Source organism: Phodopus roborovskii, unplaced genomic scaffold, assembly GCF_943737965.1.
Source record: "Phodopus roborovskii unplaced genomic scaffold, PHOROB, whole genome shotgun sequence".
Taxonomy (NCBI): domain Eukaryota; kingdom Metazoa; phylum Chordata; class Mammalia; order Rodentia; family Cricetidae; genus Phodopus; species Phodopus roborovskii.
In genome coordinates, this window is record NW_026125281.1 from 24,918,709 (window position 1) to 24,990,797 (window position 72,089).

General features: G+C 42.5%; 1 protein-coding gene across 3 annotated transcripts; it reads left to right on the plus strand.

Moving 5' to 3' along the window:
* The first annotated feature begins 9,584 nt into the window (after positions 1-9,584).
* On the plus strand, positions 9,585-37,199 carry Armc1 (armadillo repeat containing 1). Of its 3 annotated transcripts, none has more exons than XM_051198342.1 (7): positions 9,585-9,720; positions 16,577-16,797; positions 23,161-23,252; positions 27,373-27,562; positions 33,729-33,845; positions 33,933-34,007; positions 34,647-37,199. In XM_051198342.1, exons 2-7 carry the CDS (start codon positions 16,615-16,617, stop codon positions 34,836-34,838), a joined length of 849 nt encoding a protein of 282 aa, XP_051054299.1. In that variant the 5' UTR covers positions 9,585-9,720; positions 16,577-16,614; the 3' UTR covers positions 34,839-37,199. The 3 variants fall into 3 exon arrangements, with proteins under 3 accessions (XP_051054299.1, XP_051054308.1, XP_051054317.1); XM_051198351.1 differs by lacking the exon at positions 9,585-9,720 and adding an exon at positions 9,991-10,045; XM_051198360.1 differs by lacking the exon at positions 9,585-9,720 and adding an exon at positions 9,992-10,057.
* Positions 37,200-72,089: the final 34,890 nt, after the last annotated feature.

Consider the following 72,089-nt stretch of genomic DNA (forward strand, 5'->3'; position numbering starts at 1 on the left):
GCTTAGTTCTTACAGAAAATGCAAGTTTTATGGTTGATTTGATTATGTCCTTTTACCAACTAGTTTTTAAATGATGCCTTGCTTACTTAGATGATGCTCTGTGATGGTTCATTTTGACGAGAAGCACAAGAGGACAGAGAAAAGCCTGCAGGAGTACAGCACACCTCTGGAAGTGTCTGTGGCTCTTCCAAACGATTAAACATAAGGGAGCTTGAGGCATAATGAATGGACTAGACTTTGACAGACTCTTCCAGGTATTTTCCCCTTTGCTATGACTGAACATCTGGCAAGAAGCAATTTAAGAGAATACAGATTTAGGGCTGGAAAGTTAGATTAGCAGTTAGGAGCACTGGTTGCTCTTCCAGAGACCTGGGTTTGATTGCCAGCACCCAAACGATGGCTCACAGTTGCCCTTAATTCCAGTTTTAGGGCATCTAATACCCTTTACTGACCTCTGTTGTGGTGGATCAATCTTTTTTTTACACTATGAATATGTTCTGCTCTCACTGGTTTAATCAAGAGATAATGGCCAATAGGTAAGAAGAGAATAAGCCAGACTTGTGGACAGGGAAAAAGATAGTCCAGGGATGAAGAAGGGCAGAGTTAGGAGAAGGAGACTCTCGGAGAACGATGAACATGCTGTGCTGAAAAAAGGCACCACCACATGGTAGAGTGTAGATAAGAAATACGGGTTAATTTAATTTGTAAGGCTTGTAAGCGTACAAGCCTACGCTATCAGTTGCTCATTTATAATTAATAATAACTGTCTGTGTGGTTATTTTGGGAGCCTGTGGTCCCAACAACAAAAAAAATCATAGCTATACTCTATGGGCACCAGGCATACATGCATGCAGGTAAAACATTCATGCACATGATAGAATTTAAAAATAGAAAGAATATTTGGGCTTATGGTTTGTGGGTGTAGTCCATTGTGGTGGAAAGCCTGGCATCCAGAGCAGCTTCCAGCAGGAGCATGATGCTTCTCACTGGCAGGAAGTAGAGACTGGACAGGAAGCCTGCTGAGCTATAAATGTGAAACCCCTCCCTCTTCAGAGATTCATTTCTTCCAGCTCTTCCCCACCTCCCCAAGGCTCTACACCCTCTCATAACCACACCAGCTTGGAGACAAGTGTTCGCGAATATTAGCCTGTGGGGGGCATTTTAGATCCAAAAGAACAGATTGTGAGTATGGCAACAATATGGGAAATGACGGAGGGAGGAGGTGGGAATAAATTGATTGTTGGGGTATGCTTTGGGGAGCTATATCATATCCTGGCCCTTTATATTCACTTTTTTTTTTAAAATCCTCCTGGCTACCATGGTCCTAGCTGTTCTACTATGCCATCCTGGCCATGCTGGAATGAACTCCCCGAATGGCCAAAATGTTACCAGTGGTTCACGATCTGGGCTAGGCTTTTGCAAGTCTGTGCCTCTAATAGAAAGAACTGAAACCAGAGCTCCCACAGATTCACAGAAGTAGTAAGGTAACTGTTCGGGTGGAACCTCCAGCTTGCCCCATCCCTCTGTCTGTCTGTCTGTCTGTCTGTCTATCTATCCTCTCTCTCTCTTTTTTTCCTCTCTCTCATACACACACACACACACACACACACACACACACACACACACACACACAAACACACCTCTGTGCATTCAGGGAGTCACTGAACAAAGAAAAGGCACAAAAGGCCAATTCCAGATTCTTGGTTACTATTACCACTTCATCCCCTGTTGTTGTTAGTAACCCACATCCCTGCCTAACTGCTCAGCTTTTGCCCGTACTTGGACATACACCCAGCTTGTTGTGGACATGTCATCACTCCTTGACTACAACCCATAAAGTCTCCCCGCTTTGGTTTCCTGGGTGAGGCTTCTTTGGCCTCTATCTCTGGGACTGGAGAGCTCACCCAAGAGTTGGTTTGCTCAAATAAACCTGTTGTTACACTTTTTCAGTTTGGCTTGATCTTGCTTGCTGCATTATCAGAGGAACTTATCAAGGAGCTGGAAACCTACTAGTAACTTTATTTGAAAGCAAAACAATAATACATAGCTGATATATTAAAAAAATGTTAGAATTGACAGCAAGCCATATGAGTGCTGGTGCTCTGGGACCCCAAGCTACATCCTGGGGTCTCTTTATGAAGGATAAAATCAGGAGGAGCTGGTTGCTAAGGGTGGAGTTGGGGTGGTTCTCTATTTTGATTGATATGTGATATATTCATTTTCTGCACTCCAGGTGCCTCTCCTCATAATGCATATGGTTTTAATCATGCCCATATCCAATTACATATAGATGCAAGAGGTAAATAGGAGATTCTTCCTAAAAATCCATTTGAAGACTCAGTTTGCTCTACTGCACATACATCCAGAAACAGCTGAGCCCTGATCACCCTTTACATTTTTTGTTCTAAATTGGGATTATATTGGAATAGAAACTGTGTAAGTTTTTACTTATTGGGGGTGGTGGTGAGACAGGGATTCTCTGTGTTGCTCTAGCTGTTCTGGAACTCTCTCTGTAGACCAGGCTGATCTCTAACTCAGAGATCCCTCTGCCTCCCAAATGCTGGGATTAAAGGGATTAAGGCCCATCTTGTAGGGGCCTTTTCCTAATGAATGTTTGATGAGGGAGGGCCCAGGTGGTGTTGACAGTACCATCCCTGGGCAGATAGTCCTGGGAGGTATAAGAAAAGTAGGGAGTGTGAATTTGGAGAGGAAGCAGCATTTCTCCATGTTCTCTGCTTCAGTTCCTGCCTCCAAGTTCCTGCCCTGCCCTCTTGATGGACTGTGAGTGAAACAACCATTTCCTCCCAAAGCCTTTTCGCCATGTCATTTGACCCTGCAATAGAAACCTGAGACAACTCCCCTTTCTCAGATCTTGTCCCATTCATTTCAACTGAAAAACCTAGGCATACCTTTCTATATATTCTCAACATTCGTATCATGGGTAATTTACATACTTCATATGTATAAGATTGGGTGGGGGTGATGGTTTAGCAGCTAAGAGAGAAGTTTTTGTTCTTGCAAAAGACCCATGTTCAATTCCCAGCACCCACATGGCAGCTCATAACTGTCTGGAACTCTAGTTCTATGGAACCCAGTGCTTTCTTTGCAGGCACCAGGTATGCATGCACATGGTGCATGTACATATATGCAGGCAAAATTTTCATACACATAAAATAAAAATAAAATATTTTGCCATCATTTTTTAAATGACTAGCATTTGCTTTTCTGGTATTACTACTTTAGAAATCCTTATAAGGCTGTTTCTATAATTTGAAACTCAATTTGCTTCTTGTTTGTTTTATTTTTAATTAGGTTTTTCATTTTCCTTTAATTTTTAGATTTATTTATTTATTCATTTATTTGTTTGGATGCTTGCCTGCCCCTGTGTATCCTGTTCATGACTGGTGCTTGCAGAGGTCAGGAGATGGCACTGGATCCCCCGACTCTGAAGTATAGATGGTTGTGGGTTGTGGTGTAGGTAGGTAGTGGGATTGAACCTGGGTCCTCTGGAATAGCAGCGAGTGTTTCTCAATCGTTGAGCCATTTCCCCGGCTCCTTATTTGGTTTTTTGTTTGTTTGTTTGATTGGTTTTCTTTTTTCAGATAGGATTTCTCTGTGTAGCCTTGGCTATTCTGAAACTCATTTTGTAGACCAGGCTGGCTTCAAACTCAGAGATCTTCCTGACTCTGCCTGGGATTAAAGGTGTGTGCTTATACTCCCTGGCTCCTTGTTAGACTACCCTCAAACTCACACTCTTCATCATACCTGTCCCCCCACATCCTGGTACTATTAAGTTTGCATTGCTCCTCCAATTCTGATCTGTTTTTATTAGTGGTTACACAACGTCCTAGAGCCAGTAGAACTATCTGATTCCCTCAAACACGCCACTGGTTCTTTCTTATTACTTTATTATTGTCATTTTTATTAATTTCTGTGATCCCAAAATTGAACCCCTGCCTCATGCTTGCAAGGAAAGCACTCCACCACTGAACCATGCCCTTTGCACATTAATTCTTGCCAAGGCAATTCTCGTTGTCTCTTGACCTTTCGACATAGCCCAGGGTGGCTTAGAACTCATAGTTCTTTTGTATTGCCTTTTGTTGTTGTCTGGGTTCTCTAAAGGGACAGATTTTATAGAATGAATCTATACATTAAAGGGGAATTTATAGACACTGGCTACTCAGGGTTTGGTCCTAGTCTGGCCCTGGAGTCCCAAAGGACTCCTGGATAGCTGTTGTGCTCGGTCTGTGCTGGAATCCGGCAGTTGGATTTAATACTGCCCACACCAGTACGACAGATGCACTTGCGATGCGAGTGGGAATGTGCCAACGCAAACAAAAAGCCAAGTTTCTTCCTTCTGTGTCCGTTTACATAGGCTGCCATCAGAAGGTATGGCCGGGCTCATGGTGGCTCTTCCACCTTAAATAATCCAGCCAGGAAAAATTCCTCACAGATGTGCCCAGATGCCTGGGTTTTGGTTATTCTAGATGCAGTCTACTGACCACCAAAATTAGCCAATACACATCCTGAACTGGGCATAATGAACATATTCCCCACCGCACTAGCTAACATTCCATTACCGATAAGAGTTCATTAGATTTAATTCTTGTTATTATGGTGGCTTGAATGAGGACGCCCCGATAGCCTCACACTTTTAAATGTTTGGCTTCCAGTTGATGGAAGGGTTAGGAGGTGTGGCCGTTGTTGGAGGAAGTGTGCTTATTGGTGCTGGGTTTTGAGAATTTCAAAATCCCTCTCCCGGTCCAATCCCAATCTGTCTTCCTGCCTCTTGCCTGTGAATCAGAATGTAAACTCTCAGATACCCTCCAGCACCATGCCTGCCTGCCACCCAGCTCTCCACCACAGTAGTTATAGACTCCCCCTCTGAAGCTAAGCAAGCACCATATTAAATGTTCTTTTATAAGTTGTCTTGGACGTGGTGTCTCTTCTCAGCAATAGACAAGCCGTAAACGACATGAGGCCTTTGTGCCCATAGCTAAGCACAAGGGGAAACAGGAATGTTAAGCACACAGGCTTGTCTCTTCAATGGAAGGGCGGTGCATACCTGCTTTCCACTGGGAGTGGATGTAGTTAATAGCCTGGTGATCTGTGCTGTATGTAGGGCTAGGCCACATCTGAATCCTCCAGAATATTATGTTTATCCCAGACCTTTTCTCCCTGAACCTTTAGCTATGTTTCTCAATCAGCAGAACCCAACCTTAGGGGAGATTGTCACATGTACTTCATAGCCCGGCTACCTCTGCCCTATCTGTGTGGCTGAGACCACACTACATCCTAGGACCCTAAGGGGTAGAACCCATCTTCATAGTAGAGGTCATATGTATTCATGCTTTATTGCAATAACTGTCATGAGAAAAACTTTTCTCAAAGCTGTACTATGTTTAAATATGTCAAAGAAAACCTGCCCGCTGTCAGGCTTTAGAAGGTTAAACCAACACCAGCTAACTAAGTCCTGATGGCCCTGGATTTCCTTCTTGCCTCACACAGACGCTACTCTGCTAGCATTTGCAGGGACACTCACCAGAAGTCATTAATACAGCTACTATCAACAGTCTTGCAGTAAACATGGTTCTCTTTATGTCCTTAGATTCATTTTTTTTATTTGTTTATTTCCATAGTTTAAATCAGTGATTCTCAACCTCTGGGCTATGACCCTTTGGGAGGTCAAAGAACCTTTCACAGGGGTCCTATATCAGATAACCCAGTATATTCAATATTTACATTATGATTCGTAACAGTAGGAAAATTACAGTTACTAAGTAGCAATAAAATAATGTTATGGTTGGGGGTCACCATAGCATGAAGAACTGTATTAAAGGGTCATGGCATTAGGAAGGTTGAGAACCATTGGTTTAGATACTTTGGTGTTTTGAGACCCAAAGTTTAATTAGGGTTGCTTGCTTGAGCACAGGTCTTCTTGCTTGAGCACAGGTCGGGGGAAATTTCTTGGAGCACTGAACAGCGATTGACCAGAGAAGAAAACGACTCCCTCCTCCCCAGGAACCATTACCCACCAATAGCATCTCCAGAGGAGCCTTTTGAGTCTCTCCTAATTCAGATGGATTGTTGAGATGCTCCGTCTTGTGCAGGTCTTGTGATGGTAACCCAAGCCCCTGTAAGTTTGTGAGTACAACAGTCAGGTCATGTCAAGAAGACGACGACAGTTCATGGTGTTCTTGCTTATCCTACGGCTCTTACATTCAAACGCTCAGAAGGTGGAGAGGATGACAGTGACGAATCATTCAGAGCTCAGCAATCAACAACCACATATTCTCAGAACTTCATCCAGACAGAAGACTGCATTAACCAGTGTCCACTGCAAAAAGGAGCTATGCTGACCATGCAGGAAGAACTATTCTAGGGGCATGGACATCTGTATTCAGAAAACACCTCGACACAAGGTCCATTTAGAAAAACAACAGTAATAGGTTCTCTGCTCCCTGAAGATTATGACCTCCCAGCCATGAGATTTTTTGACAAGGTTTACGGTACCACGCATAAATCTCTTCTTACAGAACGGGCCTCAAATGCAATCAGAAAGTGGTTGGCTATGCCTGTGCCAGTGTTGCAACAATGGGTATATATTTTGCCTTGAAGGTTTTGCAGGCAGAATTCACAGCTGGGTAAAACTTTTTCTTTTTTCTCCCAGGAGTCTGCATTATACATTCTAGTACTATGAACACTAGCCAATAGGGAGGAAGCTACTGTTATGGACTATTATTTAAAGATGTGCTACATGTGTTTATGCTGTGGAATATTGAATGATGCAAAGATGTATTGCATTCTTTTATGTTGTATTTGTTTAACTCTGTGAAGCTATGTTACTTTGCCTGTCTAAACCACCTGATTGGTTTAATAAAGAGCTGAACAGTCAGTAGCTAGGCAGGAGAAATAGGTGGGACCTACTAGGCAGAGAGAATAAGTAGGAGGAGATCTAGGCTTGAAAGAGGAACGAGGAATGAAAAAAGGAGAGAAGGGTGCCAGAGGCCAGCTACCCAGCCGCACAGCTGGCCATGGAGTGTTTTATTTGTCTCCAACAATGGTAAATTTCTGCTGGTCTCTGAGGTTTGTCAGGCAGATGTGCTGGATAAACATTATTCTTCTCCTTTCTTCAAGAAATGTCAAGAGAAGCACTTATGTGGGTACATGTGTTGCCTGGACCCTCAGGTTAGGAACCCAAAGAACACTGAACTCTCGAAGCCATGCCTGGTGTCCCCCACACCCTCCTCTCTCTGTCTTCCCAGACAGGGTTACTCTGTGTAGCTTTGGAACTGGCTCTGTAGCCCAGGCTAACCTTGAACTCATAGAGATCCGCTTGCTTCTGCCTTCGTGGTGCTGGAACTAAAGGCATGTACCACCACTGCCTGGCTGCTGGTCTCTTGTTAATCACAGCTGATTATTCAGCTCCAGTCAACCAGTACCAATTGCCCTAGGAAAGCAAACTTTCATTTTCATGGTTTTGGTCTCTTGTTAATCACAGTTGATTTATTTCCCAGTGACCGGAATCACATGCTCTTAATTCAAAACATCACATAAATGGCCCTGATGGGTGGAGATTCCCATACAAAACACCTCAGCATATAAGGAGGAGAGAGAAAACAGGAGAGATGCCACAGCATTGTACTCAGACATATAACACACACTGGGGCTAAGACTGTCTCTGGCACAATGTGTGTATTCAAAAGACAATTGTTAAATAAAACTGACAGGGTCTGAATAGTGTCTTAAGCAACATTGATTGAGAAACATTCCAGTCTGTCCTGTGGCAAGATATCTAAGACTTATGACTCATAATAGTAGGTAGCGTAGCTTCACAGGTGTCAAGTTCAGACACTTTAAGATCAGGAATGAGAATCATAAAAACTTAAAGACCTCCCTGAGGCTTGTAATCAATCTACAGGAGTTTAGGAAGCACTAATTATTTTTTAAGGCATTCTTTGCTTTTTAGTTCCAGCCATCTTTTCTTGGTAATGGTAGTTTGCAGAAAGTTTAGCCTCGTTAGAGATTTTAATAGCACAAATGTGAATACATTCAATTTCAGATGGTGAGCTTCCAATAAAGACTTTGTGAAATGTATTTCCCCAACAGTGTAAAAAAAAAAAAAACTGTCATTAATTACTAGTTCAGAGAATACTATGTCTTTTCCTAAAATGCAAATTAACTTTAACAAAAATAAGTAACTTTATATTTCTGGATAACTGAGTCATCTTTTATTAGTATATTAGGAAATTTTTTATTTACTCAACCAGGTAGGTTATGTTTAACAGGCTATGCCCTTGCCCTTTGGACTTTCTTGCCCTTTTCTTTTCCTGTTTTCTATGTTCACAGTTTTAATTCAGGCTCAATGTTCCCTTACCACCACTCCCCCTCGTGGCTTTGGGAATAAAGCAAGCCAGACTTGTTTGTGCCCGTCTGCCGGAGGTCAGATAGTATTAGAGACCTGTCATTGTTTTCTACTGAGCTTTACTTTGCTCCCATTTCATTTTAGGCTTATTATAATACGATAACCAAGAACAAGGGACTCCAAAGAAACTCTGTGAAGCTCTAGTTGGCCTAAACTGGCCTTGAACCTGGAATGATCTTCCTTCAGCCTTTTTTTTTTTTTTTTTTTTTTTTTTTTTTTTACTTAGTACTAGGACTACTAGGCCTGAGCCACCTTGGCGGTCTGGTTTATAAATTTACTTACCAAGTATTGGAGGTAAGAGCTTAAGACTACAGTCCGGAACTCTCCCACACTCTTTCCAAATTTAAGCCCTTTGAAATTCCTTGTAACAAACAACAACAACCAATCCATGTATCTTTAATATATGAGCACACATCAGAATCAGACAGTAAAAGAGAACATCAACAATGAGTATGATGGATGTGTTATTTTCAGATCAGCCTGCGGGATCTGGGTTATAATCTAAGAAATACTTTGGAGAATAAATCACATATCTAACGCGACCCCTCGGTGACTACTACCAATAAAACAAGTGTGTCTTTACTTTGCTCAATAGAAAGCAGTGTTAACAAAACTTCATGATGAACTTGAGAAACTAAATGACAAACTCGTTCCAACGTCAAATCACCTCAGCCAACCCGAAAGCTCTTGGCGTCCTCAGCTTTGCAAGAAAGCGACTCCGAGCAGAAACGAACGAAATCTAAGAACGCCAGAGTGCCGACGTTCATAGTAAAAACTGCAAGGAAAAGTCTGAAGACCCTGAACAAAGATTCACAGACGCGGATGGAAGATTACGAGGTTTTTTTTATTAGCCCTGGAAGACGCGGCGGAGACGGAATACTGGGTTTGAATTTTCGAAAGCCGAAGCCGAAGCCCTGCCGCAGGAACTCTGGGAATTGTAGTCGCGAAGCAGCGACGGATCAGTACTCGGTGGACGGCGAGCCCCTCGGTCCAATTCAGTGTTCTGAGTTCTCATTGGTCCCAGCGAGTTGACCAATGAGAGATTTCACTTGGAAATACCCCTTGGCTGATTGGGTGCCTGCCTCACGTCGGACTCAGTCTCAGCCAATGGGACTATAAAGCCAGCAGAGGTGACAGGGTCACCGCGGAACCTGCAGACCCTCCTCCGCCGGCGGCTCAGCCCTGTGCTCCTTTGAGTCAGGCCGCGGCCCGGGGTCGCCGCGCCGCACGTCCTGTGCCGTCGTGGGTGCGGCTCTGATGCAGCGGCTGGCTCCGGACGCCCGGAGCTCTGCAGGGTACGTGAGCCGGGGCACTGGGTCGGGAGGCGGCCGCCGCACCGCGGGCCCGCCGCGGCGCCAGCATCCCGCGGGACGTCCTGCAGGCTCGGGACGCTCGCTCTCCGCCCCGCATCCGACTTTGACCAGCCGGCCTGCCCCACGGGTGGCGGGTGGCGCCCGCCTCTGTGCTTACGCTTCGTCTCTCGGCGTTCTTTCTGTAAATCCCTGCGAGTTTGAGCGCAGGCCTTCGCTCAAGAGAAACCGTGTCCACAGGTGGTGGGCGTTTAAAGCGCAGTTAGCGGCTCCCGGCGTGATCCTCTCTCCCCAGCGCTTGCAGTGGAAGGTACCCTCTTGGGTCAGTTGTTCTGTGCTTGCCTGGTTGCTCTTAATTTTCTTTCAAACCTGAAACCCGCTCAAGGCCGTTATGTGAAGAAGCCGAGGCTTGGAGGAGGTAACTCAATTCCCAGAGTTACTGTTCGTTAATCTCAGGGAGAAGCCAGATCGGATCTCAGTGTTTGGTGGTGGTGTTTGCTTTTCAATGTCACTTAACTCGGTAGGACTTAGGCTAAGAGTGTACCCGCCTCAGCTGTTAGCACGTGAGCGCTTAATACTTGTGTGAATTAAGTGGTGATTCTTGGCCGAAAGAAAAGAAGAACCGTTCGTTCCGACTTTAGCCCAAATACAGATGTCACACATGCCTGCCTGACTGTGCCTTAGTTCTCATCTGCAAGCTGGTCGGACTTCCAGATTCCCAGACCCCATTACGCCCACTGAGCTTGAACTTGCTATTTAACAAGATTCCTTAGGTGATCGCAATGCGCAGTAAAAGTTTGGGAGGATTTTGTTTGTCCATATAGAACCAAGGAAGAGAGAGTAAGGCTGGGCCGTGGTGGTGTGTGCCTTTAATCCCAGCATTTGGAAGGTAGTGGCAAGCAGAGTATTATTGCTAGTTCCAGGACAGCCTCGTCTACATAGGTCGACCAGGGAAAAGAAAAACCTTCTAACACTGAGAAAGACAAGGACAACTTTTTTCACAGTTTTGTCATTTGCAAGACTGATTTTTCTTTCAAAGAGATGAAATATGCTGCTCAACAATTTTAACCTAGCAGCTCCAAGTCTTAAAATAGACATCAGTAGTTAAGGTGTTTCAATATTATTTTGTAAGACAGCAGATGCTGGCTTTAAAGGTAAAAGAACAAACTAAGACAAAAGAAATGTTAACTTACTGCTGACTGTTCAAAGAACCTTTGATTAATTCACACACGGTTTGCAGTCTTCCTATGCAAGGCCTACCCCTCAGTTTTCTTCATTTGCCAAAGACTTTCCAGTTAGTTTCTTTGGAAGGGAGGGGGCTTTTCCAGTTTATTCGTTTGGTAATTTGATAATAAAGCTGAAACTGTCAGACTCATGGTATCTCATTGCTCAAATAGTTTTGGTTTTCAGTATTTTCTTAAAAATTAAAAAAAAACAATTTTCTGTGAGTATTTTGCCTGCACGTATGTCTGTGCACCATGTGCATGCCTGGCGCCAGAAGAGGGCATTGGATCTAGAACTTACAGTTGTAAGCTGCTATCTGGGTGCTGGGAATTGAACTTGGACCTCTGGAAGATCAGCTAGGTCTCACTGCTGAGACCTCTCTCCAGCTCCACTTCTGTTTGTTGCCCAGAGGTATTTGCTTATACATATGCCAGTATAAGGTTTCAGGCTTCTGTTTGCAGAGGAAATCATTTGATGTGCCTTCAAAAATACCTACTGATGTTCAAAGGAATTGTATTTATTGAGGCTGTCCAGGTCCATGCTTCCTGACATTAATGCTTTGGATGAAAACAACTAGCAAACAAATGAACAAAGATACTTGTGTTTGAGCCTAATGTGGTATTCAGTATAGAAAGTAAGGGAAGGATTAAAACAAAATCTTCATTGTAGTCATTATCTACTATAAATTTGCTCAGATCAGCATTTTAGGTTATTTTAAGTTATCCCTCTTTGCCGGTGCTGTGTACTCTCTCTCTCTGTCGTGTGTGTGTGTGTGTGTGTGTGTGTGTGTGTGTGTGTGTGTGTGTGTGTGTGTGTGTGTACACAGTGATCTCAAGTGGGTGTGTGCATAAGGATGCATGTGCATGTCTGTGCACATATGTAGATACTACAGATCGATATTAGGTGTCTTGTCGGTCTCCTCTTTACTCTTTTGACAGGGTCTATCAGGAAATTCCATGGGTTTCCTGTCTGCACCTTCTACAGTAGGGTTAACTACATGTACCACTTCACCCAGCTTCTGCAGTGGGGTATGAAATGTAAACTCAGCTTTCATGCTTGCACAGCAGATACTTTATCAACTGAACCATCTCTCCAGCCCTAAAATTATTTTTAGTGTGCCACAAATGAATTAAAACTTTTCCTGCATTAGCATACAAAGTAATGGATTTCATGATGGCCTCTTCATTATGTGTTGCTCTCATTTGTTGTCTTCCTCTGTTTATTTTGAGGTTTGTTAAATTTGGAATAGAGAAAGTTTGGAGTGGATCCTGCAGTAATCACTTATAACTATTTGCTCAGCATGTGAAGGCAAATATTTCCATCAAACAATTTAACTTAAAAGTTTAAAAAAAAAACCCTACAAAATATATTCAGTGAATAAGTTAAGCTTAAACTTATAATTTTTAAAAAGATTTATTTTTAACTATATGTGTGTGGGCAAGTACCCGTGGAGGACAGAGAAGGTCAGATACCCTGGAACTAGAGTCCCAGGTGTTGTGAGCTACCAAACATGGATGTTAGGAGCAGAGCTTGGGTCCTCAGCAAGAGCAGTATGTGCTTTTAACCACTCGGCCATCTCTTCATCCCCAAAGTCTAACTTTGAAGCCAGGCAGTGGCAGACACGTGTGTCACTCTAGAAGCAGGGAGGAGAATGTCTTTCTTCCTCTTCCTTCTCCTTTTGCTTTCCTTGTATGTGTATGTGGCAAGCACTCTTTTATCCCTAGACTTACTTCTGTCTTCCTACCCCCAGCATAACTCTTAAAAAATCATCTGTTTTGACAGGCATGATTGTGTGCTAAGGTTGGGGCTTTAGCAAGAAGGTTCCTACAAATTTGAACCTAGTTTGGGCTGTTGAGTGAGACCTCTCATAAATAAAATTAAAGTAAAAATTGCTTATGTGAACTCAGCAGTCTAAAGAAACAGTGATTATTTAAAAAGATTCGGGCCACATAGTTAGAAAGGGGTGTGTGTAACCTGATGCCACCAAGATATTAAAATAAAATGAACTTTTGACATTGAAGTTTTATATAAACCTGTAATTTGGAGGGCAAATCCAAACTCCAGGCTGCTTTTCTTGCCTCATAAGTTGCGGTTGCCATGCAATTGAGCATAGTTCTGCTTGATGTAGTTGTTTCTGTTATTGCCTGATATTCCTGACTCTTCCTAGATACACCCTAGTTCATTTGAACCCTTCTCAATAGGGTTTGAGGACTGGAAGTTTTAAGGTATTTTGACTTCAGACCCTTCCAAAGGATCAGGAAGATTATGTATGACATTTAAGGGATAATCTCCATTGAGTAATTAGCCAAGGATGGCAGATAAAAACAGAACTCTCTAGTCTCACGGAAGGTCTGGTTTCTGTGAGAAACCCAGTGTATGTAATGTTTGGTTTTGTTGTTGGTGTGTATGTGTTAACATACGTTTATTTACTGTATGTAGGGTTATGTGTACATTGGCACATAAGTCACACTGTGTTGAGGGTGGCAGTCAGAGGACAAGCTATGGAGTAGTTCTTTGTTCCAGAGAGGGAACTTAGCTGCCAAAATTGGCAGCAAGTGCCTGTACCTACTGAGCCATCTTATGATCTGTGGTTTTGTTTTGGTTTTTGTTTTTTGACACAGTATCTCATGTAGCAAAGGCTGACCTCAAACTTGCTATGTATCTGAGGATGACTTTGAACTGCTTCCTCTTGCTTCTCAACTCTCTGGTGCAGGGCTGGCAGGCATGCACCACCATGCGTGGCTGAGTACTTAGTTCTTCCTTCAGGTTGGGTGAGATGTGTGCCATTGACAGAACAAACCCTGTGGGTAAGCTGCTCTTCATAAGCAGGGGTTGATGCTGATGGAAGACCTAAGTGGCCACAAGTTCTAAACCTGGTAGTCCTGTCCATGTGCTCAGTCCAGGTCATCTTTTATCCTGACTTTGAGGGTGGCAAAAATAACCATAGTACTTTTATTCTGAGATAATTACTTGATAAAGGTTATGTTGTTATAAAGTCTTCTTTTCCTGGAGTTCTTTATATTTGCTTGCATTAAAATTATTAATGTATTTTTTCTTCTCAATATTAAAGACCATTACTTGTTTTTAATAACATTGCTAGGTAGTTACTCTAACACTATTGAATAATCTTACCGTTTTTCTTTTTTATCATGTAACTGAAAACTACGTTTTATTGATCATTTGTTATGTGGAAGGCATAGAAGTTCTTTGTATATATTGTCATTTCATGGATACTGTACGATGTTTTGTAGCTTGTGTTGTCAACACCATCTTACAGATGTGGACCCTGATAGAGTGTAAAGGGTTTCCCCGAAATGTTAGCTTTTTAGAAAAGATTTTACTAATGTGCATGTATGTGCGTGTCTGTGTGAGTGTTGGCACCTGTGTGTGGCCAGAGGCACACTGGATGCTCTAGAGCTGAGATTACTTGCTGTTGGGAACTCCTGGTGTGGGTTACTGGGAACTTGTCCCTCTTGAAGAGCAGGGGATACTCACTGCTAGGCAGTCCCTGCAGTGACCTAAAGCACAGTGTCTGAGTGGCCAAACCTCATCTGGTGACTGGGAGACCTGAATGCATAAAGAACCTAGGAGGTGTGTCTTTTGGAGTATGGAACATAGGACCCAGGTCAGTGGTTTTTTCTGTGTGTGTGTGTGTGTGTGTGTGTGTGTGTGTGTGTGTGTCTGTGTCTGTGTCTGTGTGTGTGTGTGTGTTTGTTGTTGTTTTTCAAGATAGGTTTTCTCTGTGACTTTTAGTTTCCTGGAACTAGCCATTGTAGACCAGGATGGTCTCGAACTCACAGAGATCCACCTGCCTCTGCCTCCCTAGTGCTGGGATTAAAGATGTGTGCCACCACTGCCCAGCTTCCAGGTCAGTGTTTTAACGGTGGCCCACATAGCTATGCTAGTGTCTGGAAGGATTGTGAGTCAGGGTCTTGCTGTAGTCAGGCTGACTGACCCTTTGCCTCAGCCTCTGGAGGCCTGGGGTCACAGGCATGAGCTCCGGTTAGGCTACTTATCTCCCTTTCCTCCACTAGTACCTGTGCTTTTATGCTGAGTTCTGGTCTGCTTTGTTACCCTTTTCCACCAAATAAATTCATAGTCTTTTCTGGACTTTTAAGACTGTGTCTGCTTAGGTATGTTAACACCTGTAAGTTCTTCAGAATAAGGAATATAATACAAAGTCTTATTAGTTGTAGACTGATTTTAAATAATCTACATTTACAAAAATTATTAATGTTTATTTCTTTGGCTTTTACATGTCCTATACATGACGTTTTCTCAAATGCTGTTTTTTTTTGGTTTGTTTGTTTTTTAAGGCAGAGACTTACTTGTAACCCGTGCATTGAACTCATGAACTCACATCCTCCTGCCTTACTGAAGCTTGTGTGTTGAGATAATAATAGGTGTGACCTACCAAACTCAGACATGCCAGTTACTTATATGAAGAAAAGATACATTGACTATAAAAGGGGGGTTTAGAAAGTAAAAGGCAGCTGAGAAACAGGAAATACGGATAAATAAGACCCCCCCCCCATTCTATACTTCCACCTGATGACTTGGAACAAATATTTAACTTCTCTGACTGTTTCACTGTCACCTCATATTTTGTCCCCTCTTACTGTGTCTCTGTTAGGCATTAGGAGATGGCACATACAGAGATGGGTCCGGTTTCATTGCAGTCCTCCAGGCTGCTCAGTGGACACACAGATAAGACATACAGCGTGGGCTCTAGGCTCCCTGTAGAGAAGCTCCTTTTTTCTTTCCTTCTCCTCTGACCTTGAGATTGAACTTAGGAACTAAGTGAGCTGTGCTAGGCAGTGCTCTACCATTTAGCTGTACCCTCAGTTCCTTGAATAAAATTTTTGTTTTGACAAAGGGTCTTAGTACTGTCCCAGGTGGTCCTGAACTCCAGATCTTCCTGTCTCCATCTCGAGGTAGCTTGGGTGTCCCACAGTGTCTGGCAAGGGTCTCCTTGGGTGCTCTCCCTTTCCCTAGGAAATTTTGTCCTTTGTAGATAGTTTGCTATGTGTCTCTCCCCAACCCCTCCCGATAGATGAGCAATAAAAATGCAAGCTGTCTGCTCACTACTTTTCCTTGAGGCACTTGTTTTAGGCCTAGAAGTGTTTTTGGAGAGGAAAAGTCCTGGCAGTGTTACAGGTTGAAAAGGGGAGCAAAGGTTACAAGCCTGTACATAAAGACCTTGTTTATTGGAACTGTAGTGCTAAAATATGTATTGCTAAAATAGGATTTATGGGAATATTGAGGATGACATATGTTCTTTTACATATATAAATAACTTGATTTCTTCCTTCGGCTTATGTTCACTTTATTTTTCACAAGCTCGGGAATAACCAGTTCTTATTTCTGTGTGTATGTGATTTAGATTCATCTGCTTCCTTCTAAAGATATTATAATGAGTTACTTTGAAGGCACCATAGCTAGGCATAGTTGGCGCATGCTTGTAACCTAGCTTTTGAGAAGTAGAGGCAGGAGGATCAGGAAACAAGGACAGCCTTAGCAGCATAGGTAGTCTGAGGCCAGTCTGATCAGATGGGATCCTAGTCTACCTTGACCGACTAGAACTCATTTTGTCAACCTTACTTTTTCTTTTTTACAGAATTTGAGAAGATTTTATTCATGTGCATGTCATAGAAGATGAATTCCTCCTCTTCTACTATGAACGAAGAGCCTGATGCTCTGTCGGTAGTTAATCAGCTACGGGATTTAGCGGCAGATCCATTAAATAGAAGAGCCATCGTCCAGGATCAGGGATGTCTGCCTGGCCTTATTTTGTTTATGGACCATCCCAACCCCCCTGTTGTCCACTCAGCTTTACTTGTAAGTTGCTTTAATATTTTCAGTCTTGGTGTTTTAATTTTGCAAGTAAGAATTTTCAAAGACCTTTGCTAACATGGTAAAAGACATTGTTAGATCATGCAGTTTGTATTTTGGTATGTAAAAATATGGAAACTGTGGTATATGTGTAGTTCTTTAACTCAAATAGCCACATGTTAATTTGGGCCTTTAATGTTCTGGTACTTGGTATTCTCAGTTGACATGATCTACTATTTTCGCTTTCTTTTTGACATGGGACGTTGCTGTACTCTTGGACTCAGGTCATCTTTTGTCTGCAGGCATATACCACCACACCCCGATCATTACTGTCTTTTCTCTCTCTCCTCCAACACTCACATTTATGTGTATAGCTAGGACTCAAACACAGGGCTTTATGCATGCTAGGCAAGCCTTCTATCACTGATCTATGTTCCCAAGCCCATCAATTATGAGAACTCTTGAGTTCAGAAAGGTACCTTTTTAGTACAAGGGATTGAAATCAGGGTGTCATGAATGTCAAGTACATCCTGTACTGAACTGCATCCATCTCCCATATATATTTATATTTCATAACAGCTTCTGTTGTCGTTGTTGTTGGGGAGGGAGATGGAGACAGGATCTTGTATCCCAGGCTAACCTTAACTTGACGCAGCCTCCCAAGTACTGAGATTACAGATGTACACAACCCCATCTGGTACAGAATAGCTTTTAAAGATGTAACCTATATTCCATGGTAAAGTTCATGCATTTAAAGTGGACACTTGAGTGGCTTTTATTCACAGAGTGATACAGCCATCCCTGTAGTCAGTTTTAGGGCATTTTAATTTTGTTATGTTGTTTTGAGGCATAGTCTTCTTAGGTATCCAAGACTACCTGGAACTTGAGATCTTATTGATTTAGCCTGTCACATGTTGGGATTATAGGAGAGTATTACCACATCTTACTTTAGAACCTTTTTATTGCCCCAGAGAGAGCACTGTACTACTGGTCACCTCTTATTTCCTAGTGCCATCCCCATTGTGTAGGCAGCACCAGACTATGTGTTTGCTACTCTGCAAATGTGCCTATAGAGTTTTCATATAGATACAGTCATAACGTGTGACTTGTGACTTTTCTGTGATTTGTATTATGTTGGCCCAGATAAACCTCAGCAAGTGTCAATACTTCATTTCTTTATGTCTGGATAACGTTCCATTGTATGCACATACACCATTTTGTTTATCCATTCACTAGCTGATGGACACACACTTAATTTAATATACGGTAAGGAAGACAGATAAGGAAAGAAAGTGTACAGGACCAAAGCCAACAATTCAAAAGGAATTATGAGAAATGTGGAGGCTAGAGAAACATGCCAAAGATCCCCAAGACCATCAGACATCCAGAATGGAGGAATTTCTGAGTGACAGGTAAAATTTGGTCCCTTCAGTAGTACTTAATACAGAAAAAAAGGCAGCTGGAGTGGAGGACAGAGCAGTGATGGAAGCAACTGTAATATATCTTCAGGGATGTATCAGCCAAATGTTATTGGTAGACCGGACTTCTATCCTGATTTAGGCAAATCATCATAAGCAACTTTTAAGTGTCTGGAAGGGCATGTGTAGTATACAGTAGATGACACTAAAAAGTCACTATGAAGGCTGGTGAGAAGCCAGTATTTAACAGCTCAGACTGCTCTTGCAGGGTACCTTAGTTTATGGTACACAGTCATACATAAAAGCAAAATACCTATATGTGTAAAATAAAACAACTGAAAAAAAAAAAAAAGTCATTATGGCCAATAAGATGGTTTCGTGGCCGATAAAAGTGCTTGCTACCAAGTTTGATGGCCTGAATTGATGCCTGGAACCCACATGTTGGGAGGAGACAGCCAACTTCTGGAAGTTGTCTTGTGACTTCCAGGCATTATGTTGACCATAATGCAGGGTCATGCACACAAAATAAATAATGTAAAAATTAAATTAAAAATTTAATGCCATCAAGTGTGATGACACACACTAATTCTGGCACCTGAAAGGCAGAGGCAGGCAGATCTCTGAGTTTGAGACCAGCATGGTCTATACAGTGAGTTCCAGGCCAGTTAGCACTTTGTCAAAGTGATACTTTGTCAAAGCAAAACAATGACTGTCCTGCTGTTGAAGTTTTAGCTTAGCTAGACAATGAAAATGTGTTAAGACTTGAAGAAAAGTACTTTTTTTAAAAAGGTCATTTGTGTAGAATTTTATGATAGTATTAAGATAATTTAAAGCTAATTTCTTCCTGGGCACGGTGTCACCTTTAATCCTAGTACTTGGGAGGCAGAGGCAAGTAGATCTCTATGTTCAAGGCCAGCATAGCGTACATAGTGAATTCCAAACTGGCCATGTATACACAGTGATATCGTGTCTCAAAACCCAATACAAAAAATTAACAAAAATACCAACAACTTTCTTAGATGTAGTGAAATATCTGCAGATGAGATATGCTGATCTCTAATGTTCAGTTATGATTATGGACTGGAGAGAGGGATAAAACGAGATTGTCAAGTGATGACTGGTGCTTACTGAAGCTGAGTGATGGGTACATGGCGGTCACCACACATTTTCTTTATGTGCACGCCTCAGTGTTTCTATAACAGTCAAAAGAGATGGGCTGGAGGCAGAGGACCAGGAGTTAAAGGTCAGCCTGTGTCACATGAAATGCTGCTTTGATGAAGTAACTGGCAGGAGGAAAAAGGTTTGGAAGGCATGGCCAGAGCGGCTCAGTTCATGAGTTGATGGTGGTGAGAATGTGGTAGCGGTAGCGAGTGTGAAATGACGCAGTCAGGAGTGGGCATAACCTTCACAAGCTCCCCTCCTTGCTGTAGTGATCTAGCCAGAACTTCCTTAGGACCCACAGTCTTCAAAATAGTGCCCAAACTAGACCAGCTCTTCAAAACATGGCCCTTTGGTGCGGGACATTCCAGATGCAAACCACATCAGTATATTTTGTTTTATCTTGTTGTTTTGGGACTACGTAGCCTGTTCTGTCTTGTCTCCCTCACTTTGGGATTACAGGCATGGCACCATCACATCTGGCTGGAGTAGGTAATTTTTTTGAGGAGGATTTCCTAAATTACACACTAGGAAAGGCTGTTTACTGTGGGGGAGGGAAAATTGCTCAGTATGCTGAGAACTGCTTAGTGTAGTATTGGATTGATATGATCTAATCCTGGATTATTAAACTACTTTTCTTCCCACTTCAGGCCTGCTATAGGCGCTGAAGGCCTAATAGCTGGATTTGTCCAGGGTTGATACTTGGCCAGGTAAGTTGGACAGAGTGACTACAAGGGAGTTAGAGTAGGATCATGGCAAGATTGGTTAAAGTGGTGAAATTTTAGGTGCCAGTCTGAGTAGTAAGGGAGCTGAAATGGCAGGCTAGAGCTAATGGAAATCTAGAGGCCAAGGGATTGAAGTTCTAAGAAGGGCGACAAGCAGATATACGTTCAATAGTCCCCTTTGTAACAGAGCTTCAGTTAGTTCAGTGGTCACTCCCAGTTTGATAAAATGCATTGTGAACTCATTTGTGTACTTCTGTCCTGTGCTTTATGTATGATGTGAGAATCATACACAGTATATTTCCTTCTTTTTCCTTTAGTTTGGTTTCATCTTGTATTACACTTCTATGTGCTTCTACAATGTGAATACATACATACATACATAACTACTGCTTTAAACAGTATGCTTTCAGTCTTGGTGTGTGTGATGCTCAGGACTGAGCTAGAACCTCACACATGCTAAGCAAGCACCTAGCTAAGTCCTAGCATTCAATTCACTTTACATTGTATTAAAATTTTAAAAACTCAGCTAGTTTTCGTCTGTGACAGAGTTTCTCTAGATAGCGTTAGCTGTTGGGACTCACTATGTTAAGACCAGGCTCGTTTTGAACTCACAAGAGTCCTGCCTGCTTCTGCCTCTCAAATGCTGTGATTACAGGCATGTGCTACCACAATCAGTTCCAAATATTATGTCACTTGGAAGTTTGAAAGGAATTTTTGGAGTGCTGTTGGCCCTGGAGTTTAGACTTGTCTCCAATTCGGGTTTTGTTTTGAGACAGGATCTCATGTATCCCTGTTTGGCCTGGACTTTACTCTGTAGGCCAGGTTAGCCTTGAACTCAGAGATCTGCTTTCAAAGTACTGGGATTAAAGGCATGTGTCACCATATCTGGTATTGCTTCAGCTATTAACCCCCCTTGTTCACGTTTTTTCAGAGCTGGAGTTGAAGGTATGTGCTATCACATTCAATTTTAAATGTCTTTTATATTTATTCTCATCTTCATCTTTACTGTTTCTGGTGTTCTTTGCTCCTAAACATAGACTAGCATCCTTTTTTTTTTTTTTTTTTTTTTTTTTTTTTTGGTCTTTTTCCATAAGGTCTCACTCTTGTAGTCCAGGCTGGCTTAGAACTTGCTGTGTAAATCAGACTTGCCTGGAACTCATGTCAGCCTGCCTGCCTTGGTCTCTGGAGTGCTGAGGAAACAGGAGTGGCCACTGTGTCAGGCTGCCTATATGTAGGATTTCTAATAAGGAAAGCGCTGTACTTTTTTGAATACTTTTTATACATTTGTACATTTATTTGTGTGTGTGTTGTGTGTCCACATGTGTCATGGCTCGCTTGTGAAGGTCAGAGACCAGTTTTCAAGAGTGGACTTTCTCCTACTATATTCTCTGGGGATTGGCCTCAGGCTTGAAATCAAACCCTGGCTAGGGACTGAACTCTTCATCCAGCTTCCATTGAGTCCTTTTACTTGCTGAGTCATCTTGCCACCCCGATAATGGCTTTTGTGATTTCATCTGTGAATTGCATTGCTGTTTTTCAGGAAATGGTTGATATGGGTATTGTAGATTTTATTGTATATTTTCATGTTGAATTTGTTGGGTCTATTATTTTTTTCATAAGTTTTTATTTTTAATTTTTGCTGAAAATATCCCACTACTCTCTAGGTCTACTAACCTTAGCGTATGTTGTGCTGTAGACATTGCTACACCTTTATTTAATCCCCTTTCTGTACTTTATTTTAAGCGCAACTGCTCTTTATTCTGAATACCTGAACTGCTTTCATTTTAAATGTTTTGTCCTGTGGAAGTTGTTTGCCACTTTAATGGCTTCCGTTTCTCTCCTCCTCATCTTCATTTTTCTTCCTCAAACATGAAATGTATTATAATAGTTTTTGATGTTTTTCTCAGTCATAATCTCTATTTTACCTTGATTCTGGATATAGGTTACATTTAATGTGTCTGGTTTTTGAAAATTCTTTTCATCTTCGAATGGTGGCATGCACCTATAATCCTAGCACTTGGGAGACTGAGGGAGATACTCTGAGTTCGAGGAGGCCAGCCTGGCCTACAGAGGGAGTTCCAAGATGGCTAGGACTACGCAGAGAAAGCCTGTCTCAAAAAATAAACCAAAAGAAAAAAGAAAAGTTTTAAATGTTTCTATAAATACTGTTGAATTCTTCTCAGCGTTACTTTTAGGTAGCTTGGGGCCAGGTTGATTTTTCAAGATTGCTTTGGGCTTTGTTAGAGTGTGTACAATCTGTTATTTCCATTGCCAAGATGAACACATTCAAGTGTTCACCCCAATGCCTCATCGGGTTAGGTTAGGTCTTTGTTCCTCTGGCAGATGTCATCCCAAACTGTTCCCACTTCATCCTGAGCTCAGGGGTGTGTTTGATTTACTTTGTGGTGGTGTTATTCCCTCACCATGTGGCCTTTCACACTTCCCATGTGCAGATTGATATGCAAATACAGACTCTCTGGGCCCCCTCTGTAGGTCTTTGGGATTCCTGCTGTTTGGGACACTATAGTGTGCCTCTTCTCTGCAAGTATGACTGCTGTGACTTCTTCAGACTGCTACCATGTTTGCTGTGAAGGAAAGAGCCAGTTCTAGAACCTACTTCACTCCCCTTTCCCTAAGGATACTGCTATATGCTTCCGTTTGACCCGTGTCTGAAACAGGCATTGAGTATAAGTTTCTGCAGGGAAGGACAGTTTGCATATCAGGTTAGCCTTTTTAATTAGTGTGTAAAAAGGATCCAGGGAGGTGATGGCTATCAGAACTACTTTTTGAGATTAATAAATGGGATATAGCTTCTTGAGGCCTTGTAAAGATGAAATGATAAATGAAAGTGAAATAACTTAATGTTGGCCTTGCAGGTAACCTTGGAATGAATGTTCATTTCATATGGCAAATTCAGTCACCACAGCCCCTAGGAGATTATTTTAAAAGAATTTAAAGTCAGTTGATGCTGAAAATAAAAACTTACTGTTTTTCCTCTTGCAGTAGATTATAAGTGACCAAGTTATGAGCAGTCTAGATGTGTGAGCTGACTGTTGTTTCTGCTGCAGGCGCTCCGATACTTGGCTGAGTGTCGTGCAAACAGAGAGAAGATGAAGGGAGAGCTGGGGATGATGTTAAGCTTACAGAACGTCATCCAGAAGTAAGTACAGAGGAGGGAGAGAAATGAGTTTGTATGTTAAGTTTACCGAAATTTTATTGTTAGTTTAAAATATTATTTAGAAATTTTAACTCTCACAGAAGATAGACTCCTGTAAGTTTTATGTCCAAAAATGTTTTGCTAGTGAATATTATTTTTCTGTGTAGCCTTGGCTGTCTTGGAACTAGCTCTGTAGACCAGGCTGGCCTTGAACTCAGAGATCTGTTTGCCTCTGCCTCTTGAGTGCTGGGATTAAAGGTATGGGCCCCCATGCCTGGTTGTTAGTTTTGTTTTTATTGGTAAACATGGTTATTAACAGTACTTATATATGTGTTATATAAAATGTTGGCATCCATCCTGTTATTTTGGAGATATTAATAAGTATTCCATAATTTACTTCTCTCTCCTATATTATAGTGATAATCCTAGGACATTTGCAACTGATGTGGCAGAAACAGGGCAACAGGTTTCTGTCCAAATTTCAAGACAGCTGAATATCCATGGCTCTTAGTATCTGTCAAACATTTCCTTCCCATTGTTTTTTTTTTAACTTTATTTTTATTTCATGTATATTGGTATTTGCCTGCATGTATGTCTGTGGGGGGAGGGTCAGAACCCCTGGAATTGTAGTTACAGACAGTTGTGAGTTATCATGTGGGTGCTGAGGATTGAACCTGGGTCCTTTGGAAGTGCTCTTAATCACTGAGCCATCTCCCCACTTGAACCCCACTGTGTTTTCTAGTCTATTAACTGGTTGTGTATTTGTGGTATAAAAATTTTAAATTCAGCTATCTACTATTGGCTAAATAAGGATATCAAGAAATCACCCATGGGCCATTGCCTAAAAATAAAAGAATACTATATATGTGCATTTATTTTATTTTTGAGACAGAGTCCTCACAGAGCTCAGGCCGGTCTCAAACTTACTCTGTAGTCAAGGTTGACCTTGAACTACTACTATCTTCCTGCCTTTACTTCCAGAGAGCTGTTATTGCAGGTGTGTGCTACCATACCTGGATTTTATGGTATGGGGTATAAAACTCACGGCTTCATCCATGCTAGGCTGGGGGGGGGTGGGTGGGAGGGAGAGGAGAATTTTTTATAGAAAAAGTCTTACACTGAATGAAGCTTTTTAAAGAACATAACTTGATTTGGTAGCAGAGCAGCCAGACTGCTAGTCATAGTAAATGGTCTACAGTGGGGTATCATGGTGGACTGTTGCTATCATTTACTTCATCTAGCTTTACTCAAAGGGCCCTTCCTTCACCATGCTCATGGAAATTCAGACTTTCTTTTGGTGTGGTTGTTTGAATCTGATTGAAAGCTTATGGGAAAAAAATCCATTGCTTGTATATTCCTTAAATAGGCATAGTTATTGATTTTGAAAGTAAATGGAACAGAATATGATGTGGAAAATTAGATTTAAAAGCAGTGTTAAAGCCTGGAGGTGGTGACGCACGCCTTTAACCCTGTTACTCCTGAGGCAGAGAGGCAGGCGAATCTCTGGTGTATAGAGTGAGTTCCAGGACAGCCAGGGCTACAAAGGGAAACCCTGTCTCAAAAACCAAACGAAAGGAGTGTTGAAAGCCAGGTGTTATTACTCATACCTAAGATTCTAGCATCCAGAAGTTTGAGGTACAGGATTGCCAGGGGCTAGAGTCAGCTTGGACTCTGGAGACAGCTTCTAAAAGCAGTGAGAGAGGGATTGTGGCTCAGAGTGCTGCAGGCTCTTCCCAAGGGCCACCCACAATGGGATCTGGACTCCTCTTCTGGTCTCTGTGGACACTGCATGCATGTAGTGCATAGACATACATTCAGACAAAACATCCATACACATAAAAATGACAAAATGTTAAAAAAAAGTTTAAAAACTAAAATACATTTTACTTTTAAAAATTTAGAGTGAGTTCAGGCAGCATACACTTAACCTATAAAGTAATTTCTAATCTTGTTGGCTCAAGGATGTGGTAAAGTGTGTGTGTGTGAAAAAGATACATTGGCAAAGTAGGGAGACTGCTGTGAAGTTACTCAGAAACTGAAGACATCTTGGCAGGTCGTCAGGGAAGGAGATCTAAGATAAAGTTAGAAATGTAGATTAATGTCTTAGACATAAAGAAGGTAGGAACAGGATTGGGCAGAGAAAGTTTCCAGTACACACTAACAAGAAAGGACAGATGGACAGAGTGTGGTTACAGTATAGACCTGACAGCCATCCTAGTGGGCAGCTGCAAGCAAAGAATGCCTTTTAGATCAGTTCTACAGTGAATGACATCTTACTGGAGGCTGCCTGGGAAGAACATCTCCTGCCCTTGGATTTGTGATGGTTCCAAAGCTGCTATGTTTGCTGCTGTGACTTACAGAAGAACAGTCCTTTATTTATTTAATTAGTTTATCTAACTTAGCTTTTTAAGTTTATTTTTGCATGGGTGTGTGCCTGGCTGTAGAGGCCAGAAGACAGCTTGAGGAAGCACCTTTAACCACTGAGCGATCTCATTGGCTTGTGAGGTTGCGAGCACATGTGTGCACAAGTCTATCTGTATAAACCAATTCTATTCAGAGGCTTGAAGGACAGTTGGGCCCAAAGACATGCACGGGATCTATCTGCTGTGTTGGTGGGCCAGATATTCCTTGTCATTAAAGGCCATAAAAGGCCATTTTCTGAGGGGATCCAAGCAGAGTGTCTGTATGGATTCTCAAAGTAACTTATGTTTTAAAGTGAAGTATACATTTTTAGTACAGTGTGGTGTTTGCTTGCTCCACTAATAAGTAACATACCAATTCTCATTTATTTGAAAGTCCCCTTCCAAGCTTCTTAATCTTTTTGTCATCCCCCCCAGCTCCCATTTCAGGCTTGGGGAAAAGTCACTTCTGTTCTCCAAAATAAGCATTACCAGTATCCATATTTGAATGCTTTGTTAATATAGCTAGTCTAGTTATCCTAGTCAGTCGCTGCCTGCTTAGTGTTAGCATTACAGGCAGACTGTCATGCTACCTGGCAATTCCGTGGGTGCTGGGGATCCAAACTCCATTTCTCACTCTGCATGCCACATGCTTGCCCTGTTGAGCTGTCTTCCTGGCTCTGTTAATATTTCTTTAAATGGCATCGTTCATATGCTTGCCAGTAGTTTCCATCTCACTGGATTGGTTTTCAAACACTGAAAAATGTCTACATTGCAGCTCTCTGCCTCTCCAGTTCAGTTTTAAAAATAACTTAAGCTACCTGAATCAACAGAAAGGAGATGGTTCAAGCAGATTTGTAGTAGCAGAGAAATTTGACAACTTGATCTTGTTACTTGGTTTCCTATCTAATGACTTTAATTAAATGTACTTTTGTACCATGCTAGGATAGATTCTGAATCTCAATGAATCATGCTTGAAATGAAATTAGGAGATTGTTACCACCTAGCCAGGCATAGTGGCTTAGGGTTTCTGTTGCTGTGAAGAGACACCATAACCACAACACAGCTTAAAGGAAAGCTGTGGTTGGCTTATAGCTCAGAGGTTTAGTCCATTATCATCGCAGTGGGGAGCATGGCGGCGTGCAGGCAGACGTGCTGCTGGAGAAGGAGCTGAGAGCTCTACATCTGGGTCTGTGAGAGCTCTACATCTGGATCCGTGAGAGCTCTACATCTGGGTCTGTGAGAGCTCTACATCTGGATCCGTGAGAGCTCTACATCTGGGTCTGTGAGAGCTCTACATCTGGGTCTGTTTGAGCTCTACACCTGGGTCTGTGAGAGCTCTACATCTGGATCCGTGAGAGCTCTACATCTGGGTCTGTGAGAGCTCTACATCTGGATCCGTGAGAGCTCTACATCTGGGTCTGTGAGAGCTCTACACCTGGGTCTGTGAGAGCTCTACATCTGGGTCTGCAGGCAGCAGGAAGGGACAGTGACACTGGGCCTGGCTTGAGCACTTGAAACCTCAAAGCTCTCCCCCAGTGACACACTCCCTCCTACAAGGCCATCCCTAATGTGCCACTCCCTGTGAAGCAATGGGGCCATTTTCGTTGAAGCCGGTAGAGAAAGTTAGCCCATTATTGATTATTCTAAGACTCATTGGTGTTTTTGTTGAGTTGAAAAGTAAAATTACAGAGTCAGCGAAAGTGACTTTGTTTCTTTTCAAGGACTACAACTCCGGGAGAAACAAAACTTCTGGCCTCTGAAATCTATGACATCCTTCAGTCCTCCAATATGGCTGATGGTGATAGTTTTAATGAAGTGAATTCACGTCGGAGGAAAGCTCAGTTTTTTCTAGGAACTACAAACAAACGTGCCAAAACGGTAGTTTTGCAGATAGATGGTCTGGATGATACGGTAAGATTTACAGATGTGGTTCTAAGATGGCAAGAGCAATTGTATCACCACTTTCTTTACATTCACTTTCTGCTATGCTCTAAGAAAAAGTTGCATATTAATATTTTATACTCTTGACAAAAGGGACATTTTATGCTAATGATATTGGTTAATGGACATACATAGCAGTTTTAAAGGTCCATGATGCTAATAGTAGGGTTTAAAGAGTGTGCAGTGAGACCCTGAACTGATAGTCATACAAGAAGCAGACAGGCCTAATTAGAGCTGTGCGTGATTTGACAGATGAGATATCTTACTAACGTCAGAAACGTTAGATTCCATTAGGGGCTGGAGGCATTAAAAGAATCTCTGGATAGCATAATTTCCAGGGTTCATCTGTATTGTAGAATATATCTGTACATCACTTCTTTGTATGTATTCTATTGAATGGATGTGGGGTATTTTTCTTATCTGTATCAGCTGATGGACAGGTGAGTTGTTTCTACATCTTGGTTCTTAGAAACCTGCTAGGAGCATGTGTTTATACATGTTAACATCCTCTTGGGTATATATATCTAGTGGCATTGATCAGGCATATGGTAATTATAAGTCTAATTTTTAATGAACTATCACATAGTGCACTGTGGCTACACAATTTTGTATTTCAACCAGCATTGTGTGAGGAGCCTAGTTTCTCCACATCCTCTTCACCACTCGCCATTTTTTAGCTATTCTAGTGGATTTGGAGTGTTGCTTATGGTTTTGATTTACAGTTTCCTGATAACTAATGCTGTTAAGCAACATTTTGGAAATGCATTAGTTATTAGGGATTGATTGGGTTATTATGTATATGTTTTAAGTTATTTCAGATTTGTTTGAGAGAAATGTTCATTTCCTTTTATTTTTATTTATTTTTATTTTTTATTTTTTTAAGATTTATTTTTATTATGTACACAGAGACTGCAGGCCAGAAGAGGGCACCAGATCTCATTGCAGATGGTTGTGAGCCACCATGTGGTTGCTGGGAATTGAACTCAGGACCTCTGGAAGAGCAGTCACTGCTCTTAACCCCTAAGCCATCTCTCCAGCCCTTTTTTTATTTTTTAAATGGTCTTTTGTTGCTAAGTTCTTTGAATGACATGGGTGCTTGGAATTGAATATGTGTCCAGCAAGAGCAGATGCACTCTTAACCTCTGAGCCATTTCTCTCTCTGGCCCCTCTTTATACATTTTGTTGAAATCATTGAAGTCATTTGGCCCTGGCCTTTGTGGGCAGTTTTTTCACTATTAATTAAATCTCTTTACTTGTATGTCTATTCATCTCTTCCTTTCTTCTTTCCTTCCTTCCTCCCTTCCTTCCTTCCTTCCTTCCTTCCTTCCTTCCTTTTCTTTTTTGTTAAGTAAGCTTTGGTTATGTCTTTTACTACTGTGTATATTTTGTTGAGGCCATTTTTTGGCATGCAGTTATTCCTTGTTTTTGTTTGTAGAGGCTGTGTCCTTGATCCAAAAATGCAAAATTTGAAATGTTTTAATATCCAACTTTTTTTTTTAAATGTCAATATGATAGAAAGGTTTGGAGTTTGGAGAATTTTTTTAAGTAAAATTTTGCTTTAGATTTTAGGTTGTTTTCCATGTGTGCATGTTCTGCCTGCATGTGTGTATGTGTACCAGAGGCTGGCACTGGATTCCCCAGAGCTGGAGTTTATGAATGGTTGTGAACTACCATGTAGATGGGGGGGGGGAGGGGTTGAGCCTGGGTCTTCTGTAAGAGCAATAGTCACTCTAAAGTGCTGAGCTATCTCTCTAGCCGAAGAATTAAATCATTTTTGAATTTGAGATGTCCAGCTAGTGAAGTTTACATAAAAGTTGTAAAATCTGTAAGAAACTTGCAGATCTAAAACACTTTTGGTTCCAAGACCAGGGAAAGATACTTAGGCCTTTAGTAACTTTTTACTTCTATAGTGCTGGCCCTAATATTCCCTTCCTAAATCTGAGTTTAGTGATTAGCTTTAAAGGTGTATCAACTGTATTGAGAGACAGGGCCCTTCCCAGTGGTTTGAGTTTGAAGTTCACTATCTAGCAGGAACCCAGGCTTGCTTTGTATTGATTTTGTTTCAGTTCTATCCAAATTCTTGGCTTTGTGAATTTAAATTTGTGGCAAATTTGGATTGACTTACAACCATATCATCAAAACTAACTTTCCCCCTTTTCCCTTTCAGGGGAAGGGGGCCATGACGATGACTTATGTGTTATTTGTACTTTAGATTCCTTCATGGGTCATTGGTGTTCTGTTCATTTGCTTTTCATTTTCAGAAGAGTTCCTGTTTCTGTGTTCACTAATTTTCTTCTGTGAGTGTTCAGTTTGCTGTAAATCTCTTTCAGTGCGTTTTTCATTTTGAACATTGCTTTATAGAATATTTAGAAATGTGACTTTGATCTTTTATGATGTTTTCATAGCATGTTCATGCTGTATCTCTTTGAGCATAGAAAAATGATTAGGAAAATTGTTTAATATCCCTGTCCACTAACTCTGCCACTGTATTATTTCTGATTTTGCTTTTTATTTATCTAATTTAGTGTTTTTGTGCTCCTTTTGAATGTCTGGTAATTTTTTATTGGATGTGAGATATTTTGTGTATTGTGGAGCACAGCATATATTTGTATGCAAAGCTTTTAAATACTCTTTAGCTTTATTCTGTTTTGTTTTGTTTCCCCAAACAGGGTTTCTCTGTGTAGCCCTGGCTATCCTTGAACTCTCTCTGTAGATCAGGCTGGCCTCAAATTCAGAGATCTGCTTGCCTCTGTCTCCCATGAACTGGGACTAAAGGTATGCATCACACCCTGCTCAGCTTTATTCTGAATCAGTCACTTGTTAATAGTTGGTTCTGGAGCTTTGCTCTATGGTTTTGTTATGTAGGACCATACCTTTCAGCCTAGAGATAGCTTTGCTACACTGTTGAGACAGTGCCTTCTGATGCTCTCTTCCTACCCTGTGTTTTGCCAGGTATCGCATAGCATAGCATAGCATAGCATAGCATAGCATAGCATAGCATAGCATAGCATAGCATAGCTCAGCTCATGGAAACATGATGCATTCTTTTCTTGAGACAAGATTACTCTGTGTAACAGTCTTGGCTGCCCTGGAACTCACAGAGATCCACCTGCCTCTGCCTCCCAAGCACTGGGATTGAAGGTGTGTGCCACAACATGATGAGTTCTCAATGGAGTGTGAGCCTGCAGAATTGTTCTTTCTGTTCCTCCCAGTAGATTTTTGCTCAGCTTCAGGTTGCTTCCTAACGCACAGATTGATCATCAGTCGGCTCAAAATGAGGGTGACTCTAATCTTTACTCTGTGGTCTCCTCTGTGTCCTCTTCTCATTCTTGGTCTGCTTTGTCCTGAGAACTAGAGTTGCTTTAACCTCTCTGGGTTCTTGACTATGTCCTCAGCTCAGGGAGGTTGCTGATTTCTGTTAGACTTTTTGTTGCTGGGGCAAATATTTAACAGAAATAACTCAAGGAAGGAGTGGGTTATTTAGATTTACAATTTTCAGTTCCTGGTTCCTGAATCCTGAGACCTTGGGCCTAACACACACGCTGTATCATTGCAGGCAGATAGAGGAGGCGGGTCATCTCAGAAGCAGGGAATGTCTGGTGGGGCTGTCTTCTTTTCCATTTTTATTCTACCCAGGACCGCGGCATATGGGATGGTGCATCTCTGTTCAGAGGGGGTCATACTCCTTTTGGAGAATTCTCTGCAAATGCCCTCACAAACAGCATACTAGATATGTACCATACTGTGAGTGTTTTGCCTGCATGTGTAGTGCCCACAGAGTCTGAAAGAGAGTGTCAGATGGATCATCAGGAACTGGTCGTACAGATGGTTGTGAGCTGCCATGTGGATTCTGAGACTTGAACCCAGGTCCTCTGGAAGAGCAGCCAGTGCTCCTTCGAGCTCTTCTCCTGTCCCATGCACAGTGTGCTTTCCTAATCTGGAGCATTTCTCAGTCCAGTCAGGCTGACAGCCAAGATTATCATCAGTTTCAACATTCTGTGCTGGGTTCTAATATACCTCAGGTGTAACTTTTCCAGTATCTAAGCATCTAAGCATCACTGTCTTTTTTTTTCTCCCAATATAATATTTTTTCTGTATTTTTAATTGTTTAACCCTAATCTAGTCTATATGCCTCCAGTTTAATTGGAGTTACCTTGACCAAGAGTAAATTACATATTACATATTCAGGGGTAGACGCTTAAACTGGTAATTCACCACTTACTTTTTTACCTGTGCCACGTAGATTTTCTTGTCTTTTTCGTTTTCAAGACATGGTTGTTTCTCTAACAGTCCTGGCTGTCCTGGAACTCATTTTGTAGAGCAGTCTGGCCTCGAACTCACAGAGATCCTCCTGTCTCTGCTTCTGTCTCCTGAGTCCTGGGATTAAAGGTGTGTGCCACCAATGCCTAGCCTAGGTAGATTTTCTAGAGTAACCACAACCTTTTCTAGTGTTTTGCTTAGGGTTTAAAGCTAAAGTTGTGAGGTTCAGTGTGTATGTGTGATGGGGAAGGTCACTTCTACATCCTTACCTGTGACAGACATCAAATAAGTTAACAATTAACTTACTGAAACTGAGCTACAAAGCCCAAAACATTTCTAGAAAATTTGTGATGTATGAAAATTGATTAAATGGAATATATTAATATACATAAAGTATCTCTAGTATATCTTGTTAATTTTGTTGAATATGAATGACAGTGACTTCTTTAAAGCTAACACAAAAATCCAAAAGGTGTTGGGGAGATAGCTCAGTACGTAAGAGTACTTGGTGTGCAATCATGAGAACCTGCATTGAAATCTCAGAACCCATGTACAAAGCCAGGCATGCTTGCACGGAACCCCAGCTCTGTGGGGCCAGAGCAGAGGATTGCGAGGCCCTGCTGGTTGTAACCGTATCTCCAGGTAAAGTGAAAGGTCCCGTCTCAGAGGAGTAGAGCAGACAGTGATAAAGCCCCCCTGTATCCTCCAAGCTTTCCTGGGCGCATGTACACAAATACATACATGCTTATATCCCCTCCCCTCCCATGGATACCGCACACTCAAACCTAACTACTTACAAAAATAAAGGCCTATATACAGTAAGATTAAACTCGTGCTTGCCTAAATTTGAAATATGGGCTGAAATACAGCTGAAGTGATGAGTATAGTCTCCTTAGGGGCGGAGGAGAAAGCAGTTTCTTAGTCACAGGCACTGGACAGTGGGGCAAGAGGAGACAGTAGAGTAAGATGTGGGGAAGTGAGACACAGGACAGGTATCTAGTACCCTGGCTTTTAAACTATCGGAGGCCATGTGGGTACCAGCAGAGGAAAATGAAAGCCACGAGAGAATATTGATAGTGCTTGGCATTGCATTGGAAGCCATTGGGAGTGCCACGGATGAAGGATGAAATGATATTTATAAGGGACAATGACTCAAACACTGAATTCTTTTAATTCTAGCTTAAGCTTTGAGATTTAAACTAGAATAGAGGGCTAGGGAGTGAATGTTAGGCCCACCATATATGGTCTCTGTTATAGTTGCCAGCTCTGACTTAGTATGAAACTGAAATCAGTATATGTGAGTAAATGAATGTGGCTGTCCCAGTAGAACTTGACAAAAATGGCTTACGGACTGCAGCTTGTACCCTCAAACTCGAGGAACTGCAACTTTTCAGTTTCTGAGCACTTTGTTTTGTTATTTACTTGTTCTTCTTATAATATAAATTAGCATTGGGTGACAATTACTAAAACTACATATTAATATTGACATTTGAAATATTTCAGGAATTAGTGTTGTGTTGTAACTTTGCCTCCTTTCCTATGCAGACCTAGCCCTATACCAAATAACACGTGATAATGTTTCGTGTCTCTGCCAGTGGTGGACCACGCATGTCACTTTGGTGCGATGGGATTAGATATGCTTAGGTAGACAGACAGGTACCTGCCCTATTCAGTTCCCTGCAGTGCGCAGTGTAGGAATAAGCTGTTGTGGAGGACTTGCTGTGTCGGTCTGTGTGTAGTAGGCTTTGCCGTGTCTGTTTGATTGTTCTGTGGTGTTTTTACAGTGACAGCATCCACACGAATGAGTGGTCAGTGTGGCTTAAGTTGATTTATTTCCTCTTCCTGTTTTAATAACAGTTTGCTTTCACCTTTTCAGTCTCGAAGAAATCTGTGCGAAGAGGCTTTGTTAAAAATTAAAGGTGTTATTAGCTTTACTTTTCAAATGGCTGTACAAAGATGTGTGGTGCGAATCCGATCAGATTTGAAAGCAGAGGTTAGTACTTTGAATGACTGAATGGGCTTGAAGTTGGAAGTAAGCAAGTCATCATTCAGAATTGTTCCTTGTATCTTTTTATCCCAGGCTCTGGCGTCAGCAATCGCATCAACCAAGGTCATGAAAGCGCAGCAGGTTGTAAAGAGCGAAAGTGGAGAAGAGGTAAGGCTTTACTTTATTTCATTCTTAGCGAACTGGGGTCTTGATTTTTTAATGGGTAGTGGATTATAGCATCCGTAGAGGCATAGTTATGAAGTGGAAAGATGTGGTTTATCTTGATTAATAGTTAATATCCATCTTAGGAGTATAGAGAGATCTTTTGTGAAGTTTAGAGTGTTGTAAAGAAAGCTGTGACCTTGGTGGAGGTGTGGTGCAGATTGTATATGTAGGTAAATGACAGTGTCCTGCATTGCCTTTCAGGACTCCTTTCTAACTAGAACTACTTTTGTGTCTGCAAGAAAATGAAAGTAGTCTCTTTGAATAGTAAATATGGCGAACTCTTGGTCTGTGAGGAGGGATGGGTATGTAAGCTGTGAGTCTCTTTGGTTTCTACAGATGAGCAGCTTTGTGGCACTCCAGGGCTTCAGAGTGGCCCTGCATGTGTTTAACTGTTTCTGTCCTAGAACCCCACTAGACGGCAGCCACACTCTCCTCGATGCTGACAGAGTACTCAGTTCCTAGAGTGTCATGTGAGAGTTCTGGGATGAAGACGATGCTTAGGCTGAGGATGTGACTTAGGGCATGGATGATGTCATGTTAGGTTGGGTTCCTAATGGATCCTCATGCCTCTCTGTGTGTCAGATGCTGGTCCCTTTCCAAGATGCCCCTGTGGAAGTGGAAGAGAACACAGAGCTGCCTGACTACCTTCCTGAGGACGAGAGCCCCACAAAGGAACAGGATAAGGCAGTGTCCAGGGTTGGCTCACACCCCGAGGGTGGAGCCAGCTGGTTGAGCACAGCTGCAAACTTTTTATCCAGATCATTTTACTGGTGACTTCAACTTCAGCTTGGGGCTCAAGGACTGTGCAAATCAACAGGGGGCCAGCTTTCCATTGTTTTGATGAACTGTCAAGTGCAATTTGCAATAGGTTATCATGGAAAGTTTCTAGATTACATGACTGCATATGCTGCATTTTACATTTGACTGGACATTTTCCCCACCGATTGGTAAACAGGACAGACAGAGCTGCTGTGGAATTGGTTTGTGAAGGTATTTTGGTATTGTTTTCCTTTGCTTAATTGCCTATTTTTTGAAAAACATGGGTCCACTGTTAAAACCAAATGTACGTGCAGCTTTATATTCTGTTTTACATGAAGCATGTGACTAGGAAAACTCATTTTCTCCTCAAGCCTCAGGAGTTTTCTGAAGAGAAGTTTTGCATAGCTCAAGTTGTGCATGAATTTTTAGCAGCTTTTCTTCATGAACGATACGTGACATGTGCTTTGGTACCGTCTCTGAAAGTTGAAACATACCTAGTTATCCCCCTTCTGTGCCTTTTTTGTTTTGCCAACCATGTTTATAGAAAGGACATTATTAATGGCATTTTGCAAATGGAATTATATTCATTTGGATATAGCAGTACCTAAAAAAAAAAAATTCTACCAAAAAAAAAAAAAAAAAAAACCTTACAATCTTACTTGCTATAATTTAATAAGGAAGGTTACTGTGAACCAGTTAAGACAACAGGGATATGAACAGCAGCAAAGTACTCTTGGGAGAGTTTGAATGTGACCAAGCGTGGCTCTATTGACTCCTGTTCACGTAGGTCATAGTGACTTTTGAGAATTAAGTCCATTGTGATCTCTTGAGCAGTTGTAACCTGTGGTGACACTGTCCTGCTAGAGGAGAGTAATAGGTTTGATTTCCCCCACCCACCCACCCCAAGACAGGGTTTCTCTGTATAGCCCTGGCTGTCTTAGAATTGACTTTGTAGACCCAGCTGGCCTTGAACTGAGAGATCTGCCTGCCTCTGCCTCCGGAGTGTTGGGATTAAAGGTGTGCGCCACCACAGCCTGGCAAGAAAAGCAATAGTGAATAGTTTAAAGAGCTGACAAACTTGAAAACTAAGTTGGATTCCTTGAATGCTGCATTGCCACTTGGTTAGTCTGACTTCAGACATAAACTGTCTGCTACATGCCCATTCCAGAGATTTTTTTTTTTTATTGCCTTTTTGTGCAGTCAAATTGAATAAAACAATAAAACCCCAAATTGTTGCTTCTAGAGAAAGAAAGCCAGCGCTGGTCACTTAGTCTTATTTTTTCATGTCTAATCAGAAAGAGAGAAATGACTTCAGTAAAGGTAAGATAACATAAATGCACACATGTTTCTTTCTTTCTTTCTTTTTTTTTTTTTTTTAAGACTGAATTACATGCTTGTGATGCTTTCTTAAGATCCTAAAATATTTGACAACCAATATTTTCTTTTTGGAAATCCAGCTAAATCTGTTTTTATGTCAATATCACTAAAACTGACAGGAAGAAACTGCAGTCACCTTTGTCATCGTGTAGAGCTGCTCTTTTGCTACATGGAGAATGTGAACTGAAGTTGGACTCTGGAGAGTTTCCTTGTGTTCTTGTTGTTTCTCTTCTAGAGAAAATTGAAATTGTCCAGTGTTACCAGGGGGAAAATCATCATAAAATACTAAGCGTGTGAGAGCTTTTGAGTTCATTAACATTGTGGCTTTCTCTTTAGAAATCCAGCTTCAATGCTATAGAAAGGAGGTGGTGCTTTATTTTCAGCACATCTGACTCTGGCAGCAAGTAGTATTACGTGTTAGCAGTGTGCTACCCATTTGTGTCCAAGATCAGACAAGGCGCACACAGCAGCTCTTCATGGTGATGAGGTGACTGCAGTTTCTTCCTGTTAGTTCTTAGTGATGTTGATGTGAAAATAGATGTAGCTGGATTTCTAAAAGGAAAGTCAACAAACCCAGAAGCTCATTGTGGCTTTCTGGATGAGGGTGTTGAAGACATTTAGATCGTTTTTCCACATGTCTGATCTCTGATCAAGTAGTAGGCACAAAAAAAAAGCAGAGCACATTGCTAACACATAATACTACTTGCTGCCAGAATCAGATGTGTTGAAAATAAAACAACAGAACCACCTCTTTTCTATTGTCATTAAAGCAAAGTTTACTTTATATTCTAACACATTTTTATTTTATTTTGCATTGTCACACATTTATTTAAAAGCTATAGCCCTTTGGTAGTGATGGTCAGGACAGTTTATATTTTGAACTGATGTTTATGTGTATGTAGGTGTTCCTTTATTCCAGGACTCTCAGAGGAGTCAAGGCGACTGTAATGGCAGTTTTTGAAATATATTGTAAAATAATAAAATAACAATGAAAATTGAGTGGATATTGTAATTTTAAAATATCATTTATCTATTTATTTGTACATATGTCTATCTCTCACTGAAACTCTTCTTGGATACCCTGTTGCCCTGAGTCATGGATATCCTGCGGCTGTCATTCTGCAGGACCAGGCCCTTCACACACTCCAGCAGGTCATAGATGGGATAGATGTTAGGGTGGGCCAATCCCAGGCCCAGGATGTGGGTCTGGAAGGGAGCTGAGCTCATTAGGCTGGGTTGCTGGAACTGCCCCCTCAGGTGGGGTGTGGAGCTAGCTCTCCTAGGCTCAGGCCATCTGTTGGGACCAGCTCTGCTATGCACTGAGGTGAAGGGTGGAGCCAGCTATCTCAGTGAAGAAGAACAGGGCCGGCTCAGCACAGTCCTGGGATTTCAACACATGGTTCTTGTGACTCCCTGTGTTAATATGGCCGTGGACATTATCACAGACCCCAGCTGCATCAGGACCACGGACCCAGACATGGCCTTTAGCAGTAGCTTGGGCCCCAAAATCACTATGGTCCCAGTGGCAACACAGGATCTCCAGTCAGTATTTGGACACCAAGATGGTCTTAGGTGGCTGCTCAGCCTCTGAGTATCTGATGGGCCTCGGCAGCAATAGGGACCACAGACATCAATATAGACCCCAGCTATGGTAGGACCATGGACTCAGACATGTTTTTTGGCAGCTTGGATGTCACCATGGTGCACCATGGTCACTCCAGGTGGCAGTGCAGGCCACACAGATTGGCACAGCCCCCATGGCAGTAAGCCCTCAGACACCAACATGGCCCCAGGTGGCTGTCCAGACCCCTGGCATCTGCATGGCCTTCGGTGGATCAGGAACCATGGACATCAACACAGACCCTGGCTGTGGTAGGGTCATCGACCCAAACATGGCCCAAACTCTACTTCTGGAAGCATCCAGTGATTAAAAACTCAATGCAGACAGAATAAGTGCAAATTTGATGAGTAACTGACCACACGAGATACTAAATACAGTGAAGAGACGAGTCCTGCAGTCACTTTGTGATGCTTGCTTTTTCTTTCTGATTCCAGTTATAACTAGTTCTGGTGGGGATTTATCTGGTAGAGAGAGCCCAGGTTCACTTTGATGCCAGGATCTGGTGCTTTTGTGTAGATAATGTCTAAACCTTCACTGCCATCTGCAGTCCTTTACAGCAGCCACCAAGTTTAAGTCCAAGGGTTTTTGTTTGTTAAACAGCGTTTCTTTGTGTAGCTTTGGCTGTCCTGGAACTAGCTCTGTAGACCAGGCTGGCCTCAAACTCACTGAGATCATCTGCCTCCCGAGTGCTGGGATTTCCACCCCTCACCCCAAGTCTGAATTTTTAATGTATAATAGAGTCATGCTCAGGAGAGGCATACAGCAAATCATGTTCCAGGGCACTGTAGTAGAACTACACATTTTTAAAAGCCAAGGTAAGCACTCGTCACTAAATTAGCATCTTACAGGCAGGAAAAGATGAAGGATTTAGCGGTTGAGTGTCAGGTGACTGAAGCCAGGAACCTAGGCAGTCCAGCATGAGTCTTGTCTGAGGCAGCCTGCCTCTCAGGTCCTGCTGAGCCTCTCCAGTGTAGCTCTACAACCACAGCACAGATATGTCTGGGGCTTTAATTTAGGCATCTGTTAGCAGTGAGACTCGATGTCTGGAGGCCAGAAACATTAGGTTCAGGGCAATTAAAAAAAAAAAAAAATGAGTAAACAGGTTGTCAATGTGGAAAGGGACCACCTGCTCCCTATGGATAACTGGATTTTCAGACTTCAAGCTTTGGGCCCTTTAGACATTGCATGAGCATTGCCAGCTAGAGTCATCTCTTCTTATTTTCATGACTGCCCCGTCCTATTCAGTCAGACTAAATTTTGTTTTATGTTTAAGACAGGGTTTATGTATGTAGACCTGGTTGTCCACCAGAACTTTATGTAGACTAAACTGGCTTCATGATCACAGAGATCCACCTGCTTTTGCCTCCTGAGTGCTGGGATTAAAGGTGTGTGCCAGCAAGCCAGGTCCACCAGACTAATATTAGTATTAGGTTTTAAAAAAAAACATTTTTTTGGGGGGGGCTGGGATTGCTGTATGCTTGTTTAGCATTAAGTTGGTCCTGAGGTTTAGCCTCCAACCTAACTTTTCACAGATTCAATAAGCATTAGTCTATTCTTGCAAGACTTGGTTGTAATACCTCACTGTTACAGAAACAGTCTATTCAGCTTATCTATCATGGGGTTAATATTTCATCTTTATCCTTTATTGATAGTCTTTCTTATGTGCAATTTCTTAAAAGTAGTATGGAAAAAACCTATTATTAGAGAATGCTTAGAAAAACATGTTCATCCTGCAACATAGGGTATGTAAGTAAAGGTCCATACCTGCATAACTGTTGGTCCATTCTCGCGCGCGCGTGTGTGTGTGTGTGTGTGTGTGTGTGTGTGTGTGTGTGTGTGTGTACAAGCACGCTTGGGTTAAAAAGCATATACCACAATTCCTATTATATCAAGGGTTTTGTGTAATTATTTCTGGGTTTTGTTATTGTTTGTTGTTTGTGACAAGCTCTTATCACATGGTCCAGACTGGCTTTAAACTAGACCTTCTTGTTGTCTTGGGAACTAGAATTACAGGTGTGTGTACCCCCACATCCAGAAAAAACTATTATTCTCTTTACAATGAAACTAAGACAAATGTCTTCTTCTGTTCTCTGTGGACAGCTTCACTCACATGTACATACCCACACACACAAGTACACTTACATACTCATGACTGAAAAAAATAAATACTTTTTTTGTGGGGTCACTCTTACTATGTAGCCCTGGTTAGTCTGGAACTTGTTATGTAAACTGGCCTGGCCTTACATAGATATACAGATTCACCTGCCTCTGCTTCTCCAGTACTAGGACTAAAGGTATGTGACACCATACATGGCTTTTGTTTTTTTTTTAATGAGCAAAATGTATTATTTTTGCTTTTTAGAATCAGGATACCTGGCTTGTACTCATCAGACTCATATGAAAAATACAAGTAATAGCCATATCTCTAAGTAAATGATATACAAATCATTCACTTGGACAACATTTGTTTACAATGAAGGTAAAATTTGACTTTAAATTCTTTTTTTTTTTTTTTTTGGAAGAGAGTTTTATGTAGCCTAAGCTGGCCGCAAATTTACTACACACTAAATGCTTTATGTAGCTAGAGATGACTTTGCACCGCCGATTCTCCTAACTTCGCCTTGTGCATTCTGGGTTACAGGCATTCACTACCATGATTGAATTGTAGGGTGCTTGGGACTAAGTCCAGGGCTTTACTCATGCTAGACAAGCCCTCTACCAACTATGTCATATTACCAGTCCTACTTAAAAGTATCCTTAACAATTTAGCCATCTATTACCTTCCAAGTGTGATTTCATTGTAAAATTTCTGCGAAGAATAAATGTGGCTCCAAACAATGCCTGTTATCATCTGGAAGGGCTGGCTATTTACTATTTATATAAATGAAGATGAAGTGTTAGCACGTCTCTTAAGTTGTCATCGTTAAAGTTGCCCAAAGCAGCTTTTCCTTTTCTTTTTCTTTTTTGTCTGTATTGCTGATTACATTGAGGATCACAAACCTTCAGAGATGGTACTGGTGCTTGCGGCCTGTTAGACACTTCAGCATGGATGGTGTAGCTAAACATTTCCAATGTAGATGTACAATATTAAACTATTTAAACTATTAGTTTTGGTAATGATACTGAGATTTCTTTAAAAATATCCCTATGCTTGTAAATTTACCCAGGATTTTCTCTTATAATCTGAATATTGCAATAATAGAAACTGGTACCAGAGGTAGGGTTTGAGTTATTTGAATTGAATTATTTGATTTTTTTTTTTTTTTTGAGACCGGGTTTCTCTGTGTAGTGTTGGTGGCTGTCCTGGAACTCACTCTGTAGACTGGGTTGGCCTGGAACTTGCAGATCCACCTGCCTCTGCCGCTGAGTGCTGCGATTAAAGCCATGTGCCAATATGCCCAGCTCTACTTGAAGAACTTTATTTGACAATTGCCACTTTCATGGCAGGAGCAGAGCTACCTCAGAGGCAACTTAAGGTTTTGTATTCTAACTCTGTATGCTGGGCCAGAGAGGAAGAGGCTGAGAACTTAAGTCACATCACTTCTGCCTGCCCAGTTATTTTCTAGTGTGGTTGCTAAGTAAACGGAGGCACTGATCTACCATTCCCCCATTGGTTACAATCTTGTGCTGTGTTCTGTGAGCTTCTCATTGCAGACAGAATATGACTCCAGTGTTTAAAGATAAGTGTTTTTTTTTTTTTTTTTCCCCAAGATGGCCTCAAATGCAAGCCAACAACTTCATCTGGTGCTCAACCAAAGAATGGCCATCTGTTCCAATAGTGAAAGAAAAGCTGGCTGTGTTGGACATATCGAGGCTCTGCCAGTAACATAGTCTGCAAACGTTATAGACTGTATTTTAAAGGTGACTTACATTTCCACGCATAATTTGGATCCTATGACATTTTTTCCTTAAGTATATAACTATGAAATGCAACTCCTTTACAAGGAGTGCTTTAGACTTTGTTTTCCTTTGTTACTAGAGAGCATAGATAATTACAACAATCTTTTATCTTAAAGGTGTAAAGAGTTGCTTTTTAAAAATTAGTCTCTCTAGCTTTTTTGATTTTTTTTATTTTTACTTTTTATTGATTCTTTGTGGATTCTACATGTGTTTCGATCCCATACATCTCCCCAGCTTATCGCCCTTGCAGTCCAACCTCCCCCCGAGAAAAAATTGAAAAATTGAAAACTAAAACCAAAGGAAAAAAAAAGAAAACCAACCAACCAAAAGGGGGGAAAAATCTCAGCGTGGATGCTGTAGTATGACAGAGTGATTTACCCTTTAGTGCATGCATCACTACGTGTAAGTGTGCTTTGCCGTGGGTTGTTGGTCTGGTTTGAGGCCCCTGGCTTCTAATACATTATTAGCACTGGGCCCTCACTGGGACTCCTCTTGGATTTCCTGTTGTTAACCTGTGACATTGGCGATCTGTAGCTTAGGATCTGCGTGCCTGGCCCCTTCACGTGCTCTAGCAGTTCATTGTTGGGATGGGCTACCTTGCAGTCCTGGTTCTGGGCTGGGTAGTAGCTGGGTTGGTCAGGGCACCAGCTTTCCAGCACGGCCCCGGGCTAGCTCACCTGGTTTAGCAGACAGACAGCAAGGAGAGGGCTCAGTTCTGCTCTCACACCCCTGGGTCTGGCTCACTTGCGCTCACCAGCAGGGCCAGCTCTACTATTTAGCCCAGGCAAGGTGCAGGCCCCACTCTCTGGATTGCTGCAGTTAGTGGGGGGGGGGGGCAGGCAAGGCTAGCTCTTCTCATGCCCCTGAGGCTTGGCTCCCCTCTGTGGCAGGTGGCTAGGGGTGAGGGGAGGGAGGGCTATTTTTTACCTCATCCATGCAACCACATTACAGATAAGGGGGCAGGGTCAGTCCCTCTGCTCTCATGCCCACACCCCAGGCCAGCTTACCAGTGACTGCTCCAACAGTCAGCTCTATCGGGTGAGATGCAGGTCCCGCTCTCCTGAGTGCCGCTGTGACAGGCATCAGGGGAAGGGGGAGATCATCTCTCCTTCTCCCACTCCATATGGCAGATGAAGGGGCTCCGCCGGCACCGTTAGTTGTACTGTGCTGCCCAGGTTACATGCAGGACCCACTCTCCGGAGTGCTGCAGCCAGTGAGGGGCAGGATCGCTTCTCCCACTCTGTGACCCTGGGTCCAGCTTTCCCCGCCTGCACTAGGAGGCAAGGGGCAAGGGGTGGGGATGGGGCGGTGGGGTGAGAAGCAAGATGGGTAGCTCTCTCGCCCTCCCATCTCTCCTTTGCCCTCCCACCATGTGATGGACAGTGGGGCTAGCTCACACACTACTGTGCTGCCCAGGCTAGATGCAGGGCCCGCTCTCTCTAGTGCTGTAGCCGGTGACAGGTGGTGCCAGTTCGGTTGAGCCCTATCGTTACTGCTTCCGGTGGTAACAGGAGCCATGGGCATCAATACAGATCCCAGTTGTAGTTGGACCATGGATCCAGACATGGTCCTTGGCAGCAGCCTGTGCCTGGATGTCACTATGGCCTTGGTTGGCAGTATAGGTTACTTAGGGCATGGACCTAATGGTATCATGGCTCTCAAAGTCCTACATGGCCCCAGATCCTGGGCATCAGCATTGGCCTTTGGTGGCTATATTGGCCAGGGCTATCAGCATAGACTCAGGCTGCAGTAGGATAATGGACCCAAACATGGTCCAAACAGCCTGGGTCTGGATGTCATTGTGTCCCTCGACCACCCAGATCAGCATGGCCCCAGTGGCAGCATAGCTCCCAAATGTCAACATGTCCCTAGGTGGCAGCCCAAACCCCAGGCATCCACTCAGCCTTAGGTGGTAATGGGAGCCAAGGACATTGACACAGACCCTGGCTGTGGTAGGGCCATGGCCACAGTTTGGGACTGGACAATAACATGGTTCCAGGTGGCAGCATGGATGAGAGGCAGCTTGACCTTCTATGACCAACATGGCCTTGCGTGTTGGCCTGGACTGTGGACCTCTTTATGGCCCTAAATGGCAACAGAAGCCACTGACCTCAACTCAGAGCCCAGCCACGGACCCAGACATGGATCCCTGCAGCAGTCTGGTCTAATGTCACCATGGTTCTGGGTGTCCGTGTGGGAGTACTGGATCAACATGACCCTTGTGGGGGAACATCCCTTGGACATCAACATAGTCATAGGTAATGGACCAGACTCAGGTGTCCAAACCCTAGGTGGTAACAAGAGTCATGGACATCAGCACAGACCCCCACAGCTGCATCAGGACCATGGACCAGGCCCAGATATCAGCATGGCCCTGAGTGGCAAGCAGAACATCTACCTCAGCCAGTTCCTCACCGCTCGCCTGTTCAGATCTGCCTCTGTCCACATCACTCAAGTTGCTCTGCCTCTCTCTCTCTCTCCCATTGCGCCACCCTGTACTCATCATAATGGTGCCCAACTGACACTGCGTTTGTGGGTGAGTTCTTCCTGCCCCAGGTCTAGATAGTGGGGTGGAGCTTTGTTTGTCTGATGGGGGTTAGCTTTCTGTATCTATTCTTCTCCTATTGGTTGATGAATAAAACACTGATTGGCCAGGCAGGAAGTACAGACGGGGATACCAGACGAGGAGAAAGCCTCCAGGCCTGTAGCCGAGAAAGGAATAGCAGGTCTGGACCCTTCTCTGGTAAGCCAAGACCACGTAAAAATACTTAGATTAATAGAAATGTGTTAATAATTAAGAGAGAGGTAGTCAGTAAGAAGCCTAAGCCATTGGCCAGACAATTTACATTTAATAAAATCTCTGTGTGTTTATTTGGGACCAAACGGCTGTTGGCCTGGCTGAACAGAAGCTTCTGCCTATATTTTGTCCTCCAGAACAGACTTTTAAAATTAATCTTTCCACTAAGGAAATTAAAAGTGACATGAATAAAAGCTGGCAATTCGTGCAAAAATTTTACAATTTACACGAAGCTGGAGGTGATTAAAGAGCCAAGGTTACTGTAAGAAATAAATCAATAGAATAAGCCCCAGCCATGTCTGCAGTGCTTCTCTCCTTAGCCACCCTCTTTGGTCGATAGCCCTATGTTACCAGGTTGGCTAAGGGACAGAGATGCTCTGTGGTAGGAATCAACAAATGCTTATGTAAACAACCCCAAAAGGTTTTGTAGGCTATAAAGTATTCAATTTCGCTATGGTTTTGTGAAAGCAGCCATGGGCACTGTGAATAAAGGACAGTGGCTGTGCATATAAAGTAGGACTACAGGGCCTGGAAAGGGCATACAATAGATCTCATGGGCACAGTGTGTACATAGACACTAGCAGCTGTTAGTATCTAGGGATCTCAGAATTGAGCCCAGATCCACAGAGCTTGAAGGGACGGTGTTATCTCTAGAAAGAAGAATGTGGCACCTTGCATCCCATTCATTTTTCACTGTCCTCATAGACCTGGGGGTGGGTGGGACAGAGGGCCCTATTGGCTTCTTGAAGGAACTTCAAATTTAGAAGAACAGGAACTCTACAATCAGGACAAGGTGGGATCAAGAACATTTCTTCCTGTTTATGATCAAATGAATCCAGACTGCTCCTCCCTGAGGCCAGGAGACCATCCACAAATTCAATCAAATCAGTAGAAATAGAAGACCGTTCAATTACCACCACCATGGCCACCACCACCAGCACCACTTCCAATGACTGCAACTCCACTTCCCATGCTCATCTGCTCCTCTGTCCATCACCACCTCCACAACCTCCAACTCCACCATCCTCATCTCCTCCATGTAGAAAGTCATATGCTCTTTCAATCTCTTTAATATTCTTTGTTCCTGGGGCCAACCATATGGAAGAAGAGAAAGTATCAAAAACAAACAAAACATACAAACAAAAACCAAATGGTCATGCTTGTTTTTCCCCTGGAGAAGATTTATTTAGTGTGGCCATATTAAAAAGAGGAACATGTAAAAGTTACCAGTGACCCACAGGTGTGTCTTTGAGGTCTTGGCGTGAATTTTAGATTTAAATAGAACTGGAGGGGGGGGCAAGAGACAAGCAAAGAGTCCTGGTCATGGTATGATCATGTCTCTCAGTTTTGGTTTTGCAGGTAGTCTTAAGAAGTCGATGCTCAGGTTAGAGGCATGGGTGGATGGGAAATCTGGTTCTCAGGAGGTGATGACTTCTACTTGTGGGTTCAGCCCCACCCTCATGGATACTGCTCTTATCTGTGGTGATCTGTCTGGGGTGTCCTGTTGTTTCTGGAGCTAAAGGCAGTCTCACATTGAGAATGATGACTTGTGTGTTGTTTTGACTACTCCAGAGTAATGTCAATGCTTGTTGGCAAAAGCGTTCTTAGTTCCTGTTTCAGCCTGCATTGTCCACATTTTCTAGCCTGATCTGTTCTATTCCAAATCGACAGACTGAATGACAGCCTCTCAGTGTTTATTCACGAGGGGATCCCGAAACAGGGACTCAGCTCCTCAGCTTAGCAGTGTTCAACACTATTGGGGTAAGGACCTCTTCACACTGTGACAATCTTTGTGAGGTGCCCACCAAGAAGACCACTTGGACATGGGCTCAAGCCAATAGAAAGTGTTCACTAGCTGGCTGGTGACCATGCTGGAGGTGTCCAGGGTGAGCTTTGAAACAAAAAGCCACATCCCGGATTGACATACCTCAGTTACCAAGAGCAGTTAGCCAGAAGCAGCGCTACAGAAGCCAAAAAGCAAGCAAGCTTGGAGCACTTAGGGACTCTCCCAGAGCTATGGACTTGGATGGGTTAGGCGTTTCTTCTGGTTTTGGCATACATACTGGGTTTATTCTGGTTTTACAGCATATGTGCTGGGTCCCAAGGCCTGAGTGATACTTCCATCACGGCGTCAGGTGTGCTAAGAAGGTGTGAGGGCCTATTACAGCACTTGATTTGATGTCTGGATTAATAGACAGATGTATTCTCTGGGCTCCTTCTACACTCTGTATGCTGCTCTGCATTGCCCTGATTTCAGTGTGTGGGGAGAGGAGCCAGAGCTCCTTAGTGGTTGAACAAAACATGACTGTGTGAAGAAGCTACACTCAGTCTTAACCCCATAGGCTTTTCTGGAAGAAAGAATTCCTGATTTTGTCTCTAGTGCAGCCAGCTGCTGTGCATTAATGACCAGTTTTGTTTTGTTTTTGACACGACTCATTTCCCTCCTTAGTCATACATTCAGTGTTCCTCCAGTGTAAACCACACAGAGCTGTGGTAAGAAGTACACATTTCTGGTGGCAGTGATAAGGTCCAAGTGGAAATTCCAATAACATGGTGGAGCTTTGGACAAGTTCACTAGCGGGTCCCTTGGTCTAGCCCCTGCCTCTAGCTGAGTGACTGAGAGGGTTAGCAGAACTGGTGCTAAATGTTCTTGTCCACCAAGAACACAGCTCTGATCTAACAGTGATAAGGTTGTAAGTTCAGACAGAGGTGGGCAATGACTGGCTATCAAGGAGCTAAAGGTGGCCTGTGATAATTTGCTTGGGTCTGCAACATTCTAAGACCACAACCAGAGTGTTTGAAGCAGTTACTCAGCCTTGTAGAACAGGTGTGGTTCCCCCCCTGGGATCTTCAGTTCACACTTCTTCCCTTTGGTCATGGGGCACACACATCCTGTACACAGGAGAATCATTCTTTATCAGGTGCAGTTGAGTAGGCCAGAGGGTAGTCTTACAGATTTTTCCATCCAGGCTGAAGGGTGTGTGTGTATGTCTCCCTCTGAGTGTGTATGTACACGTGTGTAGGCATGCATGTTGGATGCTTCCTCAGCCACCTGACCTTCACCAAGCCGAGAGCACAACAATTGGCTGCTCTTCTGGCTGACCAGCAAGCCCTGCAGGTCTGCTTCTCCCTGCTCACCCTTCTTCCTCAAGTGCTGTGGTTATACATGCATGCCACCATGTTTGCCGTTGATGTGGGTCCTGGTGATCGGAACTCCGGTCCTCATGCTTACAGAACAGACATCTTACTCACACAGCCACGTCATCAGCTGCTGCTGATTCTTCTTAATGGTTGCGATTGCCTGGTTTCAATTCGTATTGGTTTGCTACATCTCCTGGGAACTCACTCAAAGGGAGTAAGAGACAGTGTGATCTTGAGCCAAATATGAGTGACTATAGCCTGGGAACAGATTCAAATGGCCCCAAATACCACGTTCCAACCAACACATCCCTGCTGTACGTCTGGAGCATTGCCTGGATATAGGAGTAGGAATCATTGCTGTGGGGGTTCCCATAGATAGGGGGGTTAAGGAGTGTGAGGAGGGGGTTAAGGTTTGCTTTTACCATGCTTGCAGTGTGACAAGTTAGCCCATGATCACGTCGTATCTGCTGACAGAAGATGTCCCACTCTGCGGTTGGCGACAAATGACTTTTATTACTCAATGGGCACTAAAATTGTGAGCCTCAGCACATTTGTGTTCTCTTCTCCCACATCCCACGGGGCATTGCTAGCATGGGCTGAGATAATATGAACACATGCAGTGGCTTCTCTTCCAGGAGAAGCAGCCAGGGCCAAGAGCCCAGTGCTTTCTGAGCAAGCAGCAAACACTGTGGTAAACAGCAAGCAGGCCTGTTCCCTTCCCTCTGAGAGGAAAGCAGTTAGAGAGGGCTGTAGTGGGTCGGGGTGAAGAGGGTCACTGCTGTGGTACAGAAGAGAGAGGTACTCAAGCTTAGGTTTGTGGAGATGCAGCTTTGGTGCCAGGGGATGAGCATCTAATGGTCTTCTTGACTCCAGAGTTGATGCTGGAACCAGCTACAGAATCGCACAGTATCAGAAGACACGGAAACCTGCACTCTTCATTGAGCATCCAGCAGGAGATCAAAACCCCCATACAACTGTTAGAACTCATGGGCCAGATGCAGTGCCAGCTCACGGTGCTCGTTGTTAAGGACTGCAAATCAAATAAGGACATCTGTAAACCACAGAGATTGAAATAATTACAGTGTGGAACCTTACAGAAAAAGTTCAATGATCTCTATAATAACCAAAAAGCATTAGTTTGGTTATCTTTTTTGGGGGGGTGGGGTGGGGAAGGGAAAGGTCTCTGTAGCTCTAATACAGGCTAAGACACTGTTTAAGGAAATAGAAGAAGGGTTATTTGCACATATTCCCCTAAAGAAGTATGCATGTTTACTAACATTGCCATCTACATGATATAACATCAGGCCTCTTCCACCCGACTTTCTAGCCAGGAAGAAAATGATGGTTCATGTAGGACGGGCAGAGAGGTTATAGAACCTGCCCAGGTAGGCTGGGCCTGAGAGCCCAGGGCGGTTGGAACTTGTGGGCATTCTGCCTTCTTTTCTGCCTGTGAGAACTACAGGTGTGAGGGTATTCTCCCAAAGTGAGGGCCAACAGTGAGATGGTAAAGATACTTAGTGTCCAAGCCTCATTTGATCTGAATTCGATTCCCAGAACTCACATAGAAAGGAGCTGACCACAAACGACTCCGACTCCTCCCAACTCCTCCTCCCCACTCCTCCCTTCCCCCTTTCTCCTCCTTCAGATTTATTTATTATTTTGTGTTTCGTCTGCATGTTTTTATGTGTGCCCATTGCCTGTAGCAGCCCAGAAGAAAGTATCAGATCCCGTGGAACTAGAGTTACTAACCGTTGTGAGCTGCCACGAGGTGCTGGAGACCAAGCCTGGATCCCGTGTGAGAGCAGCCCGTGCTCTTAACCGTTGCTCTGGCTGTCTCCAGCCACGTTTTCTTTCCTAAAGGAAATTTCTCCAGAGAACCGTGAGGCAGTCAAGGACCCTGGGAACCAGTAGCTGCTGCCTGCTTTGTGTCCTTTGGTTGGAGTGATGGGATTTTAAAGCTGCTTCCATGTCTTCCGCTGTCTCTATGATTGTCCCAAATCTCTCCTCGTTGGGGTGTCTGTGCTGTGCGCTCTGCTTGACTGTCTTACAGGGCTTGTTCTGGAGCTCAGGAGAGCTGCAACTTTGATCAAATGTTCTCTCCTGTCAGGCACTCATCCTATCTGTGTTGCTGACCTAGCCAAGCAGAGCTATGTCGGACATTACCCCCTATTCCCTGGGTTCTAGACTGCAATAGCAGGGATGATCTGCTTAGATAACTGGTCTTTAGTGTAGCTCATTTATACAAGAAGAGTGTGAAAGCAGCCAGTACAGGTGTGAGGATTTTCTCACCTGTGTGTGTTACAGGTTACCTGTAAAGGTAACTATGTTTGGGACTTTAGGCCATACCGAGCCGAGAGCACTCAAAGATTTGCTAAGCTAACTCATTTTGTTTGTTTTTCCATTGCGGCTAACGGTGTATGGCGACCATCCATGATGGGTCAAATACTGTACCAGATATATTTCCCAAGTGTCCGGTTTCTCTGCATACATTTTAGGCCCAACATAGACTCAGTGTAAAAAATTCAGAGCTGAAAGCATTGGTTGTCATTCAGGTTATTTTGTCAATTTCAATTTTTTTTTTTTAAAATTATTTTTCTTGGGGCTGGAGAGATGGCTCAGAGGTCCTGAGTCGAATTCCTAGCAACCACACAGTGGTTCACAACCATCTGTCATGAGATCTGATGCCCTCTTCTGGCCTGCAGGGATACATGCAGGCAGAACACCATGTGCGTAATAAATAAACAAGTAAACAAACCTTTAGAAAATTATTCCTCTCATACATGAGATCCCAACAGTAGCTTCCCCTTCCTCCACTCCTTGTCCCTGCTCCTCTCCCCCACAGACCTACTCTTCCTCCATTTCCCTTCAGAAAAGAGCAAGGTTCCCCCTTAGGAGGCAGCTCTTTGATGGTCAGACATCTCGGGTGATCAGATTCTCTTGTCGAGCTGTTGTCTGCTTCCCATAGCACTGGGGCACTTCTCTCGGGGACAGGCACTCTTTTTCTGCCACTTAAGTTTTAATTGCAGCCCTGAAAGCACACTTGGGAAGGAAATGCCAGTTGGGTGCTCTGTTTTTACTGATTTTCTGCATAGTTCGCTTTCTTTTTTGCTTCTTTAGCGTTCTGAAACAATCAGTGTCGTTGAATATCACAAATTAAAGAACTTGATCTTTCCCTAAAAGCTTTCATGTTAAGATTATTTTGTGGGATATCAATAAGAGCAATTATTTTTTTCTTTTAATAATTTTTAATCTTTACTAAAATATAATTGCACATATCCCCTATCCCTTTTCTCTCTCCAGCCTTTTCCATGCCTCCTCTCAAATTCTTCGCTTTTTTCTCTATTATTGTCACACACACATATAAATGCTTAAGTGTATAAACACAATCTACTGAGTTCATTTAGTGCTATTTGCATGTACATGATTTTAAGCTGACCACTTGGTATAAAACTGTGTATGTGGGGTCATTTCTGGGGGAGACTAATTCTCCTTCTCTCAACAGTCCTTCGTAAGCATAGTTCTTTATCTAGGGCTGGGCCCTCCAGATTTCCCTCCTCTGTGTTAGAATGTCTATTGGTGCTGTCACCATTCAGGTCTTGTTTAGGCAGCCATATTGTTGAGGTGTCATGAACATAGTTTCCCTGTCTATTCTAGGAAATGCAATATCATAGAACATTTTCCAGTGCTCTGGCTTTTATAATCTTTCTACCCCCACTTGGACAGTGCCCCTTGAGTCTTAGGTGTAGGAGCTGTGCTGTTGTGTTGTAGATATATCCATTGGCAATGGGCACCACCTCACAGCTGGATTTTTCACCAGTTGTGGATTGTTTGTTTGTTTTTTTAATTTTATTTTATGTACTGACGATAGTTTTCCCTTTCTCCTTTTTTTCCCGGTCCCCTCCCCTCAACTACCCCCTTCTCTGTCTACTCCTCCTTCATCTTCATTCAGAAGTGGTCAGGCCTCCCATGGGCTTGAACAAAGCAGAGCACATCAAGTTGAGGCAGGACTGAGCTCCTCCCCCTGCATCAAGGCTGGGTGAGGTAATCCAGCATGGGGAAGAGTGGGTGATTTTTTTTTTTTTTTGTGTGTGTGTGTGTGTGATGGTCTCTTTTCTGAGAGGTTGAAGTTAACTTACCTATGAGTTCAAGGAAAAGTAATTAGAACATAGCTAGGAATTACATTCATTTAATAAAGTGGCAGTAGTAGATTCTCCTCTAAAGTCCATGACCTCGCTGGCCCCAGGTAGTTGGCTGTATTTCTAGTACCTAACATGATTTCCTTCTGTTGAGCAGAAGTCCAATTAAAGAGCTGTTGGCTGGTGCCAAGACAGGCCAAGATACCTTTAGGAGTTACCTTGCCATGATGGCCTTTGCTGTGGCTCATACAGCTTTATGGCTAGGTAGGACTAGTGATTGACCCCCACCGTGGAAGCTTGCACAGTACCTTAAGTACTGTGCAAGAATTCAGGTTAGAACCTGCTTGAATTTTCTGAGTCCTGTGTCCAAAGTCCAAAGCAACTTCAGCAGTAGGGACTTAACTTCGACCTCTGGGAGGCAACCAAGGGCAACAGAAATAGCCTCTATTCTTTTTGGGCGTCCCTGGGCCTTTCCTGACCAATATCAAAAGAGGTTTCTTATGTCCGGTGTTGGGTTTATTGTTAGATGCTCTATGGTCCTTGGGGAGCACTATCAATCCAAGTATCTTCATTTCATTTATAGCTCTACTGTATTGAAAAGGAGTGGAGATAGTGGACAGCCTTGTTTACGCTGTGATTTTAATGTGATTGCTTCAAGTTTGTCATATATAGCCTTTATTATGTTGAGATATGTTCCCACCAGTCCTACTCTCTTTAGAGTTTTTCTCAAAAAGGCATTGTGGTGGTTTGAAAAAAAAAATGGCCCCCAAAGGGAGTGGCACTATTAGGAGGCGTGGCCTTGTTGGAGTGGGTGTAGTCTTGTTGGAGGAAGTGTGCCACTGTGGGAGCGGGCTTTTCTCAAGCTTCATTCAGTGTGACAGTCAGTGGACTTCCTGTTGCCTTTTGGTTAAGATGTAGCCAGCACCACATCTGCCTGCACACCACCATGCTCTGTGTCTTGATAGTGGGTTGAACCTCTGAAACTGTAGGTCACCACCTCCATTAAATGTTTTCTTTGTAGGAGTTGCCATGGTCTTGATGTCTTTTCACAACAATGAGAACCCTAACTAAGACAGGCATGTTGGATTTTGTATTTAAGTCCATTCATGTGGATTATTACACTTATTGACTTATGTATGTTGAATGCCCCCTGTATCTCTGGGATAAAGTTAACTTGATCAAGATGAATGATCTTGTGTGTGTGTGTATGTATGCTTGCGCATGTGCGCGCACACATGTGTAAGTATGTATTCAGTTTATGAGGATATTTGAATCTATGTGCATTAGTTTGTGTTTTTGTTTTGTTTTGTTTTGTTTTTAGTTATGTCTTTCCATGGTTTTGGTATTAGAACAATACTGGCTTCATGGAAGGAGTTTGGAAGAATTCCTTCTGTTTCTTTCTTTTTAAATAATTTGAGGAGTATTCCTTGTAAATCTTTGAACGTCTCCGGACTTGGGCTCTTATAGGTGGAAGGCCTTTTATTACTGTTTCAATCTCATTTGTTACAGGTCTGTTTAGATTGTTGATCTCTTCTTGGTTTAACTTTAGTGGTTTGGGTGAATCCAGAATTTCATTAATTTCTTTTAGATTTTCCAGCTTAGTGAAATATTGCCTTTTAATAACCTAAAGTTTGAAAAAGAACATGTCTTAAATGATGTGGCTGCGAATTTGAAATTAGTAAGCAAATCCTTAACTTTTGAAATAAGTACTTGGAAGGGCTGCATTGTGCCAGATCACAGAAAATTCCAGAGAAATTCACTCTTTAAAAGATTTACTTAAGCTACTACAGCTAAGTACATCACGTGAGTGACACCAGGTGAGCATTTAGTTATGGAACACTGAAACTATATTAGTAAGCTTTTGTTTTTTAAGATTAAGTTCAAAATTATTTTATTTTTAAATGTGTGTGTGAATTCCAGTACCCAAGGAAGTCAGACATGTCAGATACCCTTGCCCCCAACCTGAAGTCACACACTTGTGAGCCAGCTAGGAATTGAATTCAGGTCCACTACAAGAGCATCCCATGCTTTTAACTTCTGAGCCATCTCTCCAGCCCCCATATTACATGTTTTTATTGTCGGTTTGTTTTTTAAGACAGGGTCTCATGTAGGCAAGGCTGGCTTTGAACCCATGATATAAGTGGTTAATTCTCAACCACCAACTATTTTGATTATAAGAATGAGCCACTATAACTGGTTCCATGTTAAAAGTGTGTGTGTGTTTTGGTGGGGGAGGGGGAGAAAAGAAAGAGTGAACACATATATTGAGACTACAGTTCAATTTTGGTTGTTGTCTTAGGGTTTCTATAGCTGCAATGAAACACCATGACCAATATCAAGTTGGGGAGAAAAGGGTTTATTTAGTTTACATTTCCACATTACTGTTCATCATTAAAGGAAGTCAGGACAGGAATTCTTGCAGGACAGTGACCTGGAGGAAGGAGTTGATGTAGAGGCCATGGAGGGGTGCTGCTTACTGGCTTGCTTCTCATGGTTTTCCCAGCCTGTTTGCTTCCTTTTCTTTCCCTTCCTTCCTTCCTTCTTTCCTTCCTTCCTTTTGGAGAAGAAAGGATTTATTTGGCTTACGCATCCATCCATATCACTGTTCATCACCAGAGTAAGTCCAGATAGAAACTCAAACCGGGCAGGATCCTGGAGTCAGGAGCTGATGCAGAGGTCATGGAGGAGTGATGTTTACTGGCTTGCTTCTCATGGCTTGCTTCACATGGCTTGCTCACCCTGCTTTCTTATAGAACCCAGGACCACTAGCCCAGGGATGGCACTACCCACAATGTACTGGACACTCCCCCACAAGTCACTAATTGAGAAAATGCCTTGCAGCTAGATCTTATGGAGGCATTTTCTCAATGGAGATTCCCTCCATTTAGATAGCTCTAGTTTTTGTGTCAAGTTAAGATGAGATTGGCCAGTATAACTGAATCCTTGTCAACTTTATATACAAGCACATCCCTATTGAGCCACGGCCCTTTCTTTAATTATCCCCAAGATATCACATTAAAATCATAAATAACTTTAAAAGTCTCGGTCTTTACAAATTCAAACACATTTAAATTCCAGTCTCTTTAAAATACCCAATCTTCCTAAAAATCCAAAATCTCTTTTAAATTTCAAAAATCTTTCCGATATGGGCTCCTATAAAAATCAAAATGGAATTATATACCTTCTTTAAGATGGAAGAACGGGCACACAGTCTCATTCTGAACTAAGAAAAACCAAACTCCAACAGCATAAATAACTCAATATCCAGTATCCGGGATTCACTTGCCATCTTCTGGGCTCCTCTGGGGAGCTTGGGTCACTTCTCCAGCTCCGCCCCGTGCAGCGCACACAGCTGTCTTCAAGGCCCCAGCTGGCTCCACTCCACCATGCTGCTGTTCTTGTTGGTCATCCTGTGGTACCAAAACTGTGTCTTCTGCTGCAACCGGGTTGCACTTTTACCAATAGCCTCTCGTAGGTTCTCTCCATGGTTCCAGGCTTCAGCTTCTCTTCATGAACCCTTCAATCCTGGGTCTTCAGTGCTATTGAGGCTTCAGCTTTGCCAGTGGCCACCCCTGGCCTCTCACAGTGCCAAACCTCCGCTGTTCTCCATGACCCCTTCATACCTTCAAAACGTGAAAAACCTGGGTGCCTCTTTCACATTACCAAGTCTGGATGTCAACACAAGGGACAACCTTGGCCTCCTCTGGAGCACAGCTTCTCTGTGCTCTCAGGAAATATTTCAGCATCTCAATGATGCTGGTCTCGTCTTAATCACTGCTAATTTCTTAGCTCCAGCCGACCAGCATCAATTGTGCCAGTAATGAAAAGGTTTCACTTCAATGGTGCTGGACTCCTGTTAATCATGACTGACTCTTTGGCCCCAGCTGACCAGAATGACAGAATCTTAATTCAAAATAGAAAATGGCCCTAATGGTCTTTAAACTTCCCTCTGAAACTTCTTCCCAAGCCAGGCCTCCATCTTCTGCACTGCTGTCAACATTTTTATCTTCTCAGCAACTCAAGAACTTCCCACTGAGCTCCCAAAACTCAATGGCTTTTCTAACCCAAAGTTCTAACGTCCTTCCACAATTCTCCCTAACCCTCATAGCTGGATCTCATGGAGGCATTTTCTCAGGTGAGGTTCTCTCCTATCAGAGAACTCGAGCTTGTGACATGTTGACATAAGCACAGTTGCCTTCCTCCACCATATATACTTTTCAAGGCACAGTTTCTCTGTGTAGCCTTGGCTTCAGGAACTCTCTGTAGATCAGGCTGGCCTGGAACTCAGGGATCTTCTTGTCTCTGCCTGGCAAGTGCTGGGATTAAGGGTGTGCACCACTACTGCCTTGCTAAAAATTTTTATTTCATGTTTATGAATGTTTTGTTTGCGTATATATCTCTGTACCATGTGTGTTTGGTGCCCAATAGAGGCCAGAAGAGGAAGACAGATCACTGGAACTAGAGAAATGGGTGGTTGTGACCTGACATGTGGGTCCTGGACACTGAACCCAGGTCCTCTGGAAGGGTCGATGGTCCTCTTAACTACTGAGCCATTTCTGCAGTCCCCATCTCTCCCTTACTTTTGAGTTAGGGTCTCTCACTGAGCACAGAGCTCACTGGGTGGGTTGGATGGCCAGAGAGCTCCGGGATCCATTTGTGTCTGCTTCTCCAGCACAAAGGGTACAGACACCCGGCTTTTCACATGGGTGTTAGGGACCCAAACTCGGGTCCTCTTGCTTATGTAGCAAACACTTTCTCCACTGAGCTACCTCCCCAACTCCATATTAACAGTGTTTTGAAGTTCAGAATTTTGTTTTGGAGTTATCAGCACATGCAATATATAGATAGAGGCATATTTGCATTCTGAAGGCAAAACCTCATTTACAGTTAATATTATCAAAATCATACATGTGCACAGTTGAAGATAAGTGGCGATACAGTTTTAACTATGAAATAAAAGTACTCTTTTTTATCCTTAGTACCACTCTTCAAAATTACATCACTACTTGACTGGTCTATTTTTAGTTTTCAATGTGGCCACCACCCACTGAAGAGTATTTTTGCTTCTATGCTTCTGGAGGGATCCGTTTTCGGTTATTCTGGTCAGTTTCCTTTATGAAAGATGGCTTCCTCCTTCTTCTTCATGCCTCCTTCCTAGATTCTACTTCTTACACTGTTATGTCCTGTGGGGAGTGGAGGAAGCCCTGAGTGTACACATTTATGAGACGTTGTGTGGGATTGACATGAGCCAGACATGGGAAGCCCCAGACTCATGGGAAATTTTGACAAAGCCTCCTTGTCAGGTGAAGCTTTGGGAGATGGCAAAGTCTTCTTCTGATCCAAGTCCCAATATTGACAGTGTGTGAATAAATGCTCACTGTAGCTTTCTCCCCCAGATATTTATGGCATCAAAACTGTCCTCCTACAGAGACTGTTCCTACTGCCATTAGCTAACCTTGCTTCCTTGATTCAGCTGTAGCATGGGACTCACCTGTCCTGTTCATCTGTGTTTAATAAACATTAAAGCTTCCAAAGATCTGGGCTTCTTCATTGGAGGGCCCAGGGAACCAACCCTAGATTATCTGTGTGTGTATCTGTCATTTCTTCTGTGTCTATTTTTTTTGTTTGTTCAGTGTCTACTCTTTCTCTCTCTCACTATTCCTAAACAGGGTTCCAGGACCAAAGCCATGTAAGGCTATATCAATGTTTTATCCTTTTGGAAGTTGTGAATTTCAAAACTTTGAGTAGTGTACTTAAGCATCTCTTCTTTCCCATTAACCTTAGCTAAAAAGATACTTATTCATAACCCCTGGGACCAGCCTTCTCTAACCTCCTACCCCCACCCCACTGCTCAGCTTGCCCATTGCCCAGAACTTGCCCTGAATAACCAGCAAAATGTTGCAAAGTTGTCTCTGATTACTAAGTTAGGTCTGAAAAGATGACATGTGCTTCTGTCTAGCTTTCTCTTGGAGGAAGACAGCTAGCTTCCTGTTGTGAATACACTTGAACAAGCTTGAGAGGTTGTCTATGTGGCAAACAACTAAGGCTTCTTGCTAGTTGTCAGCAACAAATTTGTCAGCCATGTGAGTGAGCCAACTTGCAAAAGTCCCTAGCCGTAGTAAGGCTCAAAGCAGGTTCACGAGAAACCACAAAAGCCAGACTCAGAGCCACTCACCTAATTTAGTTCCGAATTTTTGACAGACAGAAACTCTTTGACATAAGAAATGTTTGATGGTACAGGACTGTTATGCATATCAGTTCACAGAGAGTGATAGTATGCACAAGATCCATACAAGTTTAAACCAAACAAGCTTGCAGGTCAGGGAAGGAGAAGTAGGAACAAAGTCTCACCCCGTATCAATAAGCTAATTTCAATTAACGGGAGAGAGAAACTGATGTGTGTGGTGGGCTGAATAGGTATTGTCGTCAAAGACTCATGTGTTTGAATGCTTGGCTCATTAGAAGGAGGCGTGGCCTTGTTGGAGAAAGTGTGTCACTGTGGGGTTGGGCTTTGAGGTCTTATAAATGCTCAATGTACACCCAGCGTGGCTCACTTTGGCTGCCTGGAGATCAAGATGTATAACTCTCAGCTCCTTCTCTAGGACCACATTTGCCTGCATGCTGCCATGTCCTGCCATGCTGATATTGGACTAAACCTCTAAACTGTAAGTCAGCCCTAATAAAATGTCTTCCTTTATAAGAGTTGTCACGGTCATGGTGTCTCTTCAGAGCAATAGAAACCCTAGGACAGACTAACATTGGGTATATCAATCTCATTCTAGGACAAGCCCCATGCCGAGGAGTAGTTGGCCAACACAAAAGGACTTTGTGTTTGTGTGTGATTTTTGTTATTTTGGTAGTTTTGTCTTCTTGATTGATGTTTGATTTTCTTTTCTTTCTTTGAGATAGATAGGTAGACAGAATATATATGGAGGACACTTACAACCTCAGCACTTAGTAAGCTAAGGCAAGAAGATGGTGAATTTGAAGACAGACTGAACCCCACAGGAAGTTCCAGGCCAGTCTAAGCTACATGATTAAAATCCTTACTCAAACCAAAGGGACAATCACAGAGTCTGTATGGGTCTGAGCTAGGCCGTGTGTGTGTGTGTGTGTGTGTGTGTGTGTGTGTGTGTGTGTGTGTTTGTGTGTGTGTTGTAGTTGTGTAGGTTGGTGTTCTGAGGGACTCTTAATAGTGAGAGTGGAGTATCTCTAACTCTTTTGCCTGTGTAGGGGACCCTTTTCCTCCTAATAGTTTGCATTGACCAGTCTTGATATAAGGTATTTGCCTAGTCTTATTGTTTCTTGATATGCCATGTTTGGTTGGTATCCCTGGGAGGCCTGCTCTTTCTGAAGGACAGAATTATTAGTGAATACAGAGCCAATAGGCATAGAGCACTCACTAGAGAAGGAAATGTTCTTGCCTTACCAATCCTATGCTCCTTGAATGCTTTCTATTTGGCCTGTGATGTTTATGTTAAGTTTCTAAAGCTTTTCTCAGTTACACATTTCTATTTTGGATTAATAAGAAAAACTACTTATAAAACATTCCTATTGAGAAAACTCAAAATACACAAAGCATGCTTGTAGTGAGATATTCATTTGTCTGAACCTGTGGCACTGACCATGCCCACTGGGGGTGGGGTGGGGACAGGGACAGACGTTTCCCGGGGGAACTAGGTCTGGGGAATGGGCCCCAGAGTGGTTTCTTGCTTGCAGTATGGGGACAGAAGAGCATCCGGAAACATCCTTGGGACTAGGAACCTGCTGGTGTTCATCTGTCTGTGTTGTAAGTTATTTTTCCCTGAATAAACATCTATTTGGCCTATTTGTTTCTCCTGATCCTTATTAAACCACAATGCATGCTTCTTTCTTTTTTCTTTGTTAATATCTTGAGTTGAGTAGGAAGGTTTTATTTTGTCTTTTTGAGATAGGGTCTTGCTATCTGTCTTAGTTAGGACTTTTATTGCTGTGAAGAGACACCACGACGTGGCAACTCTTATAAAGGAAAAAATATTTAATTGGGGTGGCTTACATTTGTAGAGGTTTCATTCATTATTTATCATTGTGCAACATGGTGCATGCAGGTGCTGGAGAAGTAGACGCGTGTCCTATATTTTGACTTGCAGGCAACAGGAAGACTTCAAAGCTGATCTCCACAGTGGCACCCTTCCTCCAACAAGAACATGCCCGCCCCAACAAGGCCACACCTCCTAATGGTGTCACTTCCTTTGGGGGACTTTTTTTTTTTAAACCACCGCATTCCACTCCCTGGCCCTCAAAGGACTGTAGCCATTTCATAATGTAAGCATGTATTAATTCCAACTTCAAAAGTCCCCATAGTCTATCAGTCTGAAATTTATTTAAAAGTCTAAAATCCAGTCTCTTTTGAGACGCATTCAATCTCTTAACTGTAACATCCTTCAAAATCAAAATCAGAAATCGGATCACATACTTTCGACATATAATGGCACAGGTCATTCATCCATTACTATTATTTCAGAACATAGGGAAGGGATCATAGTGAGGAAATACTGCACCCAAAGCAAGACTGAAAAATCAGCTGGGCAAACTGGGAACTCTGCCTCTCCATGTCTAATGTCAGATGGCTCTTCAGGTCTTCAACTCGTCTCAGCTTAGTTGATTGCAATCCACTTCTTTCTCCTGGGCTGGCTCCAGTCCCTGTTAGCAGCTTCTTCTGCAGATGTCCCATGGCTCTGGCATCTCGAACATCTGGGGTTCTCGAAGGCCATCCAGGCTTCAACTTCAAAGCTTCATACAACGGCCTTTCTGGGCCCATGAAGGGACAACCCTGATACATGCCTGGCCTCAGCAACTTTCCTTAGTCATGGAGGAAGATTCCATAACCCTTTTCTTTTATCCTTGACTCTAAAGCTATAAGAACATGATCAAAACTGCCAAGTTCTGCTCTTTGCTGGGGCTGGAACATGATGCCCTTGTTCAATTACATTTTCACCAGTATCTTAGTTAGGTTTTCTATTGTTGTGAAGAGACACCATGACCAAAGCAACTCATATAAAGGAAAACATTTAATTGAGGTGGTGGCCTACACTCACAGAGGTTTAGTCCATTGTCATCATGGCAGAGAGCATGGTGCCTGGAAATATGGTGGCGTGCAGGCAGACATGGCACTGAAGAGGTATCTGAGAGTTCTACATCCTGTAGAAAACAGGGAGTGAACTCATAAAGCATGTTTCTTATGCATCAGGTTCTTCCAGCTTCATAGTTTCGTGATTGGCAGCTCATGATTCTAATTCTCCCTGCTCTTCTCTTACCACAGTACCAGATGTTCAGCACTCTGCCATTCTGTATGGCACACTGCTTTATCCTGAAAAATGTCATGCCATTGCTTGCTAGTCTTCAAAGGCCTTTTGCAAACCCTTCACTGTGGTTTCCATGCTTTTACAGGGAACCCATCTCTTACCCAAACTGTGTTTCTGGATCCTTACTTTTTCCGTGGAGCTCTGCAGTTTCACAGGTAAACAGTTGGTATACAGTTTCTGAGACATTCATCTTTTATGGCCTTTCATCCTGACCACATCTTTTTCAGCTCCAAGAACCTTGTATTTCCTTTTATCACCATCTCTTTTTATCTGCTGGAACTCTTACTTAACTAATACAGGTCTTCTCTGGCTGATTCTTGTCCAGCTGTCTCCTCAATTTCCATGGCTTCATCTATATGATTCATTTCCTGAGACATTCCCCCCCTTTGAAAAGTATTTTATTTTTACTTCATGTGTATGATTACTTTGTCTGCACATATTTCTGTGTACCATGGGCATGCCAGGGCCCCAAGAAGCCTGAAGGAGTCAAAATCTCTAGGACAGGAGTTACAGACAGTCGTGAGCTGCCTTATGGGTGCTGGGAATTGAGTTCTTGTCCTTTGCAAGAACAGTCAGTTTCCTTACACTGAGCTTCCTCTCTAGCCCTCAATTTTCTTTTTATGCTTCCTGTGAAAAGCATACTTTTGATCTTTAGGGTTATTCTTCACTCCTCCCCTTTAAGTAAGCATGGCTCACCAATGGTCTCAGCCATGTCTAGGTATACTAATTATATTCATTTCATTTGATTACAAGTGATGGAAAATTGAATTTACACTGAAAAAGGAAAGAAGGTCCTTTTTGCTCATAAAATAAAAATTGTTGTCACAGGGCTTCCTTCAGACACACTCTAGTTTGAGCCTTAACACTGTTTCCAGGATCTGGTTTCTTTCTTTATCTTACTCTGTTATACCTTAGCTGCACTAAGAGACAGCAGTAGCCTTAAGCTAAACAAACTAACTTCTTGGATGTGTGAGGTCTCTCCCTGAACCCCAATAAGAGTTTCAGTTCCTTACTGATTCTGATAGCCTCATTCCTAAAGGAATTTTTACGGTCATAGGTGAAAGTGGAAAACTGTCCAATTTGGCTATAACTATGGTTGTAGGCAAAAGGATGTCTGACCAGAGATTTAGGCCTGTGTTGTCAGTGGATTCAGTGGCAGGTGAATGAGGAGGGTTATGTAACACCCCCCCCCCACACACACCACACACACACACACACACACACACACACACACACACACACACACACACACAATGACCCAGAGACTGATATTGGGGTTCAAGCTTCAAGGTGAACATCAGAAAATCAAAGCAGCCAGCCACTAGCTCTCACCTCTAGCTCAGGCTGAAAGGGCTGATCCACACACGAGCTCAGACTGCTGCCTCTCCTCAGTGTGGCTGGACAATGATTGACTCTCTGAGACCTTGCTTCTGTCTTATACACTTCCCTAATGCTGGGATTAAAGGTGTGTGAGCTATAACTGTCTTTTAGACTGACTGACTTTTGTGTAGATCTGGGTGGCCTTTAACTCAGAGAGATTGTCTGTCTCTTAATCCCGAGATCTAGGATTAAAGGTGTGCACTATCATCTCCTAGCTTCTGGCTGCCGGGATTAAAGGAGTGTGCCTGACTTCTACAACTGTGGCTGACTTTGCTTTCTGAATCTTCAGGCATGCGTTAATAAATCATAAACAATATCTCACCGCAGGGTCGAGGTAGCAGGGTACACCAGTGGCAATGCAGGAGTCCCAGGTATAAACCATAAATATTTTTAGCATGAATAGAATTTGGGAAATTTCAAATATGTGGGTGTGTGTGAGATAGACAAATATTTGCTATTTAAAAAATAAAAACATTGTTATGAGTAGTTTTTTCCGTGGACCTGGTCCCACAGCCGTGCCAGCCACAAATAACACGCTGAGATGAGACACTGTATTAGATATAATTCTGTTGGTCTGTTAATATCATTTCTTATTAGCTTATGCTGTCTTAAATATCAACCCATTTCTATTAATCTAAATATTGTCATGAGGTCTTACTTACTGGAGAGAGGGGCTGGCATTCCTCTCAGTCCACCATCTTGACTCTCCTCCCTGCTACTTCCTGTCTCCTCCTCGTCTCCTAGTCCTGCCTATCTTGCTTTCCTATTGGCCAACAGTGCTTTATTCATTAACTAATAAGAGAAACATATTTACAGAATGACATCTCCCATCATCTCCTCTTTTCTGTCTAAAATATAAGAAGGGTTTTACCTTAACATAGCAAAATATATAACAAAACAGCAAACAAGAACCACAGTTAACAATATTTAGTCCATTAACATTTAGTAAGAATTAAAGAAATATTTCATCATTTATCCTATGTTCGTGAGTCTAAAGCCTTATATGTACCTTATCTTTAATCCTAAGTAAGGAAACTATAACCGTAACTGTTTGCCTTCAACTCCATCAAAGACCACGAAGGATAATATATAAACTCTAGAAATGAAAGAGACATCTTGCTACCTGGTCAGTCACCCGAAGTTCTTCTGTAATGGTTCATCATCAGCCCATAGGTTGCAGTGTGTCTGGCATATTCTTCCAAAATCAGGAAACTTTAAACTGTCCATCTGTAGTGGCAGTTTGTCAGTCATTTTTCTCTGTGTCCTGCAGACTGTCTGGCAGACTCTTTCATGAAGCAGGAACTCTGTAGCAATGTCCATCTTATATCAGCAGTCACTTTCCTGTGGATCCTGCATGTCCAGTTTATACAACATAAAGTCAGACAGTCCAGACAAGAGCAGTATCTTGTCCAAATGGCTAGTCTTGACATATTGGAAGCAAACTCCATAACGTGTTTCTTTAATGTCCATCTTCCTTTCTGATGCAGGTGGTATTGCCAGGAACAATTGTGCCTCATTGTTAAGAAAACCCTAAACGATTTAAAATGCCATATTCTGTAAGTCATTGAAAGGTTTGAAGAATGCCTATCCATCTCAAATACATCTCTATATATCTAGAAAACACTTAACTCACCTAACTATAAGTTTTGACTATTATAGGTAAAACCTAACTTAAGTTTTGACTATTATAGGTAACTATAATCTGTATTAAATTATACATTTCTAAATGAGCTATATAAACACAACACCTAAACAAGAGGAGAAGTATACTTATCACAAAATTGACCTTAAATTGTATCAATAGATGAAAATCCATTCTAAAACAAAGTACTCATATCTATACTATAATCTCCCTTTTACCTTTAAAGAGATTGGTTGTGTTCATTAACCATTTATAACCAAGTCCATTTAAATGAAAACAAACATTTATAAACAATATTTGGGAATTTGGGTGTCCTTCTTTCCAAACTGCTTCCTGCTAGTAGGGGGCGCTGTCATGGGGATCCTAAGAAGATGCAGAAATCCTGGCTGTAGTCTGCAAGGCTGCTTTGTCAAAACTGTTTTGAATGTTGGATCACCTGGGACGCTGTTTCAGGGGGTCTTGCTTGATCAAACCATGTTAGTCTGGAAGGAATCCACAGCTTTTCATTTTCTGTGGAAACAAAAATAGAAATCCTTTTCCCCAGTAACCTGTCCTTAGACTTAAATTTTGGAGTCAAAGTATTTTTAAAATATATAAATTGAACTAATCCAGCAGCATTTGTTTTAACAGTTGTTATTTCCTCAGCAGTCAAATAATTTAAAGATAACACAATGGCATATAGTATCCAAAGTTTCTCTGTGCTTTCCATCTTTACGTGGCTTTTTTATTACTCTATTTCTTTTACATATATTTTTTCACTTTTTTGAGTTTCTCTGTGTAACTTTTATCTGTCCTGGAGTTAACTCTGTATACCAGGTTTACTTTGAAATCACAGAGATCTGTTTGCCTCTGCCTTCCGAGTGCTGGAATTTAAGGCATGTGCCACCACACACAGCTACTCTATTTCAATTGTCCTTTTTTTTTTTTTTTTTTTAAACCATTTTATCCTGTTTTTCTCTACCAAGCCTATGTATATTTTAAAACACACTGTAAACCTTTAGAGGTTTTTCTTAATCTGAATCTGTCTTTACTGCAAATCTTTATCTTTTTGTGGCCACAAGTCTTTTATCTGATAAACAAAAATATTGCTAAAATGAAAGCCACAGCTGTTTTAGCTGCAGTCTATCCAAGATGGCGGCGGCTATTTTACTGCCAGCACTGAGAGCTATGCTCACTGTCTTGGTCTACGCTGCCATCCAGCAGCATGCTGCTGGCTTGGAGATGTGGTCACTGCCATTGTTAGCTCTCATACACACCATTCAGTTCTTAGCAGAGCTCTTTAAACCTTGTAGGTTTTTTTTTTTTTTTTTTTTTTGCCATTTATGCTGAGTCAGGAAATCTCCCTTAAAGGAGCAGCCCAAATCACTGCTTGTCTCTAGCAAAGCAGAGTGCAACCGAGAAAAATGCTGCTATCAAGAAGCCTTGCTTGTCTCTGTTCTTTTGTTTGTAAAACCTTTTCTTAAGCTGTTGTTAAATTTTAAGTGGAAGTTCTTTGGTCCACGTTGGAAGCCGTTTGGTTAGGAGTATGTTTTTCCTGCCGGTCCCACTGCCATGGCAGCCCCAATAACACACTGAGACACTGCATTAGATATAAAGCTGTTGGCCTGTTTCTAATGTTTCCTATTGGCTGGCTCTGCCTTAATGATGAACCCATTTCTGTTAATCTACGTATTTCCACGTGGTCTTATCTTACCGGAGAGGGGGGCTGGCATTCTTCTCTCTCAGTCCACCATCTTGACTCTCCTCCTTACTACTTCCTCTCTCTTCCTTGTCTCCTAGTCCTGCCTATCTTGCTTTCCTATTGGTCAACAGTGCTTTATTCATTAACCAATAAGAGAAACATATGTACAGAATGACATCTCCCATCAAAACATTTTTAATTTTATTTGGGGCTGCAGATATGGCTCAGTGATTTAGAGCTTTTTTTTTTTTCTCACAAATGACCCAGGTTCAATTCCTAGCACCCACATGGCAGCTCACAACTGTCTGTAACTCCAGTTCCTGGGTCTCTAGTACCCTTTTCTGATCTCTGTGGGCACCAGGCACACTTGTGGTACAATTACATACATGTAAGCAAAACACTCATGCACAAAAAATAAATAACTCTAAAAATTAATTTAAAAAGAATATTTTATTTATTTTTTCTTTTTGGTATTACAATCACAACATTCCTCCCTTCCTTTTTCTCCCTCTAAACCCTCTCATATACCCCTCCTACTCTCCTTCAAATTCATTGCCTCTTATGTCACTAATTGTTATTGCATGCATGTATGTGTCTTAGATAGGGTTTACTCTTGCTGTAAAGAGATATCATGAACACAGCAACTCTTTATTTTTATTTTACATATTGATCCCAGTTCCCTCTCCCTCCTTCCCTTCTTCCCTCCCTCCCTCTTTCCCTCTCTCCTCCCCTCACATGCACCCCAACCACCCTCCCCCCGCCACTCCACATGTAGGGTGATGCCATCTAGGAAAGGTCATCTAAATCTGTCAAGTCATTTGAAATAGGGACTAGGCCTTCTTTCCTGTTTCTAGGTTAAGGGAGTATCCCTTCATGGGGGATATGCCTGCAAGGTCCTTTTGTGCACCAGGAATATATCCTGGTTCCACTGTCTGAGGTCCCTTAGACTGCTCAGTCCTTCTAGCTGAGACCCATATTCAGGGGATCTGAGTCAGTCCTATGCTGGATTCCCAGCTATCAGTCTGGGAGCCCATTAGCTCCTCCTTGTTCAGGTCAGCCGTCTCTATCTGTTTCTGCAGCGTGGTCTTGTCCTCCCTCTGCATCTGGATTCTAGTTCGGCTCAGTGCTTAGTTGTGGGTGTTTGCTTCTGTTTCCAACAGGTACTCGATGAGGGCTCCATGATGGTGGATAAGTTAGTCGTTGATTTCATTATCAGGGAAGGGCATTTATGGTAGCCTTTCCACTGTTGCTCAAATTGTTAGTTGGAGTCAGTCTTGTAGGTCTCTGAACATTTCTTTAGGTTCAGTTTTCTCTTCAAACCTATAATGGCTCCCTCTTTTATGTTCTCTCTCTCCCTCTTTCTTTTCTATCTTCTATTCCTCTTCTGACTCAATCTTCCTAGTCACATGTGCTTTCCTTCCCTCCCCTTCTCTTTCTCCTAGTTCCCTCTCCACTCACCGCCCCCCTCACTCCCTATGTGCTCTGGAGAACTTGTCCCTTCCCTCTTCTGTGAGGGATCTTGTATGAATCTCTTAGAATCCACCTTGTGTCCTAGTTCCTCTGGCGGTGTGAATTATAGGCTGGTGATCCTTTGCTCTAGGTCTAAAATCCATATATGAGTGAGTACATACAATGTTTCTCTTTATGTGACTGGGTTAACCTCATTCAAGATGGTTTCTTCAAGTCCCATCCACTTGCCTGGGAATTTCAAGACTCCATTGTTTTTTTTTATCCACATCCATTGTGTAGATATGCCACATCTTCTTTATCCAATCTTCAGCTGAGAGGCATCTAGGTTGCTTCCAGGTTCTTGCTATTACAAATAATGCTGCTATGAACCTAGTTGAGCACATGTCTTTGTTGCATAGATGTGGATCATTTGGGTATATGCCTTGAGGGGGATTGCCAGGTCCTGTGGTAAACTAATTCCCATTTTCCTGAGGAACCGCCATACTGATCTCCAAAATGGCTGTACAAGTTTGCACTCCCACCAACAGTGGAGGAGTGTTCCCCTTTCTTCACATCCTCTCCAGCATAAGTTGTCATTGGAACACAGCAACTCTTACAAAGAGAACACTTAATTGAGGTTGACTTGCTTGCAGTTTTGGAGGTTCAGTCCATTTATGATCATGAAGGGGAGCATGACAGCATGCAGGCAGATGTGGTTCTGGAGCTAAGAGTGCTGCATCTTGCAGGCAACGGGAAGTTGACTGACTGTCACATGTAGGGAAGCTTGAGCAGAAGAGACCTCAAAACCAACCCCACAATGACATACTTTCTCCAACAAGGGCATACCTCCTAATAGTGCCATTTCCTTTGGGGGTCATTTTCTTTCAAATCACCACAATGTGCTTATGCAAATATAATCCTAAATATAGTCTGTTTGGTCCATATAATGTTATTTGTATGTGTGTAATCAAGACTGACTGGCACTCGACAGCCAATTAATGTGCTATTCCTGGGAAGGCCACCTCTCCTGTTGTCAGCTTTCCTGTAGCTCTTCCTGTGGACTTGAGGCTTTGTGGGATTTTCCCCTTCCACTTTGGCTTGTTCACTGGTGTCATTCATGTTCAGCTCATGTCTGAGCAATCAGGTTGGTGAGAATTTATGGGTGTAGCTTCTGAGATTACTAGGAGACACAATCTCATAGCAAACTCCCTGACCTTGACTCTGCTCTTACATTGGAGCCTTAGATGCAGGTGTGTTTTGTAGATGTATACACTGGCATTGGGAATTCTGCATTTTGATTGGTTGTGGTTTTCTGGAATGGTCATGGTGAAAGGTGATGAAGACCACACTTGTCTGTGGATATAAGGACAAATGTTTATAGGTTGTTGTTAGGGATTATGCTGGTTTAGTAAATTAGTGTCCGTAGCTTTTCCTTCAATAACCTTGACTTCATTGGCATACATAGTCTAGGTTTCTAGTACTAGGCATGGTTCCTCTCTTGAGTAGACCTTAAGTTTGATTAGAGAGCTGTTGGTTGCTGCCAAGGAGTGGGTTCCACTACTGCATTCTTAGGGTTACTGTGCCATACTGGTCATTGTTGTGGTTCAAAGTCTTTACCTGGGTAGAAAGCTAGTTCTCAGGGAGAAGATACTCAGGTAGGTCTCTGGGCTCTGCTTCTGAAGTGCATGGTATCTTCAGCAATGGGGACTTACCTTCCAGCTCTAGGGGTAACCAAAGGCAATAGCAGTGGGCTGCATGTTTGGGGCATCTCTTGGACAGCCCTGGCCAACAACTCAAAAGAAAGCTTCTCATACCTAATACTTTTCTATTTTATTTTTATTTTTAGGTGGTATTTGACTCTTGGAGGGAACATTATCAACCCAGATAAGGAAAGTTCATTAAAACTATATGTGTTTTTCTATATAGAATTACAAATTAAAGGTTATTTGTTAGGTAAATAGTTAATAGTATGAATCTTTGTGGCTTTTTCAGGCATCCTTATTGTTATTTTACCTTCCTCCCTCTGCATTTATAGCTGTCCCCCTAGCTAAGGAGCCCCACCCTTCCCATTTTCCCTATCAGATCACTCATTTTATGCCATTCCTCTTTCCTCCTCTTCCACTTTCTCTATTAACCCCCTCCTTCTCCCTAAGGAGAACAGCAGGGTACAGTGATCTGATGGGGGAAGCAGGAAAACAACATTTTTATTGACACATAGTTATATATATTTATGGAGTGTAGTAAGATCATTCAGATCATGTAGACTATGTGTAATGGTTAGGTAAGAGTATGATTAAGACAAGATTATGGGTGTTTTCATCCCAAACATTTGTTAATTTGTTACTTCTTTGTATTAGATTTATTTGAACTCTTCTCATTTACCTGGAGAGAGAGAGAGAGAGAGAAAGAGAGAGAGGGAGGGAGAGAGAGACTCCAAGTCACATTAGTTAATAATTTAAAACAAAACAAACAAGCAAACAAAACAAACAAACAAAACAGTACCTCACAAGGTACACCAAATGCATCAATGTCAAATGAAGGGACAGAGACAGAAACTCCCTCTTACTCTGAGTGTAGTTTGGTCAAGAGTGATCCCAAATTTGAGTTCTGTACTTCTGTTTCTGTGTCCTCTAGTTTGTGGCCACTGGCCGGTTCGTAGTCTGTAGTGTGTATCTAATGTTTGCTGTACTTCTCTGATATGTTCAATGTGACATTGTCTCTGCCTCTGTGTGCTCCTCTGACCTGTGCCTGTCCCTAACAAATGGTTTTGCTCTGTATTTATTGAACAGGACAGAAAACATGGCATGGTAAAGGAATGGAGCATACTTTTCACAAAACTCTTTAACAAAGTTTCACAAAGGAAGACTTCACTGACCCCCAACTGTAAGTATGATCTCAACCTATAACAGCATCATGTATCAGCAAGTGGAAACATGTTGCTTCCAATATTTATTGTATATGTGTTTAGTTTAAGGTTGTTTTCAATCTGGTGGCTGCATTCAGCAAGTCTTTACCATAATGTTTGTTTACATACACACACACACACTTACTTCAGGGTCAGGGCATAGATATAAATTAACATTAAAGCTATGCAATTAGGTTGTAAGGGGTGGTTACATGGGAAATTCAAGGCATAGTAAGGTTGGTTATGCTGTTTTCTCAAAGGCAACTTTAAATAAACAAGCTGAGTGCGCAAGAAGCTAGCAGAATGGGACATCGTCTTAAACTATCTCAAGGTATATTATCAACTTGCCTTCAAGGTCCAGCAAAGCTTCCTCTTTGCAGGTGAGATGTATTTTCAGGAAAACATTTTGTCACAGTCCTCCTGCCTCTGCTTTCTTAATGCTGGGATTATGGAGATGTGCCATGCCAGCCAGTGATAAAATAAATAGTGAACTATAGCCACTTACTGTGTGAAGAAAGTGAGAACTTATCTTTTTTTATTTATCTTTATGTATACTTGCGTTTTGGTGCCCATTTGTTGGACACTTTGCTGAAATGGAAGGTAGTAAGCTGGGGCCTAACCAGTAGGTACCATATGAATGTCTTTTTACAGGTCCTTTTTATCCTCTATTGTAGATGGGGTTGCAGGGAAGGAGATGGATGACATAGAGAGAAACAATGGTTGAAAGTACCCTACGTGATCCTGGGAAGACTGAGAAAGTGAGAGACAATACTGACCCATATTTCACAGAAAGTTTCCTGCTGGCTTTTTTTGTTAGAAGAGGCCAACTTATTCCTGTACCCACAGGAGCATGAGCTGTTACTGGGAACAGGGAGCTAATACTTTCCCACCATGACAGTAAGAGCTACTGAGAGTCTAGGGAAGGGAGGAACCAGAAGAAAATGAACTTGTGTTCATCCCGCTACTTCATGTCATTCGCCTTTCCTTCGGACAGGCTGGGCTTCATCTCTGCCCTCCCTCCCTCCCTCCCTCCCTCCCTCCCTCCCTCCCTCCCTCCCTCCCTCCCTTCTTTCCTTCTTTCCTTCCTTCCTTTCTTCCTTCCTTCCTTCCTTCCTCTTTCCCCCCTCTCTTCCTTTCTCCCCCCCCCCTTTGTTCCTTACAGCCATATGTAGAGAAAAGAAGGGCTTGGCATGGGTGAGGAGCATCATAATTTCAGCTTCCTTGCTCTTTGTTTCTGTGAACCACTTGTGGAGACAATGTGATCTTTCCCAATCAATTTGTTACTGAGTTCAGGGACTAACTGGCCTTTGAACTGCTGTATGAGGGCAAAGGGTGGAATTAGTGGTTTTACTTGCTGACAAGCTGCAAGCATCACCTGCTAAGTTAATCATTTTCACAGTGTTTATCTAAGCTCATGTGTTCTTTGATCTGTGTTACAACTGAGGCAGTGGTCTTGTCTCTCTTCTTAAAAATTCTCACTGCTTTAACAGGGTTGGTTCAGAGATACAGGAATTCCTTCATCATTTGTAAACCAGACTATCGATTACTCAGTTTTCGTGGCCAGACCTCACCCAAGGAGGCAGCATGCAGGAAACATTCTAGATGGAGTGTAGATCAGGAGCTGACCACTGACTCTAGGACTGTGGTCTCCATTTCATAAAGCGAGAATGCTTGAACAAGCTCTCTCTCGTTCCTCTCGGTTTTGACAACGTATTACTTTGCAGGCAATGGATATAGGTTTTGATATTTACCAAGAAGCAATACATGGGCTGGAGTAGAGACCAGTGGTGAACTGTATGTTTAGCGTGTGGGTTCAATTCCAAGCAGTGCCACTACTAATATAAAGAGTCCTCCCAAAGGTTACAATATTAAAGGTGTGGTCCCCAGGGGTGG

What these genes read in the sequence shown, in the direction of transcription:
- Armc1 (XM_051198342.1), top strand. Translation starts at nt 16,615, where the DNA reads ATGAATTCCTCCTCTTCTACTATGAACGAAGAGCCTGATGCTCTGTCG. An exon ending in TTGTCCACTCAGCTTTACTT is followed by an intron (nt 16,798 to 23,160) that starts GTAAGTTGCTTT and finishes TTTCTGCTGCAG; the next exon opens with GCGCTCCGATACTTGGCTGA. An exon ending in GATCAGATTTGAAAGCAGAG is followed by an intron (nt 33,846 to 33,932) that starts GTTAGTACTTTG and finishes TTTTTATCCCAG; the next exon opens with GCTCTGGCGTCAGCAATCGC.